General features: G+C 49.0%; 2 protein-coding genes across 2 annotated transcripts; both read left to right on the top strand.

The window, feature by feature from the left end:
• Window positions 1–22,940: 22,940 nt before the first annotated feature.
• Window positions 22,941–33,012, top strand: LOC128415493 (WAP four-disulfide core domain protein 3-like). Its single transcript, XM_053391733.1, has 6 exons — window positions 22,941–23,037; window positions 23,412–23,477; window positions 24,706–24,840; window positions 26,525–26,665; window positions 30,917–31,060; window positions 32,581–33,012. The coding sequence occupies exons 1-6, from the start codon at window positions 22,941–22,943 to the stop codon at window positions 32,754–32,756; spliced, it is 759 nt and encodes a 252-aa protein (XP_053247708.1). The 3' UTR covers window positions 32,757–33,012.
• A 2,214-nt stretch (window positions 33,013–35,226) lies between these two features.
• Window positions 35,227–60,308, top strand: LOC128416697 (papilin-like). Its single transcript, XM_053394751.1, has 10 exons — window positions 35,227–35,389; window positions 36,683–36,850; window positions 38,421–38,588; window positions 40,779–40,946; window positions 42,114–42,281; window positions 44,710–44,877; window positions 48,274–48,441; window positions 50,115–50,282; window positions 50,908–51,039; window positions 60,112–60,308. The coding sequence occupies exons 1-10, from the start codon at window positions 35,239–35,241 to the stop codon at window positions 60,120–60,122; spliced, it is 1,470 nt and encodes a 489-aa protein (XP_053250726.1). The 5' UTR covers window positions 35,227–35,238; the 3' UTR covers window positions 60,123–60,308.
• The last annotated feature ends 10,654 nt before the right edge of the window (window positions 60,309–70,962 follow it).

The following is a 70,962-nucleotide window of genomic DNA, read 5'->3' as shown; positions in this document are numbered from 1 at the left end:
GGCTCTGCTTGTGAGCTTCTCCAATGGGGCATCTGGTTGGGCACCATGAGAACAGGAAGCTGGACTAGATGGGCTCTTGGCCTGATCCTACCACAGAGTTCCTCCTATGTTCTTGACTAGGCTCATGTCTCACTGGGCACCAACAAAGCTTCTCCTTGTAGAATCATGCAACTGTAGAGTTGGACAGCCATCTAGTCCACCACCCCCCCTGTGATTCAGGAAGCACAGCTAAGCTACCGTATTTTTCGCTCCATAAGACGCACCTTTTTCCTCCTAAAAAGTAAGGAGAAATGTCTGTGCGTCTTTTGGAACAAATGTGTGGTTGATCGCTGGCTCCCTTTCCGGCTCCTTGCCCAGGCCTCCATTGTTGAATGTTCTGTAGATGGAGGCTGTTTGTTCCCCCAGCGACATGTGACTGGCTGATTAGATTATCTGTCTGGAAACTGTAGAAACGGCTCCCTTTCCTTTCCTAAAGAAGCTGCAGAACTGTGAGTTGAACCCCATAAAAACAGGATTTTTTCCCTTTGCAAAGTAAGCTCAACAACTTTGAGCTGATTCTCAAAAAAATGGGGCTTTCCCCCTTTCCTCCTCTAAAAGCTAGGCACGTCTTATGTCAGGTGCGTCTTGTGGAGCGAAAAATACAGTAGTTCTTTTCTCCAACTCTTTTCTTCCAGAGCACCCTGGCGTGTGTCCCAAAAGGGAACTGGTGTACACCTTTGCGCCCTGCAATGATACCTGTAAAGATGACCGAGACTGCCCCCTCAAACAGAAGTGCTGCTTCACTGGGTGCAGCCTGGGCTGCCTGGACTCAGGTACTGGCAAAGCCACACCCCTTTCCTCACACCTTTTCCTCTTGGGGTACCCGGGCAGTAGCACAGAGCTAGTCAGCCTACACCCTAAACCTTCCCTTCTTCTTCCTACAGTCCGTAGTGACCGGTGCCAGTTGCCTCCTGATGGTGGACCGTGCTACGGCTACATGCCACGATACTACTACAGCCCGTCGCGGAAGAGGTGCCTGCGGTTCATCTACGGCGGCTGCAGGGGCAACAGCAACAGGTTCAAAACCAAGAAGGCATGCGAGAAGGCCTGCGGGAAAATCAGCCCAGGTACAGCGCATGCCTTTCATGCACTGCCAAAACCTCATTGAAAGGGAGTCACAGCCCACATGTCAGAGGAACACAATTGTGCTCAAAGAGGCTTCTTAAAAGGGCAGGTCCACATGATGCATTCTAAGCATCTCTTCAATGCACATTTAAAGCATGTGACTTCCCCCACAGAATCCTGGGAACTGTAGTTTGTTAAGAGGACTGGAAAAGATAGCTCTGTGAAGGAAAGCTGAAGTTCCCAGGATGCTCTGGGGGGAAGTCATGTGCATTGAGTTTGCTTTTAGGAATATTATTTATTTGTTTAGCCAAAGCCACTGCAAAACAAAATACATAAAACAGAATGAAATACATTAAACAGAACCGTGTAAACACTGCACAGCTAAAATATTTATTAAAATCAGGTGTTCTGTCAGATAAGGGTCTGCTCCCCTGAAGAATTTAACTTACCATTCCCACAAATTTTTGTCCTTAAAATTGCAGATCTAAGGGCAAAACGAGCCTCTTTTTCAGAGGTATTGGGGGGCCTGTCCTCCAATACAATCCGATACCCAATCAATGGCTCAACTATGAGATTTAAACCTTTGAACAATGTTGCTTTTCAGTCTTCATAGATTGAGCAAACCAGGAAGTTGTAGGGCAAATCTTCAGCCACATGATCAAACTCTCCATTCAGAAGGAATCTGGCGATATTGTCCTTCAACTACGGCAGTGTGCGTGGGGCTGGAAGTGTGGGGCTGTAAAGGCTTTCTCCATTTGACAATTTAGCCTGCATGACTTTCTCCCGCCCTTCTGTTCAGGTCCAGTTCCTGTTCTTGCGTGCGTACTTACTCTTTATTACTGCTGTTATTTATTACATTTTTATACTGCCCTGTATCCGCAATTTCAAGGCAGCTCATAACATAAAACCACAATATAAAAACACAAAATAGATAATAAAAATAAAAGCAAGAACAACCCGACTCCCCAACACATTGTAAAAGGTCATAGGATGTCAATCAACCAAAGGCCTGGTTAAAGAGGAACGTTTTTGCCGGGTCCCTAAAGGTGTATAATGAAGGCGCCAGGCAAACTTCCCTGGGGGTAGCATTCCATAGATGGGGAGCCACTGCAGAGAAGGCCCCGTTCTCGTGTTGCCACCCTATGGACCTCTTGAGAAGGAGGCACACGAAGGAGGGCCTCAGAAGATGATCTCAGGGTCCGAGTAGGTTCATATGGGGAGAGGCAGCCTTTGGCCTCCCATTGATGTATGAGTTATTTCTATATGGTGCTAATGCTTTTGCTCTCTTGTTTTTTTATGGGCAGAGAGGGGTGTTTTATGTCGACTTTATATTGTGCATTCATTTGCTATACAATTGTGTGTGTGTGTGTGTGTGTGTGTGTGTATCCACCCCAGAGGTTTGCGAGCTGCCCAGTGAGACTGGTCCGTGTCGCGCTTACTCAGAATTCTTCTACTACAATTCAACTCTTTCCTCCTGCAAGAAGTTTGTTTATGGCGGTTGCAGAGGGAATGACAATCGGTTTTACACAAGACTGGAGTGCAAAATGGTCTGCGGAACTTCAAGTAAACCAGGTGAAAAACAAAGAGGATCTGTCCTTCAGGAATGGGACTGGCTTGGGAAACGGACAGCAGGCAGGGTCTCCATCATCTGCCCTGCTGGCCACGGACTCTTGTGTGCCAGTTCAAGGCGAGAGTCTCCTTCCTGCCCTTTAACTCCCTCTCTTTCCTTTCCACAGCAAACTCCACCACAACATCTGATTGAGTCATTCATTGACATAGACCCTTGTCTGCACGATTCTCCAGACTGACCCCTCAAAGTCCAAGGAAGAGACACCAACCTGGTACCCTGCCTTGGGGCCCTCGCCTCCGTCCCCCTCCACCTTCAGGGAGGCTGGTGGGGTCAACTCTGCTCTCCAAAAATAAAGACATGAGATGTTCAGCTGCATCCTCTGAATCTGGTTCTTGAGTTAACATAAAAGTCTGGCCGCTGGATCAGACCAAAGGCTTACATAAGAACATTACGTAAGAGCATAAGGTGAATTGGCTGGATCAGGCCAATGGCCCCTCTAGTCCAGCATCCTGTTCGCACAGTGGCCAACCAGATGCCCTAATGGGAAACCAGCAAGTAGGATTCAAGCACAAGAGCAATTCTCTTCCCTCCTGTGGTTTCCAGCAACTGTGATTCAGAAACATCCCTGCCTCTGATTATGGAGGGAGAGCACAGCTATTGGGGCAATAATAATAATAATAATAATTTATTTGTACCCTGCCCAACTGGCTGGGCTTCCCCAGCCACTCTTGGCTGCTTTCAACAAAGATTAAAAATACATTAAAATGTCACACATTAAAAGCTTCCCTAAAGAGGGCTGCCTTCAGATGTCTTCTGAATGTCAGGTAGTTGACATCTGGTGGGAGGGCGTTCCACAGGGCGGGTGCCACTACTGAGAAGGCCCTCTGCCTGCTTCCCTGTAACTTGGCTTCTCGCAGCGAGGGAACCGCCAGAAGGCCCTCAGTGCTGGACCTCAGTGTCTGTGCTGAATGATGGGGGTGGAGACGCTCCTTCAGGTATACTGGACTGAGGCCGTTTAGGGCTTTCAAGGTCAGCAGCAACACTTTGAATTGTGCTCGGAAATGTACTGGGAGCCAATGCAGATCTCTCAGGACCGGTGTTGTGGTCTCAGTGGCCGCTCCCCGTCCCCAGTCTAGCTGCTGCATTCTGGATTAGTTGTAATTTCCAGGTCACCTTCAAAGGTAGCCCCACGTAGAGCGCATTGCAGTAGTCCAAGTGGCTAGTAGCCATTGATAACCCTCCCCTCCTCCAGGAATTTATCCAATTCTATTTTAATGCCATCCAAGTTGGTCGCCATCGCTGCTTCCTGGGGGAGCAAGTTGCAGCTCTGTGCATTGATACCTCGCTAGTTTGCTCTGCATTTCACACTTCTCATATCCCTGCTAAATTGAGAGAATTTTTCCAAAACAAAATCACAAAATTTGAGGATGTGTCATTTCCGGCAGCTGTCCATTTTAGATTTTAGCAGGTTTTCCTGCTAAAAAGATCCCAAGCATCTCTTTCGCCCCCACCTGGTGCTGTCCTGGTGCGTGGAACTACAACTCCCATCAGCCCCCAGTCAGTGCTGTTGGAGGGGAGGAGCTGGGGGAAGTTGTAGTCCAAAAACCGGGGGGGGGGGGGGACAGGACTAGGCAGGACCAGCCGGAGACCTTTTGGCATTTGAGGCGAACCACAAAACAGCACCCAGCCATATAGGTGGGGTGGTATTATTATTATTATTATTACAATTTGATTTTGGTATGGAGCTTTACTGCATGTAGAATCATATTAGCGGGGGGGGCAGTGTTCTTTCAAGGCAGAATTTAGTTAGCTCAGTTAATCTGGTTTATACATCGTTCCACACAACCAAAGGCATTTCCCAAAGCAATTTACAAAAACAACAAAATACAAAATATAATATGCACTAAAACAGGAGTTCATTTTTAAAAACAGCAGCAACAACAAACAACCAAAACGGGATTAGAATTATCTATTATTTTATTTATTAAATTTGCATACCGCTGTTCAGTCAAAGATCACAGTTCACAACATAAAAAATACAAAATGAGAAGACAAAATACACAATAAAACAAAAGCGAACCAATAACCCCCCTCCCACAAGCACATTTAAAAGGCCATAGAATGTTAATCAGCCCAAGGCCAGGCTGAAGAAGAACATTTTTGCCTGATGCCTAAAGATATATCATGAAGATGCCAATGAAGATATTTAATGAGCCTCCCTGGGGAGAGCATTGCCCAAGTGGGAAGCCACCACAGAAAAAGCACTTTCTCGTGTTGTCGCCCTCCGGACATCTTGCAGAGGAGGCACACGGAGAAGGGCCTCCAGTGGGAATCGCAGGGTTAATATGGGGAGAGGCAGTCCTTGAGGTCTTGGGGTCCTGAGGCACTTAGGCTTTATAGGTCAAAAGGAGCACTTTGAATTGGTCCTGGAAACTAATTGGCAGCTGGTGCAGTCAGGCCAGGATCAGTTGTCAGATGCTGAGGGTGGTTGCTCGTGAGTCACCAGGCAGGACTCTGACCTGTCTTTTACAGGTTTTATTGGTGCAAACTACCGGTATTTACAGTGCACAGCCCCAAAGTTCATGTCTGTCTCAGTCACTTGAAGATTCCAGGAGTGGCCCCTTCCGGCTTTTCCCCCAACATAAGAACACCCCAAATCTCTGCCTCCCCTCCTTACGTTGCACCCCTCTGCACAAGCAAGGCAATGGAAGCGGCATGTGTGCCTCCTGGCCAGCCGGGCTAGATGAGGCGTTTGGGCTCTCCACAGCATCTTTGAGCCTTTCCTCCACCCACTTCCCCCTCTGCTCCATTGGAGGTGTGGCTTTCCCTACTGCCAGATGAGGAGCTGCTTCTCAGAAGCACCGGAGACTCTCTGTAGCCTCCTGCCTCCCTCCCCCATTCTGATGGCAGTCCCCTGACATCAGTGTAATACAGACATACCTTGGAAGTCAAATGGAATCTGTTCCAGAAGTCCATTTGACTTCTGAAAAGTTCAGAAACCAAGGTGCGGCTTCCGCTTGGTTTCCGATTACGCAGATGCACCGGAAACAATAGCAGAAGCCGCACCGGATGTTCGGCTTCCGGAAAAACTTCGAAAACCTGAACACTCAATTCTGGTTTTCAGTCGTTCGGCAGCTGGAACTTTCGACTCCCAAGGTGTTGGGGAACCAGATACGACTGTATGCTCAAACTGCCTTGACCCAGTGCGCAACCTTGCCACCAAATTTTGCACCAGCTGAAGTTTCCGAACCATATTGAGGCAGCTGGGTAAGACCAACTCCACCCAACTCAGTCCCCCACATTCCAGTGATACAGACCAGCTCAACCTCCTCATCTACATGGATCATGGATGAGGGAGGCCTTACTCTGAGCCAATTTAGCACTCGGCATTCAGCAGCTGCTTGGAACGCAGGTGGTGCTGTGGGTTAAACCACAGAGCCTAGGACTTGCTGATCAGAAGGTTGGCGGTTCAAATCCCCGTGAAGGGGTGAGCTCCCGTTGCTCGGTCCCTGCTCCTGCCAACCTAGCAGTTCGAAAGCACACCAGCACAAGTAGATAAATAGGTACCGCTCTGGCGGGAAAGTAAACGGCGTTTCCATGCGCTGCTCTGGTTCGCCAGAAGGGGCTTAGTCATGCTGGCCACATGACCTGGAAGCTGTACGTTGACTCCTTCGGCCAGTAAAGCGAGATGAGCGCCGCAACCCCAAAGCTGGCCACGGCTGGACCTAATGGTCAGGGGTCCCTTTATTCAGCAGCCGCACCTGACAGGATAATTGGCTGATATGACAACTGCAATTCCCCAGGTTAAGGTGAGCAGGTTCCAGAGGTCAAGCTTTTCCTTTTTTAAAAAAATAATATTTATTACTTTTCCAACAATTTAAACACTACAAAACAAAATGAACAATACAATACAATACAAAAACACTACATAACATAACATAAAAACACTACATGACACTAACACATTAAACTAACGAAACAAAATAAAAACAGTTTAAAACACACCAAACAATTTCAATATCTTATCTTTCATTCACTTATTTCAGCGACCTCCTCACACCTCCCTTTTCGTATTCCACTTCTGTTAATTGTTTCAGCAATTCCTTTCCATCTTCCTCTGTTTTCTATCCTATAATTATCTTAACATATTCTAACCTTATTTTTTCCTTTAATACTCTAATAATCTATTTATACTTAATTCCTTATAACATTTCTACTAAAGCCATATAACTTCATTTCCACATTTTTCTAACCTTCATTAATTTTACAGTATTTTTGTAAATAGTCTTTGAACTTTTTCCAATCTTCTTCCACCGACTCTTCTCCCTGGTCTCGGATTCTGCCAGTCATTTCCGCCAGTTCCATATAGTCCATCACCTTCATCTGCCATTCTTCCCGGGTGGGTAGATCTTGTGTCTTCCAATACTTCGCGATATGTATTCTTGCTGCTGTTGTTGCATACATAAAAAAAGTTCTATCCTTCTTTGGCACCAATTGGCCGACCATGCCCAGGAGAAAGGCCTCTGGTTTCTTCAGAAAGGTATATTTAAATACCTTTTTCATTTCATTGTAGATCATCTCCCAGAAGGTCTTGATCCTTGGGCATGTCCACCAAAGGTGAAAGAATGTACCTTCAGTCTCATTACATTTCCAACATTTATTATTGGGCAAATGGTAAATTTTTGCAAGCTTGACTGGTGTCATGTACCACCTATAAATCATTTTCATTAAATTTTCTCTTAGGGCATTACATGCCGTGAATTTCATACCAGTGGTCCATAACTGTTCCCAGTCAGCCATCATTATGTTATGTCCAACGTCTTGTGCCCATTTGATCATAACTGAGTGTTCCATTTCAACAGCAAGTTATTCTTGACAAATTCTAAATTTTTTAATTTAGCAATTCTGTTTCCAATTTTGATTTATCCACCTGGAAGCCAACTTTTTTGTCCAAATTGTATGCCTCCATTATTTGGTAATAATGGAGTCAATCTCGCACTTTGTTTTTCAATTTTTCAAAACTCTGCAGTTTTATTCTGTCTCCATCTTGTTCCAAAATTTCCCAATATTTTGGCCATTTGGCCTCCATACTGAGTTTTTTCTGTGCCTTCGCTTCCATTGGTGACAACCATCTTGGGGTTTTCTTTTCTAACAAATCCTTATATCTTATCCAAACATTAAACAATGCTTTTCTAACAATATGATTTTTGAACGCTTTATGTGCTTTTACCTTATCATACTACAGATATGCATGCCAGCCTAATGCATTATTGAAGCCTTCTAAATCCAGCACGTCAGTGTTTTCAAGAAGCAACCATTCTCTCAGCCAGCAAAAAGCAGCTGATTCATAATAAAGTTTAAGGTCTGGCAGGGCAAATCCACCTCTTTCTTTAGCATCAGTTAATATCTTAAATTTTATTCGAGGCTTCTTGCCCTGCCAAACAAATCTGGAAATATCTTTCTGCCACTTCTTGAAACAGTCCATCTCATCCAAAATTTGCAATGTTTGAAACAAAAAGAACATCCTTGGCAACACATTCATTTTTATCACAGCAATTCGGCCTAACAATGATAACTTCAAATTTGTCCATATTTCTAAATCCTTTTTCACTTCGATCCATCATTTTTCATAATTATCCTTAAATAAATTCACATTTTTGGCAGTCATGTTAACCCCTAAATATTTCACTTTCTTAACCAATGTTAGTCCTGTCTCCTCCTGAAACTTATCTCTCTCATTCACAGTTAAGTTTTTCTCTAAAACTTTGGTTTTCATCTTGTTCAACTTAAAACCTGCTACCTGTCCAAATTCTTGAATCAAAAAGAAGTATAGCAAAAGCAATACACAACGGAAGTTCCCAGCAGACTGTGCTGGAAATAAATAGACGTGTGATATACAACAATCCACACATCTGTTCTAAAGGTGGAATGGAACTATAGCCTATCAGCCGGGAGGCGCTGCATCCAGCCTCCGTCTCTTCCCTGGCTCCCTCCAGAACTTGGCACCCTGGCACCCAGTGCCACTAGCCTCTATGGGTAAGACGGCCCTGCCTTTGAGGAACTTATTAAGAAAGGAGAGGATCCCCAGAAGCCTTTTTATTGAGTATAGTGGGTAGAGAGATGCCGAGACAAGATAAAAAAAATTCTTATATGCAACTGAAGGACATCCTTTATGACCTCCTTATCTGATGAGATCCTTGGAGCAATAGAGACGCTTGAAAGGGTTAAAATGACAGCAGTAACAGAATCGTTTATTTTGTCATGACAAAAATGGTACAGACATGCGTTTGCCCGATGTCTGCCCCCGAATTCTGAGCAAGCCAGCTTTTTATACATTTGCAGAATACAATACCACCTGATTTCTTGTAAACCACCTGATTTCTGGGAAATCGAAAGTTATAGTTCCTATTACCATGTAAGGTCTTGGCCTCCCTCCTCCCTGCCATCTCCCACATCACCACGGCCATGTGCCTTCCTGAGTTTCCTTATCTCTTTACAACCTTGAATAATAAACATTTGAGCCTGTTCCATCAATGCCAGCCTTGTTCTCCTGACGGACCTCTCCTTTCTCAGAAAGGCCTTTGAGGGGGTTTCTTATGGTCCTACACAACAACTGTGACCAGAATTTTGTTAGCCCAAAGATGGAAACAACAGGAGTTACCAACAAAAGAAGAGTGGCAGGTGAAGTTGATGGACTTTGCAGAACTGGCGAAACCAATGGGAAGAATCCAGAACCAGCGAGACCAAGCATTCCCAAAGGACTGGAACAAATTTATATTATATTTGAAAGACAACCGTAAGCAATCAACATCATTAGCAGGGTTATCTGAAGTTCTGTAAGATGAAATTGTTACCTATGCAGGTTGAGTAATAGAATATTTTAGGTAATGATATAACAAGGGTAGGAAACAATGAAAAATGTAAAGATGTGAAGATTAATTTTGCAAACCACCAGATGGGAGGGAGGGAAGTCATTAGGCTCAGTGGAGCCAAAGGATGAAGTAAGAGGGTACGATGCTATGTAAAGTGATTATATGTAAAACCAATAAAAATCATTTATAGAGAAAGAAAGAAAGAAAGAAAGAAAGAAAGAAAGAAAGAAAGAAAGAAAGAAAGAAAGAAGAGTGTTATGTGCTGAGCTGATTCCTAGAACAATAGGATCCAGAATGCAGCAGACTGATTGGTCCACAGGAGCCACCCAATCCAGCTCCAGGTGAATCAGCGACCTGATTGGCCTGCAGGAACAGCCAATCAGGCTTCTGGAGGAGGTGAATCCGCAACCTGATTGGCCTGCAGGAGCAGCCCGGAATTGGGGGGTTTGCCCTGCCGGACTTAAAACTGTACTATGAATCAGCGGCTTTTTGCTGGCTGAAAAATTGGCTGCTTCTTGAAAATACAGACATTTTGGACTTGGAAGGGTTTAATAATAGATTTGGCTGGCATGCATATATATGGTACGACAAGGTCAAGATCCACCAAGGTTTCAAAAATCATATTGTTAGAAAAGCCCTATATAATGTATGGATTAGATATAAAGACTTGTTGGAAAACAAAACACCCAGGTGGTTGTCACCGATGGAAGCTAAGGAAGTGAAAAAATTAAACATGGAATCTAAATGGCCGAAATATTGGGAAATTATAGAGTATGAGGAGGGAAAAGTTAAATTGCAAAGTTATGAGAAATTGAAGTCCAAAGTAAGAGATTGGCTCCATTATTACCAGATAAATGAAGTTTTTAAACAGGACAGGAAAATTGGCTTTCAGGTGGAAAGGTCGAAATTAGAAACAGAGCTCTTGGAACCCAGTACTAAGAATCTGTCAAGAATGTATAACTTGCTGTTGAAATGGAATACACAGGATGAGATGGTTAAATCAGCTATGATTAAATGGGCACAGGACATTGGACATGACATTATGTTTGCAGACTGGGAACAGTTATGGACCACCGGTATAAAGTTTACGGCATGTAATGCCTTAAGAGAGAATATTATGAAAATGATTTATAGGTGGTACATGACCCCAGTCAAGCTTGCAAAAATTTACCATTTGCCCAATAACAAATGCTGGAAATGTAATGAAACTGAAGGTACTTTTTATCACCTTTGGTGGACATGCCCAAAGATTAAGGCTTTCTGGGAAAGGATCTATAATGAAATGAAAAAGGTGCTTAAATGCACTTTTGTGAAGAAACCAGAGGCCTTTCTCTTGGGCATGGTAGGCCAATTGGTGTCAAAGAAAGATAGGATGTTTTTTATGTATGCGACAACAGCAGCAAGAGTACTTTTAGCAAAGTACTGGAAGACACAAGAACTACCCACACTGGAAGAATGGCAGACGAAGGTGATCGACTACATGGGACTGGCTGAGATGACCGGCAGAATCCGAGACCAAGGGAAAGAGACGGTGGAAGAAGACTGGAAGAAATTTAAAGTTTACCTTAAGAACTGTTGTAAAATTAATGAGTGCTAAAATGTTTTGAGTAATGCAAAATAGAATTGCAGCGATAAACAATTGGACATGGGAAAAAGGATTTAAAGGAAGTGCCATAAGTAAATAAAATTAGAGGTTGCTGGAAAAATTTAAAACAAGGATGCAGAAAAAGGAGGTATGGGGAAGTCGTTGAAGGAAGGTTTAAGGAAAAGAAGGTTAAGAAATTATACATGTTTATATGTGTGTTTGTTTTTGTATTGTCTTGTATTGTTATTTAATATGTGTTGGAAAATTAATAAAAATTTATTTAAAAAAAAAAAAAAGGAGCAGCCCGGAATTAGCCAATCACACGCGGCCCATTGTGTAAATAATGTATATATAGCTAGATGTTTTGGGGAAAGTTTCATTCATTGCTACTATGAGCTGAATAAAGAGCATGAAATTCACATCCGACTCAGAGTATATTTCAGAGAGGATACCTGCAGAGTTCCTCCTGCAGGCAGATTTCAGACCTGCTGCAGATAGACATGCGCAGGTCCAGCAGCCAGGTCTGTGTGACAGAGACTGAGTGTTCCCTGCTCACAATAAGATCCCTATCGGTTGCACATAACATCTAAGAACATCTTAATGCCTCTGTGATGCTATCAAAGGTATTGTGCAAGATCAAAGTCACTTGCGGTTCAGAACAATGCGGTTGGGGGGGGGAGAACTTGCAGGCCCTGGACAGTATCACAGTGGGAAATGTAGCATGCCAGGAAGACCTGCGAGTGAGAAAGAGCTCCTGTTCTCTAGCTCTGTGCTGTAAGGGAAACAGCAGCTGTCATAATCCATCCTGGTTTCCGATTTGATCCTGGAATTTGGTCCCAGGAACGAGCCGCCGCTTGTGCTGCCAGTGGTGCCGTGCTCTCACGGGGTCACTGCTGCCAAAAGACGTCCGAGCCAGAAGATTTGCACAGCACCAAAAGATGTGTGTCCCAATTGTAATTAGGGAAATGCTGGCGGGTGTGTGCTCATACGCATTTCTGCTTGTCTCTCAGTTTCCCCATGGCAAGAAACGCTCTTTAACACAGAATCGGAGCAAACTTCAGCCGGGTTTTTAACAGATTGCTGCTTGTTCTGATTCAGTACAGTGGTACCTCTGGTTGCGAATGGGATCCGTTCCAGAGCCCCGTTCATACCCTGAGCAGAACGCAACCTGCGTCTGTGTGTGCAAGGGTTGTGATTTGCCACTTCTGCGCATGCGCACGACGTCATTTGAGCATCTGTGCATGTGCAAGCGGCAAAACCCAGAAGTAACCCTTTCTGGTACTTCTGGGTTGCCGCGGGACGCAACCTGAAAACACTCAACCTGAAGCAAACGCAACACGAGGTATGACTGTACTACAGTTGTACCTTGGATGTCGAACAGAATTCATTCCGGAAGTCGTTCGACTTCCAAAATGTTTGGAAACCAAAGCGCGGCTTCCAACTGGCTGCAGGAAGCTACTGCAGCCAATCGGAAGCAGCGGAAGACCCATCGGACGTTCGGCTTACGAAAAGGGTTTGCAAACTGGAACAGTCACTTCCAGGTTTGCGGCGTTCGGGAGCCAAAATGTTTGAGAAGTAAGCTGTTTGAAAACCAAGGCATGACTGTGAAGAGCAGGTTCTCCCAGGGAAGACAGTGTGGCAAATGGAAAACCACTCAGCCCCACACTTTCTTGGCATGGAACAAGCAGAAATGTAGAAATGTAAAAAGGTAAAGGTAAAGGGACCCCTGACCATTAGGTCCAGTCGTGGCCGACTCTGGGGTTGCGGCGCTCATCTCACTTTATTGGCTGAGGGAGCTGGCGTACAGCTTCCGGGTCATGTGGCCAGCATGACTAAGCCGCTTCTGGCGAACCAGAGCAGCGCACGGAAACACCATTTACCTTCCTGCTGGAGCGGTACCTATTTATCTACTTGCACTTTGACGTGCTTTCGAACTGCTAGGTTGGCAGGAGCAGGGACCGAGCAACGGGAGCTCACCCCGTCGCGGGGATTTAAACCGCCGACCTTCTGATCAGCAACCCACAGTGTCACCCACATCCACAGCACCACCCATGTCCCGTCCCAGTTAAATTATGGAACTCCCCCCGCAAGAAGCAGGGATGGTTTCCAGTCTGGATGACTTTGAAAGAGGATTGGATAAAGGATTAGAGGAAGAGCAATGCTTCTGAATCCCAGTTGCTGGAAACCACCAGAAGGGGAGAGTGTGACTCCTATGTTTGGGTCCTGCTTGGGTTTCTCACAAGCATCTGTGAGAGCAGGATGCTAGGCTAGAAAGGCCATTGGGCCTGATCCAGCAGGCTCTCCTTGTGTCCTCATGTCCTCAAACTCTCAGGCAATGTATGGCAGATGAAACTGATTGACTGTATGGGATTGGCAGAAATGACTGGCAGAATCCGTGACCAGGGAGAAGAGTCGGCAGAAGAAGATTGGAAAAAATTTAAGGACTACTTACAGAAATATTGTAAAATTAAGGAATGTTGAATGATGCTGGATTGAAATTGAGTGGTTTCTAGCTGTAATGGTATAAAGGAATATGAAAAAATGGTTGGATAGAAAACAAGGTGTTATTATAAGCTGTAATGCTTTAAGTTAAGGATTTGCTGAACAAATAATTTGAAATGGAATACAAGAAGGGGAGGTATGAGGAGGTCAGAGAAATATGTTATTGAAAATTACGTATTATGAACTATATGTCTTTTTAATTTTTTTGTTTATTTTTTGTTTGCATAAAAAATTGAAAACTTTAATAAATATCTTTTAAAAAAACAACTCTCAGGCAATGTAGCTTCAGGTGCTCATGAGAGTCAGGGACACAGGCAGAAACAAGATCAGGACCTGCTCCAGCCAAGACCGTCTCCTCCCCATGCACCATGCAAGGCCAGTGGTGCAGCTATATCATTCCAATAATAATAATAATAATAATAATAATAATAATAATAATAATAATAATTTTTATTTATACCCCACCCTCCCCAGCCAAGACCGGGCTCAGGATGGCTAACACCAAACATAAAAACAATTGATTAGAATACAGCTTAAAAACAAAATTAAAATACAACATTAAAACATTAAAATGCAGCCTCATTTCAGTGGAAATCCATCAAAAACTTTTGGGGGGATAAAAACGTCAAGTCTTCACCAAGGCCAACTATCCAGACTGGTCCTACATGGGCCAGAAAAAAGCCAGGGAAGTCCCCAAATAGGAGTTCCATCACAGGAGGAAAAAGGAAAAAAGAAAGAGGGGAAGGGGATCCAGTTGATTCCAAGCCAAAGGCCAGGTGGAACAACACTGTCTTACAGGCCCTGCGGAAAGAAATCAGATCCTTCAGGGCCCTGGTCTCATGAGACAGAGCGTTCCACCAGGCCGGGGCCAGTGTTGAAAAGGCCCTGCCTCTGGTTGAGGCTAATCTGACTTCCTTAGGGCCCGGGACCACTAGGGTGTTGCTATTTATGGACCTTGAGGCTCTCCGTGGGGCAGACCGGGAGAGGCAAAGCAGCTTGGGTGCCTTGGCAGAAAGGCAGGATATAAATGAAACCATTGAAATAAATAAATAAAGGGTGGCAGCTGATGACCTTGAGATAGAAGTAGTGAAAGAGCCTCTCATTGGTCAGAGACAGTACAGTGTAGTGGTTAGAGTCAGACCTAGGAGACCAGCGTTCAGATCTCCCACTCATTGGCCAGGAAGCTCACTGGGTGTGACCTTGGCCAGTCACTGCCTCTCAGCCTACCCTACCTCTCAAGGTCTGGGTGTAAATAAATGAATAAACAAACAAACAAACCCATATACTGAAAGCACATTTCAGGCACATTTTCCCCACCCACCCCAAAGAATCCTGGGAACTGTAGTTTGTTAAAGGTGCTGGGAATTGTAGGTCTGCAAGGGGAAAGCTACTGTTCCAAGGTTCCTTGCTTTCAACGTATGCTGTGGGTGTGTTTGTAGCCAATCGTTGGTGTTCTGCTAAGCCTGAGGCTTCTTTGGGTTTCACTTCAGTGGGTGAAATCCACCAATCATACTGCTGCATTGTTCTAGGACCAATCAGACTGCTGCATTCTGAATCCTATTGTTCTAGGACCAATCAGACTGCTGCATTCTGAATCCTATTGTTCTAGGACCAATCAGACTGCTGCATTTTGGATCCTATTGTTCTAGGACCAATCATACTGCTGCATTTTGGATCCTATTCAACTCAGTACATAAAAGTGGGGAATGATTCTCAGAGCAGGGAACAGAAGTGGGGTCCCCAAGTCAGTTCCCTGCCTGCCTTCTTGGGGTGCCGCCCTGTTGCATTTGCAAATCAGGCATCAGAAGAGTCCTGCTGGACCCATTCAGCCCCTCGGGATCTCGCTTCCTCTTGCCCAACCAGATGCTTCTCAGGAGTCACATGCTTTTCTCCTTTTGTTCACCAGAATTGTGTCTGCTCCTTATTAATCTATTGTTTCCTTAGAACAAAGTGTGGACATTATTTCCAAGAACTGGGTCAGGACTTTCTCCATGGAAAGGTGGAGGCTCAGAAATGAACGGAATGATCCTTTGTCTGGGAAGAGAAAGCCGACGACAAGAGTTCCTTCTGTTTTTTCCAAGGTGGCTTTGCATTTCCAAAAAGGAGTTTTTGTCTTACGTCTTTGATACTTATCGCTTAGTTCAGGGGTCAGCAAACGTTTTCAGCAGGGGGCTGGTCCACTGTCCTTCAGACATTGTGGGGGGCCGGACTATATTTTGCAGGGGTGGGGGGATGAATGAATTCCTATGCCCCACGAATAACCAAGAGATGCATTTTAAATAAAAGGGCACATTCCACACGCTCATTCCCGGACCATCTGCGGGCCAGATTTAGAAGGCGACTGGGCTGGATCCGGCCCCCGGGCCTTAGTTTGCTACCCATGGCTTAGTTCATCATTGTCAGCATCATTGTTCATTAATCCACTTTAGCCCAAAGAACTCAAAAATCAGGCGACAGTGATGGCCACGAACCTGGATGACTTTAAAAGAGGATTAGACCAATTCATGGAGGAGAATAAGGCTTTTGATGGCTCAACTCTGCTTTCAAAGTCAGAAGCAGCAATGCTTCTGAATACCAGTTGCAAGAGACAACTGGATGGCAGAAGACTCTTGGCTCAAATCCTGCCTACTGGTTTCCCATTGGGGGCTCTGCCGTTCATGTGAAATGGGTGCAAGTGTGATCTAGCAATGGCCCAAATCAAACTGTTACGTACTGAGTTGAATAGGATCCAGAATGCAGCAGTCTGATTGGTCCTAGAACTGGCGACAAGGGTGGGATCCCGCTGAGCTGACTGCCACACACAGCTCTGCAGCACCGTCACCTGCCGCACCGCTGCCTCGCACCGTGTATCCAGGCTTCAGCTCCGGGACACAAGGAACTCAGAATGGCAACCGACAGCAGCTTCTCACCATTAAACCCAGCATCTGGAGACTGGGAAGCGTACGCCTCCCATTTCACCTTCCTCCTAGAAGCCAAAGGGGTCACTGATGAAGAAGATGCCAAGAAGAGGGCGATATTCTTCAGCATCTGCGGAGAGGAGACTTTTGAAATCGCCCGGGCTCTCCTTGCACCTGAAGACGTCGCTACTGTTCCATACAAAACAATAATGGAACAGCTGAAGGGGCACTTTTCACCACACCCCTCAGTGGTGGCTCGTCGAAATGCCTTCTACGCAAAGCGGCAAGCCCCTGGGGAAACCATAACTGGGTTTGTGACCTCTCTCCGCCAAGCCGCCCGGTTCTGCAACTTCTCAGAGCTGGAGAACATGCTTCGTGACCGCCTCGTCGGTGGCCTGAAGGATGAGAAGCTGCAACGACGCCTCTACGCTAAGAAGGACCTAACGTTCCAGGTCGCTCTGGAGGAGGCCCTGGCAACGGAAGCTGCCAAGAGGTCGACGCAAGAGGCATGGCCGAGCCTGCCATCCCAACCGAGGGTCCACCACGAAGACCTCACCGACGACTCAGGATCTGACAGAGAGGAGGTGCACCGAGTACAGCAGCGCACTCAAGCAGCCCACATACCACAGCTGCCTCAACGAGAAGGAGGGAACTGCGCAAGCTGCGGGGAAAGTCACGAGAGGAGGACCTGCCGTTTCGCAACGCAGAGTGCAGGCAGTGCAGAAAATCGGGACACATCGCCCGGGTGTGTCGGGCTCGGCCCACCCGACGCCAGGCATCAGATGACCAATCCAAGAGCCCCAGGTCCCGGGGCCCAACGCACCAAGGCAACTCGATGGAGCTCACGGACTTCCAGGTATACCAGTTGCCCCACCCCAACGTAGAGAAAATTTATGTAGAGGTACAGATAGAGGGGGCCCCATGCTGCATGGAGCTTGACACAGGTTCAACTCTATCCATAATCTCGGCAAGGACCTTAAGGAAACTGTGTCCTACTGGGGGTCCCAAACTCAGGCCGGCCCCATTCACCCTCCGGGACTTCCAGAAACGTAAGGTCCCCACAATGGGCGTGGGGACCTTCAGGGTGCAATACCGAGGGCGAACGCGGCAACTGGACTTGCTTGTGGTCAAGGGCCCCTACATTAGCTTACTGGGATTGGCATGGTTTGGACCACTGGGGCTAGCCATCACTGGGGTGAACCACACTACCTTACAAGTGGACGTGGACGCCATATGCAAGGAATTTCCGGGGGTTTTCGATGTGAAATTGGGACAGTATACGGGCCCCCCCATTGCTCTACAGCTTGACCCCGCAGTACGACCGGTCAGGCTCAAGGCCCGCCGGGTCCCGTTCGCCCTGAAACCCCGTATAGACGAGGAATTGGACCGGCTCGTGGAGCAAGGAGTGCTGGAGCCGGTGCCTAATGCCCCCTGGGAAACCCCAATCGTCACACCCGTCAAGCCTAATGGTTCGGTCCGCATCTGCGCAGACTACAAATATACCATAAACAAGGCCCTCACGGCCCATGCATACCCAGTGCCAGTGGTCAGCCATGTCCTTGCCACCCTGGCTGGGTCGAAAATTTTTGGCAAGCTGGACTTGGCCCAAGCATATCAACAGCTGCCAGTAGATGAGACCACAGCAGAGGCACAGACGATTGTTATGCACAGAGGAGCGTTCAGGGTAAAGCGGCTGCAATTCGGTGTCAGTGTGGCACCAGGCATATTCCAGAATCTAATGGACTCGCTCCTTAAAGGGATTCCTGGCGTCACCCCCTTCTTCGATGATGTGTTGATTGCTGGGCCCACACCAGAGGAGTCCACCCGACTGGGGACAAGGTACGGGCCATTTGTGATGCCCCAGCGCCCAAGAGCAAGACTGAACTTCAGGCCTTCTTGGGACTATTGAACTTTTACCATTCCTTCCTTCCCCACAAGGCGGCGGTAGCAGACCCCCTACACAGACTCCTGGACAAGCGGGCCCCTTGGGTGTGGGGCCAGTGCCAGAGGCCGCATTCCAGGCAGTCAAGGACTTGCTTGTCTCAAACTCGGTCTTGGCACACTTCGACGAGAGGCTGCCGGTGGTGCTAGCATGCGACGCCTCACCCTATGGCATTGGCGCCGTCCTGGGACACCAACTCCCGGATGGAAGAGAGGTACCAGTAGCATACTTTTCCCAGACACTCAACTCAACCAAGCGGAACTACTCGCAAATAGACAAGGAGGGGCTGGCAATCGTGAAGGGAGTAAAAAAATTCCATGATTTCTTGTACGGGCGGCCCTTCACCGTGGTGACTGACCACAAGCCGTTGCTTGGCTTGTTTGCCCCCAAAAAGCAGACCCCCCAAGTGCTGTCTCCTCGCATCCTCAGGTGGTCAATTTTCCTTGCCAGCTACCAGTATGCACTGATTCACCGCCCAGGGAAGGCGATGGGCCATGCGAATGCCCTCAGCAGGCTACCACTACCGGAAACAGGCCCCGACCCAGCACCTGCACAAGAGGTTATGAGCCTGGAGCTGCTTCCTGACCGCCCCATTCAGGCACAAGAAGTTGCACACCATTCCAAGAAAGATAGGGTCATCTCCTGGGTCCTGGCCTGGGTGTGGAGGGGATGGCCCAGCAGCAGCCCTGGGCCAGAATTCGCTGGCTACACAACCCGCAAACATGAACTGTCGGCCCACAAGGGGTGCCTGTTATGGGGAAGCAGGGTCGTTGTTCCCCAGCCCCTCCGCAAAAGGGTCCTCACAGCCCTACACAAGACACACCCAGGGGTAGTAAGAATGAAGGCCCTGGCCAGGAGTTATGTGTGGTGGCCGGGGATCGACGGAGAGATAGAGGCCTGGGTCAAACACTGCCAGGCCTGCCAAGAATCCTGCCCAGATCCCCCAAGGGCCCCAGTCCAGTCCTGGGAGTCCGCCCGAGCACCATGGTCACGCCTGCATGTGGACTTCGCTGGCCCCTTTCAGGGGAAAACATTCTTCATAGTGGTGGACTCCTACACCAAATGGCTGGAAGTCGCACTGGTACCGTCCACTTCTACGTCCGCAGCCATCCAGGTACTACGCAGGCTGTTTGCAACCCACGGGCTCCCTGACACTCTCGTCTCAGACAACGGGACTGCATTTACGTCAGGAGAATTCCAAACCTTCACAGCACAGAACGCCATCCACCACATCCGTTCGGCGCCATTCCACCCTGCCACCAATGGCCAAGCAGAACGCATGGTGCGGACCACCAAGGACACCCTTCGCCACATGATGCAAGGGGATTGGGAGTACCACCTTGCCACATTCCTCCTAGCACAGCACAGCACCCCCAGCTTAACGACTGGCCGGAGCCCCGCTGAACTACTAATGGGTCGGCGCCTTGCAATCAGATTGGACCACCTTCACCCCGATAGAGCTCAGGATGAGGTAGTGGTGGTGGAAGGCAGGAACCCCCGGACCTTCGAGGCCCAGGACCCAGTGTACGCAAAGAATTTTGGGGCAGGCCCAGCATGGGTACCTGCCACAGTCACCAGGGTCACTGGCCCCGTGTCATACGAGGTGCTAACGGATGCGGGGCAATGCTGGTGCCGCCACTGCGACCAGATACGGCGACGATTCCTGGGAGAAAACCAGGAGGAGGAAAGGTCAGAGGAGTCCCAAGGGAACAGTGGGGCAGTGAGGCCCATAGAGCAGCAGGGGCAAGCAGGAGAGGCAGAATCAGTAAATACAGAGAGGACCTGCGAGGCCGAAAGGACACCGGAACCAGAACCACAACTGAGCGGGCCGGTTGCACCAGACCAAACAGCCCCATCACAGCCAGCATCCTTGGAACACGAGCCAGAACCTGAACCCCAGACCAGGGAACACCACAGGCCGCAACGCACACGTAGGCCGCCGGCATACCTCGAGGACTATGAATGCGACCTCCCGGGCAGGACTGCAACTTAGAGGGGAGGGGTGTTATGTACTGAGTTGAATAGGATCCAGAATGCAGCAGTCTGATTGGTCCTAGAACAATGCAGCAGTATGATTGGTTGGCAGGAACCACCCAATCATGCTCCAGATAAAGTGAATCCACAACCTGATTGGCTTACAGTAGAATTCCAGAATTAGCCAATCATGTGCAGTCCATTGTGTAAATAATGTATATAAAGCAGATACTTTGAGGGGACTTTCATTCATTCCTCCTCACCACTACGAGCTGAATAAAGAGCATGAAATCACTTTGCGACTCTGAGTATATTTCACAAACCAATCTCCCTTTCAGCTCACACTTTCCCCACCCATATGTGTCCGCCACCAAACCATATTGTGGAGTCCTCCTGGCCTTCTCTGTGGGGTCTGGATCCTCCAAACAGGGCGGGTCTACCCTTCTGGCCTGCCCTTTTTATCTCATGGGAAGATGGTGACCAGCCCTGCCTTCCCATCACCTTTGACAATTGTTCAGACAGAGTAGACCAGGACAGAGAAATGAAAGGACTCTTTCATGCAGCGCGTAGTTAACTAGGGAACTCACCCTCCCAGGAGGCAGAGATGCCACCAACCTAGATTGCTTTAAAAGAGGCTGGGACAAAGTGATGGAGGATGAGAGGGCTATTGATGGCTACTAGCCAAGAGGACTGTGCTTCTTAAAACCAGCTACTGGAAGAGTTCCTCTTCTGCTTGAATCCTGCTTGTGGGCTTCCCAGCAGAGGGACCTGGTTGCCCATGAATCCAGCAGATGTTCTTCTTATGTTCCTATGTTCTAACAAGCCCCATGGGGTTCATGTTGCTGAGAGCCTCCTGGGCAAGACCCCGGGTTTGGAAGAGGATATGACATCTTTGAGATTACTCCTTGGTAGAGCTGCCTTAAAGGTAAAGGGACCCCTGACCATTAGGTCCAGTCGCGGACGACTCTGGGGTTGCGGTGCTCATCTCGCTTTATTGGCCGAGGGAGCTGGTGTACAGCTTCCGGGTCATGTGGCCAGCAGGATTAAGCCACTTCTGGAGAACCAGAGCAGCGCATGGAAACACCGTTTACCTTCCCGCCGGAGCGGTACCTATTTATCTACTTGCACTTTGACGTGCTTTCGAACTGCTAGGTTGGCAGGAGCAGGGACTGAGCAACAGGAGCTCACCCTGTCGCGGGGATTTGAACCGCCGACCTTCTGATCGGCAAGTCCTAGGCTCTGTGGTTTAACCCACAGCACCACCCGCGTCCCACTAGAGCTGCCTTACTGATAAGAAAAATAAAAAGAAAGCAGAGAGCATTTCCCAACTCTGACAGCTACATATCTGGCCTGGAAGCTAGTTCCAGGACTGTGGAAGCAAGCTAGGGTTGCTCCATAGTGAGTGGGAAATGATCTCTGCACATGCTCAGACAGACTGTTCTTAATTTTAGTCTCTACATAGCTCTGAGCCTGGTTGGAAGTCTGGAATCTTCCCTCTGTGGTTCAGCATTCAGGAACTTTTGGAGTCCAGCTTTCAGAGGAAGGTGGAGCTCTCAGCCCTACATAGCGCAATATAAATAGAGGCGTTTAAAACATTATTTTGCAGGTGTAATCACAGGGACAGAGAGATCCTTTCGGAGAACCTACCTAGGGTTTCTGTCACCTCCAGTTTGACAATGAACAGGAAGGGTTCGGTGAGAAAATATATCAGAGAAGAAGGGGGATTCCAACTAAACACCAGGAAGAACTTTGTGAGCTATTCAACGGTGGGACAGACAACCTCAGAAGGCGGTTGGGAGATTTTCAGCAGAGGTTAGGTCATCCTCCAGGGATTTTTTAGCTGCGATTTCTAGATATCCCTTGGGGCTCTTTCCAACTCTACAATTCTCTGAGGTTTTGAGTTGGTGACCCTAAACATCGACGGGAATTCGCCGCAGGATCGGACAGCTTTGTGTCCAAAAAAAGGATGGAACTTGGTTCTCATTCCTCAAAAGCTTGTTTTGGCCAATTATCCAAAGCCATTGGGCCGATGTGCTGGGATGGATTGCATGAAGCACCTGCTGACCATTTTAAACGGCATTTTACCAGGGGTGGTTAAAACATCTGACATAGTTGCCATAGAGTACTTATATCAAGACGGTCACTCGGTATGGTCGCGTTTCTAGATCATAACCTGTTAAATTTTATTTTTAGAGCAAGAAATCTATTCAAAAGCAAAAGGATAGAGCTACTAAGAATTTTTTTCTATGAGGCTTTGCACTCTGGTGTTGTTTCTTCACCTTCCTGGAGTGTGGCACCATGCACGTCCAATGGCTCTCTTGGCAGGTGAAGCAGCTCAGGTGTACAGGTGTGTGAATCTGCAGCAACACAGCCTGCTCCTTCTTCCAGCAGGGGTGGGGCTGGCTCCGGCTGCTGTGCCTCTCTTTCCTCCTCCCCTCCCATCTTTCCGATGGGAGGTATAAAATAAACAGACGCTGGAGCCGGCCAAAGTGCCATGGAGATGATGAAGAAGAAGAAGACCCAGTGCACCTTCCTCCTCGTGGGCCTCTTAGCCTTCTGGGCCAGGGTGTCACCTGCCTCAGCTCAGGGAGGTGAGTGGACATGGAGCAAAACCCTGAAGCTGTGCTTGAAAACTAGGTGTGATATTGCCCTGGCAAGGACCTTTGCGCTTAATCTACAGGCTTCCAAAATGCAAATAGCAGTTGTTGCTGCTGCTGCTGCTGCTGCTGCTATTCTTGGGAAGGTGGGGGTGGGGAGCTGATCATGAACAGGAGTGTAGGAAGGGGCGTTAACCATCCCTGCCACCCGTAATCCAGCTGAAATCCCTCCTGTTAAGTTTGTCTCTCCGCTAAGACGCCTAGATTCTTTTCACAGGTACTACTGTTGCCTGAAGAACTTGGTATGGGCTGCTGTTGCTTTAACTGTGTTGAGGTCAAATCCTTGGAAATCTCTCCTTTCTCCACAGATTCAGTGTCATCGTCATCTGAGGAACACCCAGCACCTCCTCGTGTGCCTCTGCCAAGACCCCCTGGTATGTCCGCCACTTTCCCTATTGGGTCTGTGGGCAGGCTCCTTCGCTGCCGGTCAGTTGTCCTTCCCCCCCATCCCTGACTCCCATGCAGCGCCAGATGTCTTTCCGCTGACCCTGCTCCCCCTCCCTCTAGTGCTGCTTTTGCATTGGAAACTAAAACTCCCAAGGGTGCCACAATTGGGGCCTCTTTACAAGATGGCACCTGGTGTGCCAGTAGTACACGTGAGAAGGATCTAGGGGTCTCAGTAGATTAAGGGATGCCATAGTACCCTCCATTCTGCCTTGGCCAGACCACACCTGGAGGAATCCTGTGTCCCTGGCAGATGGCCATCCAACCTCTGCTTAAAAAATCTCCAAGGAAGGACAGGCCACTACCTTCCAAGGCTGTCTGCTCCACTGGGAACAAACAAGCTTGCTCCACCTTCCATGTGACAGCACTCGATATATTTGAAGGTGGCTCTCATATCTCCTCTCAGGGCTTATGCACACTTCCCCCCCCCACTCTTTCCAGACACCTGTCTACTTTTTAAAGCTCTGTGTCTGAGCATTTGGGGTTTTTAAAGCCGAATTATGGTGCTGGAGTAGACTCTTGAGAGTCCCATGGACTGCAAGAAGATCAAACCTCTCCATTCTGAAGGAAATCAGCCCTGAGTGCTCCCTGGAAGGACAGATCCTGAAGCTGACCCTCCAATACTTTGGCCACCTCAGGAGAAGAGGAGACTCCCTGGAAAAGACCCTGATGTTGGGAAAGATGGAGGGTGCAAGGAGAAGGGGACGACAGAGGATGAGATGGTTGGATAGTGTTCTCGAAGCTACAAACGTGCGTCTGACCAAACTGCGGGAGGCAGTGGAAGACAGGAGTGCCTGGCATGCTCTGGTCCAGGGGGTCACAAAGAGGCAGACACGACTAAATGACTAAACAACAACAACAACACCCTAGAACTTTCTGCCCCCAAACCTGTTCTTTAGTGCTCAATGGGAACAAACATCATTTTCCTGCAGATTGCTGTTTGCTAAAACAGAGCTTTAAAAAGTGGGTTTTCAAGGGGAAAGCTGCTGAGCAAAAGAAAAAAGGGTGCTCAGACATGCAGCTTTAAATCACAAACTGCCTGGAAGGAGGAGAGAGAGGGTTAGGCTCTTGTGCTGCTGGTCAGTTGCCCTCCCCCCATCCCTGCCTCCCATGCAGCGCCAGCCGTCTTTCCGCTGACGCTGTTCCTTTCTCTCCCAGCCATGAGATGCCCCACCAACTTGAAGGAGCAAGAGCTGGAGTGTGGCGCTCAGTGCACATCACACAGCAACTGCCCAGGAGAGCAGATGTGTTGCAGGTATGGCTGCCAGCGGAGGTGCGTGTTGCCCGTCAACGGTGAGTCTTCTCCCCTTATCCCTTCTCAGCTTGTAAATTGCTTCAGTATTTACATTTACGGAGAACTCATTAGGGGGAAAGTTTCCCTATGTTTCAGAGTTTTTGTCCGTGCACGTTAATAGCGTGGTGCCTGGACACCTTCTGGAAGTGGCCCTTGGGAATTCCAGTATTCAGGGGGAGCCTTCCCACCATCTTGTATTGTCACGAGCAACCCACCTAGACTCCAGGCACTTACACAGGTTCTGCTTCCTTGGAACAAAGGTCAGCGGAGAGTGTGGTGCCTTGAGGATATATGCTTCAATTTGCACCAGGAGTGCCATCTTGGCCCCGCAACCATGGGGCCCTGGGGCCCTGGGTACCGTGCACTGTGCATGGCCCTGGCATCAAAATTTGTGTTGGGATGTGTCCATGGAAACGGGGGCAATTGGCAGGCCCCCAGCTGGCTCCAGCCCACCGGCTGGCAGCCAGGCGAACTCTGGTCCGTGGAACAGCATCAAACTGCAACTCAGAGTTTCAGAAGCCTTTCAGAAGCTGAGCACGCAAGCCAGCAGAGATAACAAACCCTTCGCGACGGAAGGGCAGATAGAGGCATATGTAAAGCGTATTTACAAGCAGTTTATTCAGCATACATCAGGACAAAGGAAAAACATGTCTTCTCCCTTTCATGGCCAAGCAAGACAGAATAAGCAAAAGCTCTACACAAACGGAAATTCCCAGCAAGCTGTGCTGGAGTGTAAACAGACATGTGATACACAACAATCATGCCTGTTCCTTTCAAGGTGGAACGGAATATTCTAACAATTTGTGGGTGCCCAACCTCTTCATGGGGAACTGTGTGGGTGCTCAGGCACCCAGGGCCCCAGGGAGTCGGCACCTATGATTTGCACAGGTATGCAACCTGAGGGTGGAGGAGTCACAGCATGAACACACTTCCAGGAGGTCTTCCTTCATCACATCTTTGGATCCAGCACAGAGCAATCAGCTCTCTCTGTCTCCAGATTCCAGGAATGGGGGGGAGGGTGCATTCCCTTCTGGGCAGCCTTCCAGGGGCCACATGCCAGGGGTGGGTGGGGCCAGAGGCAAAGGTGGGCAGTGTAGGCAATGTTTACCTCTTGCACAGTTCCCTTTTCTACAGGCCCTTGCAGGGACGTTGTCAGAGGTCAAGGACGGATGCCTGTCCTGCCACAAAATGATGTATGTGAAGCAGGTGCAGGGAAGGGAGTTTCCTGGAGAGGGTCCAAAGGGCCAGATAGAGAGGTCTGGAGGGCCACATTTATGATGGTGACTGTGCTATTTGCTCCTTCTTTTCCACTTCTCATTTGAAAATAGTCCTCTGTAGGCGGCAGCAGATGGTGGGAAGAAAAATGGGGAGTGCTGCATTTCTTCAGAAAGAGGACAGACTATTATTGTTATTGTTATTGTTGGAATTAGAATTAGAATTTATATACTGCCCTATACCGAGAGGTCTCAGGGTGGTTCACAGAACTAAAGGCCGCTGAATGAGAAGGTATTTGGCTCCTTGCCTTAGCTTTATTATTTGTCATGAAAATATACATCAAAGCAGTTTACAGCAATATAAAACCATACAGTGAAAACCACGAAAAATTAAAAACAGTCCTCAGTTAACCATTGTGGAAGGATGTATTCTTCATTGCCTAATCTGCTCCCTCTCCTTGCCCCTCAGTGAATCCCGGCTACTGCCCCAGCTCCAACCCCTTCCCCCCTACAATGTGCGCCATCAGGTGTGTCAACGACAAAAGGTGTGGCAAGGGGAAGAAATGCTGCCGCTGGGGCTGTTTATCCAGCTGCGTTGATGCAGAGCCAGGTAAGTGGGAGAAGGGATGGAAGGGTCCTCTGGAGGAATGGCATGACCGTCTCGAAAGAAACCTTTGGTGCGGCTGCATTTGGAATAGTGTGTACAGTTCTGGTCGCGTTACCTGAAAAAGGATAGAGTTGGGAAGAGTTCAGAAATGGCTAACTGCAATTATCATAGGGACAGAGCCGATCGACTCGCTGATGAAGAAAGCTTGCAGCATTTGGGGCTTTTTAGCTTGGAGAAAGGGACGGGGGTGGCGCTGTGGGTTAAACCACAGAGCCTAGGATTTGCTAATCGGAAGGTTGGCGGTTCAAATCCCCGTGACGGGGTGAGCTCCCGTTGCTCGGTCCCTGCTCCTGCCAACCTAGCAGTTCGAAAGCACGTCAAAGTGCAAGTAGATAAATAGGTGGCAAGGTAAACGGCGTTTCCGTGCACTGTTCTGGTTCGCCAGAAGTGGCTTAGTCCTGCTGGCCACATGACCTGGAAGCTGTATGCCGGCTCCCTCGGCCAGTAAAGCGAGATGAGCCCCAGAGTCAGCCACGACTGGACCTAATGGTCAGGGGTCCCTTTACCTTTACCTTTAGCTTTGAGAAAACGTAAGAGGTGGCACAGAACTGAAGTTTTATATACCGTATTTTTCACCCAATAAGACGCACTTTTTCCCCTCCAAAAATGAAGGGGAAATGTGTGTGCGTCTTATGGGGCAAATGCAGGCTCCTTGGCTTCAGCGAAAGCAACGCGAAGCCTCCGAAGCCTGCGCTCCGGAGACTTTGCGTTGCTTCTGCTGAAGCCAGGAGAGTCTGCTCTTTGAGGCTGGCGGTGGGGAAAGCAGCGCTCCCCCCATCGCCCGCCCCAGAGGATGGGGGGCAGCAGGAAGGCACGCAACGCCTTCCCGCTACTCTCCAAACCGGCTTTGAGGCTGGCGGTGGGGAAAGCAGCGCTTCCCCCATCGCCAGCCCCAGAGGATGGGGGGCAGCGGGGAGGCGCGCAACACCTTGCCGCTACCCTCCAACCCGGCTTCGAGGCTGGCGGTGGAGAAAGCAGCGCTTCCCCCATCGCCAGTCCCAGAGGATGGGGGGCAGCAGGAAGGCGCGCGACGCTTTGCCGCTACTCTCCAACCCTCCTGTGGGCTTTTGCGGGAGATGAGGGAATTCCCCCACCTCCCGCAAAAGCAGGCAAAAGCCACACGCTCTTTAAAGGGGCTCCGCGGCTTCTGCTGGCTTTTCTATGAGGGGGGGAATTCCCCCACCTCCTAGAAAAGCCCGCAGGAGCTGCGCACCCTTTAAAGAGCGCACCGCTCTTGGGGGCTGTTCCTCGAGGAGGGAGAAGGGACTGACTGGCTGTTTCAGTCCCTTCTCCCTCCTGGTCGAAAAGCCCACAGGAGTCACGCTGGGCTCCTGTGGGCTTTTGTGGGAGGTGGGGGAATTCCGCCACCTCCCACAAAAGCAGGGAGAAGGTCTTGGAGTAGCGCACAGGCTGCGTGCAGCCTGTCCACTGCTCCCAGAGCTGCGGGGGGGGGGGGGGGAATCATATTTTTTTACTTGATTTCCCCCCCTGAAAACTAGGTGCGTCCTATGGGCCGGTGCGTCCTATAGGGCGAAAAATGCGGTAATTAAGTATGGCATGGAGTGAGTAAATAGAGAAAAGTTTTCCTCCATTGTAGGAATAACAGAGACGACAGGAGGTTGAATGCAGGTGAGCTGTGCAGAAGCACGCTGGCAAGCATGCTCCAAGCAAGCTGCCGGCTAGCTCTGCCAAGGCTCCTTTTATTAGCCGAAGTCAACAATTGGAAACAGTCGTGAAACCACCCTGAACTTAATGTACCGTATTTTTCGCTCTATAACACGCACCTGACCATAAAACGCGCATGGTTTTTAGAGGAGGAAAACAAGAAAAAAAATATTCTAAACAAAACAGTGGATGTATGTTTTTTGTGGTTCATGCAGGGATGCTGCTAATAATGCAGGAGAGGGGTTTAAGGGGAGAAGGAACACGCGTGGGGTGTGTGGAGAAGGATGCTGCTAATAATGCAGAAGAGGGGTATAAGGGAAAAAGGCTCCTCTCCTCTCCCGCTTTGCTCCTTTAAAACAAGCAGGTTCTGCTTCTCTCCCTCCTCCCTGGCTCAGCTCACTGAAAAGCTTTGCTGCTATTTAGCGAGCTGAGTGGTGAGGAGAGAGGGACAGAGAGCACGGTTGATTTAAAGGAGCCAACCAGACAGGAGCCGCTTACACCTGCGTAAGTGGCTCCTCTCCCGCTTTGCTGTTTCAAAGCGAGCCACGGAGGAGGAAAGGAAGGGGAACCATGGATCCTCTGCTCACGACTGCAGCAGATCCCCCCGCCATCTGTAGGCATTCGTTCCATAACACGCACAGACATTTCCCCTTACTTTCTAGGAGAAAAAAAGTGAGTGTTATGGAGCAAAAAATACGGTATTTCTATCTAAGCACATTTCCAGCGTTAGCAAATACACGTGTCAGCAGGTGTTTCCCTCAAATGTTCCCCCCGATACTTGATTACGTCTGCGTCCCCCGTCATGCTCCAGCCAAGTGGTATGTCTAGCAAACAAATTGTGAGAGGACAAAAGGTCAGGGGGAAAACCCTGGTTTCTAGCCAGGAAGGCAAAAGGTCAGGGAAAGCAGGCTCAACACTCCTTGACATACTGTTGCACGTCTGGTGCGAGGTTTGCCTTCGCAAAGCAGAGCGTTACCTCCACACTCCATCTCTCATGGCACTAAAACCCGTGGGCATCCAGGGAAGAGGGACGTCGTCAGAAGTTTCAGAACAGAGGGGAAAAGTCCTTCTTCATGCAGTGCAGAGTTAAACTGTGGAACTCCCTGCCACAGCAGGTGGGGATGGCCACCAACTGGATTAGGCAGATTCACGAAGGAGGAGAGAGCTATCAATGGCTGCTAGATAGGATGGCTCTGCTCTGCCCACCACAGCTGAAAACAGCAATGTTTCTGAATACCAGTTGCTAGAAATTGCAGGACGGAAGAGAGTTGCTCTTCCGCTCAGATTCTGCTTAAGTGTTTCCCATTAATCAAACAGAGCAGCTTGGGCAACCCACCCAGATGAGCGGGGCATTATTATTATTATTATTATTATTATTATTATTATTATTATTATTATTATTATTTGTACTGTTCCCAAAGCAAGGAAGGATTGGACTCTGATTAATAAAATACACACATGGCTTGACCAGCAAGACTCTGGGAAGAGTGCATATAATAATTCCTCTCCACCCCTTGGCCCAGGTTGTTTTATTCACAAAGGAACTTTTTACACAGTGTTCATAAGAACCAATCAGATTTCCTCTGAGCATTTCAAAATCCCCATGTGGGACAGAGTCAGATCAGAATAAATTATTTTAACTACAAAGAAACTATTTCCTACTTGACCATGCATATGTAAAGGTAAAGGGACCCCTGACCATTAGGTCCAGTCGTGCCCGACTCTGGGGTTGCAGCGCTCATCTCACTTTATTGGCTGAGGGAGCCAGCTTATAGCTTCCGGGTCACGTGGCCAGCATGACTAAGCCGCTTCTGGCGAACCAGAGCAGCACACGGAAACGCCGTTTACCTTCCCGCCAGAGCGGTGCCATTTATCTACTTTCACTTTGACGTGTTTTCGAACTGCTAGGTTGGCAGGAGCAGGGACTGAGCAACGGGAGCTCACCCTGTCGCGGGGATTCGAACCGCCGACCTTCTGATCAGCAAGTCCTAGGCTCTGTGGTTTAACCCACAGCGCCACCCGCGTATGTAGTTCAGAGTAAATAAAAGAGGAAGCGAAGGGGCATGCTTTTAGGGAAACCCGGAGGTCATAAACAGCAGTAAACAGTATTTACCTTCTCCTGTGAACTCTCTTCCTGAACTCACTTCCTGGCCCTAAGATTAACAAAACTAACAACAGCTACATCAAAGAAGCTACCTACTATCTTTATGACCCAGGATGCCTGATGAAGCAACTGGCCTGGGTTTTAGAATGCTTATAAGTGCCTGTCAGGTGTAGAGAAAGCAAATGGCAGAGATGCAGAGGCTTGTGGGATTCGATCAGAAACTATTGTCAATGAATCAAACCCAGTCAACGCAATGCTTTCATCGCGGACACAATGGCTTGCTCCATATTTCATAATTCCTCATAGCAATCCCACACTCTGGATAACTGCACTCCCATTATTATTATTGTTGTTGTTTTGTTGTTGTTATTTTACTGTGCGTTTTGGTTTGATGTGATTTTAATGACCAGCCCTTCTCTTCCCAGAAAATCCTGGGGTGTGCCCAAAGATAGATGCCCTGAGACGGTTTCCCTCTTGCCCTAACAAATGCGAGGACGACCGGGATTGTGACCACCAACAGAAATGCTGCTTCACAGGATGCGGCCGCGAGTGTGTCGGCCTTGAGAAAGGTACCGGGAAATGGACCAGCAGAGCTCTTGAGCTGGAGATGGTGATCTTTTCTGGGCTTTGCCTCTTAAAACCCATCTGCCTACCTGGCAGTTGCCAGACATTCCCCATGTTTCCTTTGCACCAAAGCACAAGTCACAGCTACTCTGCAGAGCAGGATCCCAAGCGATCCATACTCTGGAGTATAGCAGTTTCCACTGGGTCCTTATGAACCACCCTGAGACCTGCAGATATCAGGCAGTATACAAATTTAATTAATCACAACAACAATAATACAATAATAATTGGCATTGTCTTCAAGGCCCACTTTTGGCCGGAATGGGCCACACTCCCCAGTTCCCAGTGGGAAGCGCCAGAGGGCAGCTATTCCTTGCAGAGCTTGATCCACTGATGGGAACTGACTTCAAGCCTGCTTTTCGTCTGGGATCGACTCGGCTTGGGAGCTCTGATTGGAAGCTACTAAGCAGAATCTGCCCTGGTGGGGAACATTGCATCTGATGCCTAATTTAAGGGCTTGGGACCAGTTTACCTACAAGATTGCCTTACCCCAAACATGCCCACCTGACCACTTCAGTCGGTGGAACTGGCGCTGCTCCCTGATCTGCATTTACAAGAACTCGTGGCAGCAGCTACATTTGGAACTCCCTGCCTGTTGGTCTCAGGCAAGTGCCCTCACGGTACCTTTTCTGGCACCTGCAAAAGATGTTTCTTAGACAAATCTGCCCAGATGTTTAGAAGGTTGGTGCAAGTTTTAATCTGTTGTTAGCCTATTGTCCTTCAACTTTTTGAATGTCTCAAGTAGTTGTTGTTGATTTTTCAATAGTTATATCGTTTTCTCTTTTTTTGTAAACCACGCTGAGGTGTGTTTGTTCTTACAATCAAGCAGTGTATAAATTTTAAGGAATAAGTAAATCAATAAAAGGGGCCCAATCCAAGCCCCTCTGAGGACTGTTTCAGAACACATTTTAAGGCACCTTTACCTGCCCTACACCTAGCATTACCTACCTGTGGGGCAGGTGGGCTTGGCTTCTTAGGGGAAGGGAACAGCCTCACGAACCAAATTAGGATCCCTGCCAGTTCTGATGAAGCCACAGGGCTCCATTGTTCTGCCTGGACACTGAGGTCCAGCGCTGAGGGCCTTCTGGTGGTTCCCTCACTGCGAGAAGCCAAGTTACAGGGAACCAGGCAGAGGGCCTTCTCGGTGGTGGCCCCCGCCCTGTGGAACGCCCTCCCACCAGATGTCTAAGAGAAGAACAACTACCAGACTTTTAGAAGACATCTGAAGGCAGCCCTGTTTAGGGAAGCTATTAATGTTTGATGTATTATGGTATTTTAATATTTTGTTGGAAGCCACCCAGAGTGGCTGGGGAAGCCCAGCCATATGGGAGGGGTATAAATAATAAATTATTGTTATTATGATGATGATTATGCTTGGTTCATTCCTCTCTGAGGTCAAGATGGTTGTCTCCCGTTATTTCAACTTGCCCTGCTTACTCTTCCGTACCCTTCTGTTTTCCGGCAGATCTCTGCAACCTCCCCAGGGATCCTGGCTCCTGCAATTTGTCCTTGGACTATTTCTACTACCACGCCCACACCAAGAGGTGCAGGAGGTTCAAGTACAGCGGCTGCAAAGGGAACTCCAATCGCTTCTACACCAGGAAGGATTGCATGGACGTCTGTGGGGAAGTTGGTAGGTGAGATGTCGAGCTCTGTTGGACGGTTGGTTTGCAGATCGGGAACGGATGGATGGGTGAATTGTTAAGTATAATTGCTTAATTGTACACTGAAATGGAAAGTGACTCTGTAATGTGTCTGTATGTATACTGTGTAGCACGGCATGGAAAATTCCATTGACGCTATGTAGAGAGCCTAATGGCTAATGATTAAGTGAGACTGGTATTTAACGTAAATCACATGAAAATGATGCAATCGCCAGCCTATGCATATGTTAATCTGTAGGTCTCAGTTTTGGGTGTGCTACTCTTTGTTCTGAAGCCACTGAAGAGAAAGAACTTCTCTCACTCTAGGAAAACAGCCTCAGGCTAATGATGGAGGTTGTCTGCAAGAGAGGCAGAGCTTTGATTTCAGCTCTGGGTGGGAGATATTCATAATCTAAGATATTTTACCTGTTGGGATCAGCATAAGATATCATGCATCTATCTGAGTGTAACTTTATTGTTCTAAGTTTGTTTTGGAGTTAAGTTCTGAAGTAAAGCTTTTGAACCATATTTTTGGACTGGAGTATTTTTTATTTCAAGAAGAGTTTGCTTGTATTCATCCCATTTGCTTCCATATGCACAATATTAACAGCCTCAGCATGAATCAGTAATGAATGAATTATTTGGCAATGAATGAATCAGGAGAAGCGAATAATCTATCTGCACAAAATTCCCACGGAGGTCATGCAACGGTCTGGTTTACTGAGCATTCATTCTGATTGGAAAGAATCAGACCCACTGGCTGGTGACAACCATCACCTGGTTGCAAATTTTATGGAAAGTGGTCAAGAGAGTTGCGGGCAGAGCAAGAATTGCAAGTACTCTTAGATGAAACAGGTCATCTTGGCTCATCTCTGTCTGGGTTCAGGCCTAGTTATGGGGCTGAACTGGACCTGTTCAGCCTTCTTGGAAGAAGGACGGGGGAAGGAATGGGGTGGCCATCAAGGTGTTCCTTCATATCTCAGCAGCTTTTAATTCCATTGACCGTGGCATCTTTCTGAGCCGAATTAATGGGGTGGATATTGGAGGTCCTGGTTTACACTGGTTGCAATCCTATATCCAGGGTGAGTTTCAGAGAGTACCTGGGTTTCCAAGTCCACAAGGCCACATCGCTTTGCTGCTTGCACAAAGGGAAGGCGGGTTAGCGCCTTGCACTGAGGGATGTCAGAGATTTCCCATGAAATGGAAACAAAATAAAAAACGACCAGTTTCCTCCTTAGTCCTGCATCATGGAGAGGTGAAATGAAAGCCATCTTCACGTACCTGGAAGATGGAGCAAGCTTGTTTTCTGCTGCTCCAGATTGGAGGACCTGAACCAGCAGTGGAGCAAGCCAATCAGGCGCCTGGGGCAGCACACACGACCTGCGCACGGGGGCGAAGCCAGCCAGGGCAGGATGCTCCACTGGGCCTCCGAGGAGTCTGCCTGCCTCCTCCCACTCAGCCGCCCTACAGGTGAGGGGGAGGTGGCGGGCAGACCATTTGGGGCAGCAGGGAGCCTGTGCGTGCCCAAACCACCATGTCACTCCCAGGAGAGACGCGTGGCTCGGGCGCACTGCAGGCCCTGCGGTGAGTGCCGGCCAGCATTTTGTCACCCCCCTCAGTGGGGACACCTGGGGCGGACACCACCCACCGCACCCCCCTTCCTCCGCCCCTGACCTGAACCAATGGATTCAAGTTACAAGAAAGGAGATTCCAACCAAACATCCCGAAAGAATCCCTCAGAAGGTGGTGGACTCTTGAACATTGGAAGTTTCGAAGCAGAGGCTGGGTGGCCATCTGTCATGGATACTTTATTTATTTAACTTATTAATTTTATATACTGCCCTTCATCATAAGCTCTCTGGGCAGTTCATTTCAAAGCACAGTGGAGAAAGCAAGGGGAATAAGTTTAGCAGTTCCTAAGCCATCCTAAACTCATATTAGGCCAATCAAAATTCAACATATGTAATTGTTTGCAAGCTTTCAGGATCTTCAGAACTCTTTGTCAGTGCTAGAGGCCAAGCAGAGAAGGGGTTTTCGAAGCTATTTTTAAATTAATTGTGATGAGAACGGTGCATCCTTGGGTGGGAGAGATCTGGACCCCTTATTAGCAACCTCCAAATAGCACAAACAACTGTAGATGCTGGACTTCAGAAAACCATTCTCCAGCCAGTGATTTTAATTGAGATTCTTGCATTTTAGGGGGTTGGACTAGATGACCCTCAGGGTTCCTTTCCAGCTCTATGATTCTATGATCTCAGGAGCCACCTGCCCCACTTTCTCCCCTCCTGGATCTCACAAGGCCTCTTCTCACAAGCTGATACTCTTCCGCTCGCTGAAATTCCGGGTAGTGACATTGCCGTTCAGTCGTGAAGTCTCCTCCCCAGACCCCCACCCGCCCGCAGTTTCCCCTCCCCACTCTCTTGAACTGCCCTCCTCTGATGCCTCTTTGGTTTCTGGTGGCAGATATCTGTAGCCTCCCCATGGACCCAGGTCGGTGCGAAAGCTACCAGCCCATGTTCTACTACTCACCCAGCAACAGGACTTGTCAGATGTTCATTTATGGCGGCTGCGAAGGAAACGGCAACCGGTTCCCCACTCAAGAGCAGTGTCTTCGGACCTGCAGAAACCCAGGTGAGAGGCAGATGCAGGCAGATGGAAACGAGAGGGAGATGCAGGTACCGCTTCCTGTGGGAGGGAGCTAAACTGTAGAACTATGCACTGGGTGAAGAAGGACTTTCATTTATCTGCCCTGACTCTTCCAACATCTGGCTTCATTGCATGTCCACAAGTCCATACGAAGTGGGCTGCAAGTGTACTTGGACACGGAAACCGCAGGCTGCACACTCCCTTGTCACACAGGTTGAGGGCGAGGAAAGCCAAAAATTAATGCCTCCCCTCCAGCCTTCCTAGGGTGCTGGACTTTGGGAAGGAGACGCAGGCTCTGGCAGAGTCCTAGAGCCCTCCCTCTTCCTTCCCAAAGCTGCCTAAGCGCTTTGGGAAGAAGGAGGGGAGATGCCAGGATCCTGCCAGAGCCTCGTGCCTCCTTCCCAAAGCCCAGCACCTCACTTACCTGGCTTTGGGATGATGGTGCGAAGGCTGGGTGGCTGTCAAATGTTGCCAAAGGTCTCAAGCCACACATTGGACCTATTACATCACTTCTTTTCTCTAAACTGAAAAGTCCCAAATGCTGCAACTTTTCTTTAAAAAAAACATTTTTATTAACAATTTCAACATAACAAATTATCAAAACATATATTCATTATTTCCCCCCTTCCCCCCTCTAACCCTCCCCCCCTGGAGACTTCCCTCAGCTCCTCTCTCTGATTTCTCAGCACATATTATTCTCTGCATGTTATGAAATTATACATATCCTTACATAATCTGCAGGTATCTCCCCTGTTATCAACCAATAAATTTGTGTATGTGTATTCAAAACCTGCCAAGGAGTCCAATTCATTTTGTTGTCTTTTTAGTTAATTTGTAAAAAGCTCCCATTCTTCCTTAAAGGCACAGTTGTCCTTGTCCCTCAATTTGTAGGTCAATTTCGCCAGCTCTGCGTAACTCATCAGTTTTTCTTGCCGCTGTTCTTTCGTTAGGATTTCCTCGTTCTTCCATCCTTGTGCTATCAAGACTCTTGCCGCTGTTGTAGCATGCCAAACGCTTTCTTCCTAGAGGAGTTGCTACATACCCTTGTCATTTTTATTGCCTGAATCACCACAACTTGAATAATATTCCATGGCTTTCTATGGCTCCATCAAGTGCCAGTTTTAGGAAACGCCTGAGTCTCTGTGTCAACAAAACCCCAGAGGGGTATCCGGCTTGCGGTCAGAACTGTAACATTTCGGCTGGAGATGGTGGGGATAAAACTCAGGATCCTCAGTACGGTCCCTCCTATCTCCTCCCCTCTTCTCTCCTGTTCCCCAGATATCTGCAAGCTCCCAGAGGACAGCGGCAGCTGCAATAACCACAAGCTCAGCTACTACTACAACTACGCCAACAAAACCTGCGAGCGCTTCACCTACCACGGCTGCGATGGCAACGAGAACCGGTTCCGGACACTGGAGCAATGCCGGAGCACCTGTCTGTACCCTGGTGAGACCCCGAGGGAGAAGCAGCCACCGGCAAGGCTTGGCTGTCGAAGGGGAGCCTTGCTGCCGTGGAGTTAAGGAGAGGGACTCATCAAACTGTAGAGTGGGGAGGGACTCCCAGGCGATCTGAAGGACTCTCTCCTTGCCATACGAACCTGCCCAGCCTCTGAGATCTTCGGGGGGGGGGGAGACCATTCTCAGCACCCTCACAGGCATAATTGGTAGGGATGTGGGAGAGGGCCTTCTCCGTTGTGTTTGCTCCCAGGCAACTTTGGAACTCCCTGCCTCAAGAAGCTAGGCTGGCTCCCCCCTTGCTGTCCTTGTTCCCACAGGCTTTTGGGAACTGATTGTCTTTAAGGAAAGGGCTGGTGCTTTGATGTTTTTCTTGCAATTATCTGCATGCTTTCATAGATCATGGCTAGATAATTCTAATTCGTGTTGATTTGCTTTTTAATGTTTTTAGCAATTTCTCTCTTTTTTTAATATGCTTTTTATTAGATTTTCATTTACACAAAAAAAATACACTGATAATTCATATCCTTTTACATCTATCTTTCTTTCCGCTCTACCGAGCATTGACTTCCCTCCCTCCCTTCCGCAGGTTTTCTTATTCCACTCTCTAATCCACAGTTCCTTAGTAATATCTAGTCCATGTCATAAGATTTATTTCAGCCCTGCTAACGTCTTCAAATTTCTACAGTTCTCACTTATATACGGTAGTCCATAAATTTACTCCATTCTTCCACGCTTCTTGCCGATGGCCACGGCAAACCGGAAGTCCATGTTTTTAGCAATTTCTACTTCATCTGTAGGCTGCCTTGAGCCTCCATCTGGGGGAAGACGGGGTATAAATGAAAATAACGATGGTTATGATCCTAGAATTGAATAATAGAATTGGCAGAGTGGGAAGGGATCCCAAGAGTCCTCTAGTAGCCCAATCAATGAATTATTGCTAAATGATCACAGACAGATGCACTCCACCTCCCACAACCTCTGCTGAAAGACCTCTAATGAATCATTGGGTCCCTTCCAACCCTACAATTCTATGATGCAATTCTAAGGGGAGACCATGCAAGAAACTTGCAGATTCCTGTTCATCCATTTACCATTGACTAGACCCAACGCGGGTGGCGCTGTGGTCTGAACCACTGAGCCTAGGGCTTGCCGATCAGAAGGTCGGCGGTTCGAATCCCTGCGACAGGGTGAGCTCCCGTTGCTCGGTCCCTACTCCTGCGCACCTAGCAGTTCAAAAGCACATCAGAGTGCAAGTAGATAAATAGGTACCGCTCTGGCGGGAAGGTAAACGGCATTTCCGTACGCTGCTCTGGTTTGCCAGAAGCGGCTTAGTCCTGCTGGCCACATGACCCGGAAGCTGTACGCTGGCTCCCTCAGCCAATAAAGCGAGATGAGCGCTGCAACCCCAGAGTCGGCCACGACTGGACCTAATGGTCAGGGGTCCCTTTACCTTTAGACCCAACTGGGGCAGCTCCTTTAAGAGGGGTGGGCATAACACTCTTTCACAGTTCCCACGGTGCCTTTGTTCTGACGAGCTTTTGTTTCTTCTGCAACGGCAGAGATCTGCAAGCTCCCGGCAGACCCTGGTCCCTGTGATGCCTACTTCCCCATGTTCTACTATAACCACCGCAACCAGTCCTGCCTTCCCTTTGTATACGGAGGCTGCGGGGGAAACCGCAACAGGTTCGAGACTCTGGAGGGATGCCAACAGCAGTGCCGGAACCCGGGTAAGGAGGGACTCCTGCCAATGCAGCTGTCATCGTCATTGTACAGTGGACACTCAGGTTGCGAACGTGATCTGTGCGGGAAGCACATTCGCAACCCGCAACGCCGCATCTGTGCACGCATGGGTTGCGATTCGGTGCTTCTGCGCATGCGCAAAGTGCAATTTAGTGCTTCTGCGCATGCGCAAGTGCCGAAACCCGAAAATAATCCGTTCTGGTACTTCCAGGTTCGGAGAGGTGTGCAACCCGAAATCACACAACCTGAAGCGTCTGTAACCCGAGGTATGACTGTACTTTCCAAAGAAAAAGTGCCCAACAATGTGGAAGACAAGGCCTTTAAAATGCAGGAAAAAGGGGGGGAGGCACACCATATTAAAACAAACAAATCAGGAGGTGACGGCTATTGACGGCCGCTAGACATGATGGCTCTGCACTGCCTCCATGGTTAGAGGAACCCAGTTACAGGAAACCACAGGGAGGAAGAGTCGCTCTTGTGCTCAAATCCTGCTTGTTGGTTTCCCATAATGGGCATCTGGCTGGCCACTGGGAGAACAGGAGGCTGGATGAGATGGGCCATTGGCCTTATCTAGCAGGCTTTTCTTACATTCTTTGTATTCGTTAAGTACAACAATGCGTACAATCAGCAGCACTGTAATATCCCCGAAGTAGCCTGTTCCATTATACTCCAAATGCCTACTTCTTCAAGCAGCGCACAGTTAAACTGTGGAACTCCCTGCCACAGGAGGCATATCATTCATTTTGTCTTGATCGTCTTGGGGGGGGGACTGAGTAGGTTACAATGGCAAGGTGAGATAGATAATTTATTACGGTCAAAGACCAGCTCACATAACATGACACAATAAAAAAAGCATTCATAAAGATAAAATATACAATCGGAGAAGATTGCAGCAATTGTTCATGAGTTAAAATTGAGATATATACATACACCCCTACAACTGAGATTTGGGCTACCATAAAAATTGACCCTGGTGCACCCCAAACAACGACTTCAGCATTTCCCTAGTAAGCTATTTTATTCTAGAGGATGATCTGTGCCTAAAAATCTGGGTGCAGAATCTGGCTACCAGCCAGGTCGTCTTGGGATCTTTGCCTGAGGAGAGAATTAAGTTCAGACTTGTCTGAAAGATCAAAGAGCCTCTTCAGCAAAGGATCCCACAGGAGGCAGTGATGGCCACCAACATAGGTGGCGTTAAAAGAGGATGGGACAAATTTGTGGAAGAGGAGAGGGCTATGGATAGATATTAGCCACAATGGCTCTGTTCTGCCCTCCACAGTCGGAGGCAGCGATGCTTCTGAATGACAGTGGCTGGAAACCCCAGGAGGAGAGAGTTGGTCTTGTGCTTGGCCCCTGCTTGTGGGTTTCCCATAAGGGGCATCTGGTTGGCCACTGGGAGAAGAAGGTGCTGGCCTAGATGGGCCCCCATTGGCCTGATCCAGTGGGCTGTTGCGTTCTGAAGCCAAAGGAAAGGACTGGACCCTGATTAAAACAAATACACAAGGCTTGACCGGCAAGACTCTGGGAGGAAGTGCGTATCGCTAGTCCCTTGTCGAGGCCGTTTTATTAACAAAAGAACCCTTTACACAGTGTTCGTAAGAACCAATCAGATTTCCTCTGAGCATTTCAAGAAAAACCCATGTGGGGACAAAGTTAAAACTACAAAGAGCTAATCTGAGCATGCATACATTCTGGGGTAAATAAAACAGGACTAAAGGAGGAATGCATTCAGCAACCCCGGAGGTCATAAACAAGCAGTAAACATGAGAGGAAGGATGGCAAGGAAAGATAGGGATCTTTATCACCTTCATGTGAAAAACTATTCCTTGGCCCTAAGATTAACAAAATCAAGGAAGAGTACATCAAAGAAACTGCCTACTATCTTTATGGCCCAGGATGCCTGGTGAAGCAACCGGTCTGTGTTTCAGAATGCTTATACGTGCCTGTCAGGCGTAGAGAAAATGGGCAGAGATGCAGAGGCTTGTGGGATTTGATCAGAAATTATTGTCAGCTGACTCAAGTCAACGCAACGCTTTCATTGCAGACACAATGGCTTGCTCCATATTTTCATAATTCCTCATAGTAATCCCATGTGACCACCACAGCAGGCTCACATTATGTTCTTATGAAGGGAAGCGGGAGGCTGCTGACTCCTCCTCTCGGCTCTCTGCTGGCAGATATCTGCGTGCTGCCCCGGGATTCGGGTCCGTGTCTCGATTACTCCCTCATGTACCACTACTCTCCGTCGAAGGAGACCTGCTTGCCCTTTCCCTACGGAGGCTGCCAGGGCAACGCCAACCGGTTTGCTACCACGGAGGAATGCCTGGACACCTGCGGGAGCAAAGGTGGGCAGAGTTGGGGGTCGTTTCCCTACCTTCTAGCCCCGTACCTTCTTAGGGGGCAACTTCTGTCTTACTGGGTTGGTTTTTACTGGTGCAACACTGTTCGCTTTTAAATGAGCAATATGTGAATGCTCAAAATAAACAGATGTCACAGTGGTGCAAATACTTGCCAGTGCTTTAGGGCCTTTCTTGGCTTAATACATTACTAACTGCATTCACACCCTTCCCTTGGAGAAAAAGGAACTCAAGTTTCTCCCCCTTCCTCATGCAATCCCCACAACATCCCTCTGGGGCAGGGCGGGCTGAGAGGCAGTGACTGGCCCAAGGTCCACCCAGGGAATGAATTAATTTTATTATTACGGTCACAGACCAGTTCTGGGTCACTTACAATATCAGGAAAATCATTAAACACAACAGGGAGACATTGAATTGCAATTGAGTACAACAAAGACAATTCAGATGTAGTTACAGATAGTATCTGAAGAAGTGTGCATGCACACGAAAGCTCATACCAAGAACTAACTTAGTTGGTCTTTAAGGTGCTACTGGAAGGAAAAAATTTTCTTTGTTTTGAATTCAGATGTAGTGGCAATTAATATATATATATATAATAAATCTTGATCAGTAAAATATAACCAAAAATTATCATTTTAAACCTTAATCATTTTGGTAGTACAGCTTGTTCCCTAAGTTTTATGGCAGTCACACAGAATTTGGCCGCCCTTAGCGTAATCTCCAGATCCTTGTCCTCTACCAGGAGTTTTAGACATTGAAGTTCGGACCCATTTGGAGATTTTTGTATAACAGTGAGCTTCATGGCTGAGTGGGGATTTGAGTGCTGGTGTCTCCCAGGTCTTAGTCTAACCACTCTAACCACTGTGCCACACTGTCTCTCTCTTGCTGTAAATACTCCCTGTTGTTTGGTGGTCCCTTTAACTTAATTGAGGGCAACCGAAAAGCCCCTCTCTTTCCAAGTGGTATAGAAATGCCAGCTTGCCAAATTTGTTGAGTCAGTGGGGGACCAGAGATTCTGGCTCCAGAGTGCGCCACACATCCCAGGCACGCTCACTTCTGCAATGTGCGGGATTTGGCTTTTGGCGCCGGTTCATTTCTGTGGGGATGCCTGAGAGACCCTCTGTTTTGTCCCCCCTCTCTGTTCTGCACCCACAGATATCTGCAAGCTCCCTGTGGATTCTGGCCCCTGCTTAGCCCTCTTCCCCAAATTCTATTACAACCCGCAAAACAAGACTTGCGAGATGTTTAATTACGGAGGCTGCGGAGGGAACGACAACCAGTTTGAGACCCAGATGGAATGCATTTGGAGATGCCGCAACCCAGGTCAGACCAAGGAAGGGGAGCAGAGGAGATGGGCAGGGGATAAATAATAAATTATTATTATTATTATTATTATTATTATTATTATTATTATTATTATTGACAAAGGGGGGAGCATTGTGCAGTGGACAGGTGGTCATCGGTCAGGGGCTCTTTAGCTGTGAGTCCTGCATTGCAGGGGGGGTTGGACTAGATGACCCTCGGAGGTCCCTTACAACTCTACAGTTGTGAGATCCTATGATCCCATGACATTTGCTGGTGATACAAGCCGCATCAATGCACAGCCAACCTCCTGGGGCAGCCCTGGAAATCTGCAGTCCTTGCCCAGAGTCTGCACCCCACTTAGCATTTCACAAAAGGAAATATTTTGGTTTCCTACTTTAAATGAGCTCAGGGCAGACCACCTTATCATTGCCGCTATTATTTCTGCTTTTGTTGCTTTTACTTTAATTTCTTAAGTCCTTCTCATTATAAGGTCTCAGGTCCTGGGTTACAGCAAGAGGAGATTACAGTACTAAAATATGTTAAAATGATTTAAAAGCCGAAGAATAGGGTGGGGTTGGTGGCGGTACCAGTGTGAGCATGAACATCCTAGGAACCTGAGAAGAGGCCTTCTGGGTCAGGCCAGGGGCTCCTCTTTTCTTTTCTTTTTTAATGCTTTTTATTGGTTTTTTATTTAATACCAACAAACAAAGTGCAATGATATTCAGCAGTCATTTACCCACATTCTTTCCCAACACTCTGCCAAGCACTGACTTCCCTCCTTCCCTTCAACAGATTTTCTTGCTTCAGTCACCTTTCCACAGTTTCTTACTATATCCAGTCCAATCTACGTTGTAAGATTTGTTTCGGTCCTGCCAGAGTCTTCAGATTTCTACAGTTATTATTTATATACAGTTATATATATATACAGTTATATACAGTTATTGAGAGCCAGTGTGGTGTAGTGGTTAAGAGCGGTGGACTCGTAATCTGGGGAACCGGATTTGATTCCCCGCTCCTCCACCTGCAGCTGCTGGGTGACCCTGGGCTAGTCACACTTCTCTGAAGTCTCTCAGCCCCACTCACCCCATAGAGTGTTTGTTATGGGGGAGGAAGGGAAAGGAGATTGTTAGCTGCTTTGAGACTCCTTAAAGGGAGTGAAAGGCGGGATATCAAATCCAAACTCTTCTTCTTCTTCTATATAATCCATAAATTTACTCCAATCTCTTTGGAATTTTGTTTCCTCCTGATTTCGGATCTTACAGGTCAGTTTTGCTAGTTCTGCACAATCCACCATCTTCGTCTGCCACTGCTCAGGCCAGTGGCTCATCCAGTCCAGGCTGGGCAACCAGGTGCCTCCTTTGAGAAACCTGCAAGCAGGACCCAGATGCAAGAGCCCCCCCCCCTCTCTCTCGGTGGTTTCCAGTACTGTATCTGGTCTTCAGAAGCATTTCTGCCCCCAGCTGCGGAGGCAGATTGTAGCCATTGCGGCTAGTAGCTTTTGACAGTCCTCTCCTCCTCCATGATTTGGCCCAATCCTGTTTTAGAGCCGGCCAAGTTGGTGGCCATCACTGCCCCCCCCCCCCATAGAAGCAATTTCTGCACATTTTATATAAACTAAACCACTCAGTATTCCATTATTAAATCCATCAAAACTTACTTACACTGCTGAATTTATCTTTATGCTGACCACGTTTTCAAATAAACACAATATTCCTCCACATACTCAATAAACATTTTCCAATCTTCTTTAAACATGTGTTCTTCTTGTTCTCTTATTCTATATGTTAGGTCTGCAAGCTGGGCATATTTCAACTGTTTCAGTTGCCATTCTTCTTTAGTCAGGTAAAGGTAAAGGGACCCCTGACCATTAGGTCCAGTCGTGGCCGACTCTGGGGTTGCGGTGCTCATCTCACTTTACTGGCCGAGGGAGCCGGTGTACAGCTTCTGGGTCATGTGGCCAGCATGACTAAGCCGCTTCTGGCAAACCAGAGCAGCGCATGGAAACGCCGTTTACCTTCCTGCTTCAGTGGTACCTATTTATCTACTTGCACTTTGACGTGCTTTCAAACTGCTAGGTTGGCAGGAGCTGGGACCGAGCAATGGGAGCTCACCCCGTTGTGGGGATTCGAACCGCCGACCTTCTGATCGGCAAGTCCTAGGCTCTGTGGTTTAGACCACAGTGATACCGGCGTCCTTTCTTTAGTCAGGACTTTGCTCAATTTCCATTTGGGGACTAACAAAACACGGGCCGTAGTAGGGGCATACATAAATAACCTTTTCTGACACCTGGGAACTTCAGTCTGAATTATCCCCAACAAAAAGGACTCTTGTTTTTTTGGAAAAGTACTTTTATACATTTTTTTCCCCAGTTCATTATGAATTATTTCCCAGTACTCTTGCCCAAGCAACTTCAACCCTCCTGCCTGTCCCTCTCACATCCTTCCAGATATCTGTAAGCTGCCTAAGGAGAAAGGCCCCTGCAAGGCAGCCATGCCCAGGTACTATTACAACCCCGCCACTAAAACGTGCCAAGTGTTCATTTACGGAGGCTGCGAGGGCAACGAGAACCGGTTTGAATCTCTCTCGGAATGTGAGCACGCCTGCAAGAAGCCGGGTAATGATAATGATGATTCTAATATTTACATGCCGCCCATCCGACAGGTAGGCAAAAGAGTCTCTTGACCCGAGCTTTTTGTCGTGGGTTCATTGTGTGGCAAGTTCCCCCCCCCCCGCCCAGGAAATAAAGACACATGACACAATTATTGAGGTTAATGGGCTAAATAAGGCCACAACTTTATTGGTTACAGGTGATGAGCGGTATTGGCTTAGGCATTGGTCCTAACCGACTATATCTGACTTCAACCCATCCGCTTGAAGTCCGGGAAGGGTTAACCACCAGTAGGGGGAGTCCTGCTGGTGCACATCAACTAGGAACTCCCCCGGCGTCACCAATAGGGGGCGTGCCTTAGGCCCTCACCTCCATAGGTTTCGGACAGGGCCACGCCCCCTGGAATCCTTTATTGGACTACCCTTCAATATGCGGGGCAGGTGATGGCGCTTCCTCCCCTCTTCCATCTACAGAACAATACCAGTGCCTAACCGCCAATACCAAGAAAGTTGTGACGATTTGCTATGAGGTGGGCAAAAACCAAGTAGCTGGTGCCAATTTGCCAAGTGGAAAAAATTCCTACCAGGCCCCTCAATGGCGACCAACCAAGGTCCATAGCAAGGTCAAGGAACAAAAACCTTAAAGGGTGGGAGGGTGGGAAACAGGAACAGCTGGTAGGCGGGAAAAGAGGGAGATCCCCGGCCTGCGTTAAATAAGGCAGGCCACGCCCCCCCCAGAGCCAGCTGATTGGCCAGCCAGGGGATGGCGTGGCTAGGGATTCCCTCAATCGTGCAGAGGCTGAGAACCAGCCACCGCACCAGTGGTGGGGCCATGAAGCCCGCAACCCCGCCTCCTTTTGTAGGTGGAAGTGGCTTTATCAGATATTGTCCCCTGAAATAACCTGCTTCCACTCTAAGCGGGCAAAAGCCAAAGCCAAGGAACAGTGGCAGAGCGTCAGCCCCAGGTGAGATCCCTGCTGGCATCCCCAGGTAAGACTGCGAGAGATGGCTGCCTGAAATCCTAGAGAAACAATTCTGCCAGTCAGTGTAGACAACACTGAAGTAGATGGACCAATGGCTTGGCAGCTTCCTCTGTTCCTAGAGCAAAAGGGTCACTTTGATCACTAAACCCATGTTTAGATTTATTTATTTTATTAGCGTTTGCAATTGCTCTCTTGTTCCATTTATGGTTTCTATTGTCATTACAATTTCAAACTGTTTCTTTATTTAATTTTAACACTTTTCTGTATTTGAAGATTGCACAAAAACACAAAAAGCCACGAACATGCATACCAAAAACCGACAAACAAAAAGGAAAAAGAAAACATCTATACTATACATAAATGAAAACCAATACCATCAGATTTTAAACTGTTTAATCCTGCCTCATACTCAGCTGCAAGAACCCCCCCCCTCCCACGGCAAGCTATTAAGTGGCGTTGAGTGCTTGCCCTATGCAGACACAGCCCACCCGAAGGCTGGGAGGTGGGTGAACTTGCTCCATTCTCTATAGGGGAAGCCATAGCTGTCAACTTTTCCCTTTTCTTGCGAGTAATCCTATTTGGAATAAGGGAATTTCCCTTTAAAAAGGGGAAATGTTGACAGCTATGGGGGAAGCTGAAGCCTAAGGCTATTCTTGGGGGGGACGACAGGGATTCCTACAAGTACAAACTGGGGAGCAGCAGCTGCCCCTGAAAGGCTGCCCCACACATTGCGGCCTTGGCTAATCTTCCCACCTTGTGCTCAAAGGTCACCCACCCACCTCCCAGGCCAAGAACAAATGTTCGGCTGAGCAGATCCTAGGATACAAGCATACATACATATTTTTATTTGAATGCCACTACAGTGGACGCTTGGGTTGAGAACGTGATCCGTGCGGGATGCACGTTCGCATCCTGCAGCGTTCGCAACCTGCATCTGCGCACATGTGGGTTGCGATTTGATGCTTCTGTACATGCGCAAAGTGCGATTTAGCGCTTCTGTGCATGCACGACCGCCAAAACCCAGAAGTAACCTGTTCCAGTACTTCTGGGTTTCGGCGGTCTGCAACCCGAAAAAACGCAACCTGAAGCGGCTGTAACCCGAGGTATGACTGTATTCCACAGTTCAAGCAATGCTCAAGGCGGCTTGCAGCGGGGGGGGGGGGGATACATAATGGCAACATATGAAAAGTAGTTCTAAATTGTGGGGTGTGAAACAGAGAGCAGTCAAATACAACATCCCTAGGGTGGACATAAAAAGGGGGTGTCTGGACCAGCCAGTGAGAACTTCCTGTTTCCTCCTGGGCTGGGACAGACTTCCTCTGCATGTGACCAGAGGTGGGTGTGGCCTCACCTGTGCAGGTAACAAAATACCTCAGTGGAGGCCGCCATCACTCTCTCTCTCTCTCTGATTCCATTCATCGAAGAAGCAACATCTGCTTAGCCTAAGATGTTCTCTTGACTTCCAGCCAGGAGAGGACAAAGGGACTGTCTCCTTATGGGATAGTTTCCAGGTGTATGTTACTTTTCTAAGCTAAGTCTGCCTTCTGGGATCCATCTGTGAACAGAATGAGTGAGTGAGCAAGCTCTTTTTATACTTTTATAGAAGACTGTGGCGTGTCTATTCTTTTCATGAGGGAATAAAAGGGGAATTACCAAAGAAACTTATTTTAGAGGCTTACACAAGCCTGGCAAACGCTATCCACTTCACAAGTTTAAAAAGGGGAATATTACTCTGCTAAATTGTAGAACTTGTTAACACAAGTTGGAAAGGATATACAGTCATACCTCATGTTACATCCGCTTCATGTTATGTTCTTTCAGGTTACGTCCTGCGACGACCTGGAAGTACCGGAAAGGGTTACTTCCGGGTTTCGCCGCTCGCGCATGCACAGAAGCGCAAAATGACATCACGTGCAGGCGCAGAAGTGGTGAATCGCAACCTGTGCGTGTGCAGACACATCGCCGCGGGTTGTGTTCCTTTCATGTTGCGAATGGGCCTCTGGAACGGACCCCATTCGCAACCAGAGGTACCACTGTAATTAAACAATATATCCTCTCCTGCCTCCCTGAACATTCCCACATAAATAACAAATAAAGCATTAAAAAAATACACAAGCAAAGTGAACAATTTCCACATAAATCACAACAAGGTCTCAAATAAAGATGGAAAAAAACCCAATAGCGGCAACCCCCCAAGCCTGCAGCAAAAACCCCCAAACAACACCTCAGCCCGAGAGTCTGTTCAGCAGCCTTAGCTTTTGCAGCTGGAGTCAGTCCAGGCCCTCCCAGGCCAGTTGGGGAAAGCCTGCAAGGCAGGGAGCACGTTTTCCCAGCCAGGATGGTCTTGACGTGCCTTTTTTCCTGCCCACAAGTCCCAGGTCCATTTCTCTCTCCCATCTCTCTTTGCCCTGGGGCTCCAGATATCTGCCGGCTGCCCAGCAACCCCGGAGAGGGGGACGACTCCATCCACCTGTTTTACTACAGCCGCCTTGGAGCAGGCTGCTACCCGTTCACCTACAGAGGCCACAAGGGCAACGCCAACAGGTTTGCAACTCTGGTGGAATGCGAGGAGACCTGCAGGGACCCAGGTAAGCACTTGGTCCTTGCCGCGGGATCACATTCATCCAGTGCTTTTCCAGCTGCACTGGCTCCCGGTGGAGTACAGGGTCAGATTTAAGGTGCTGGTTTCAACCTTTAAAGTCCTATGCAGCCTAGGACCCTCGTACCTACAGGACTGCCTCTCTGGTATGCCCCACGGAGGGCCTTAAGGTCCACAAATGACAACACTTTGGAGGTCCCAAGCCGCAAGGTGGTTAGATTGGTCTCAACTAGGGCCAGGGCCTTTTCAGCACTGGCCCCGACATGGTGGAGCGCTCTGTTACAAGAGACTAGAGCCCTGTGGGACTTGACATCTTTCCACAGAGCCTGCAAGACAGAGCTGTTCCTCCTGGCCTTTGGTTTGGATTCGGTCTGACCCTTATGTTTCCCTCGCTTTATGGTTTTGATTTTTAAAATGAGGCTGCATTTTAAATTGCATTTTAACCAGTATTTTAAATTGGGTTTTTTCCCCCCTATTATGTTTTTACTGTAATTTTACTGGTGTTAGCCGCCCTGAGCCCGGCTCTGGCCAAGGTGGGCAGGGTATAAATAAAAATTATTATTATTATTATTATTATTATTATTATTATTATTATTATTATTATTATTATTAGGGCTCCCTCCCTCTCTCTCTCTCTCTCTGCAGGACATGGGGAAATGGTGTCCCAACGCCTAGGGGCAGAGAGAAGAGGCTTCATGGAAAGAAAAGTCGGGGTACAGTGATTAGGAAACTAGGGTGGGGGCAGACCCCGTGGGGATACGCTCTCTCACCATCACCGGTGGCCTCCTATTTCTTCCTCCAGCCTCTACCTCGAATCAGAAATGCCGTACATGACACTAGATTTTGTGGGCCTCCAGTGAAGCTGAATGTTAGGAGATTCGGGACAGAGAAAAGAAAGTCCTTCATCACACAGCGCAGAGTTAGACTGTGGAACTCCCTCCCACTGGAGGCAGGGATGGCCAGCAAGGTGGATGGTTTTAAAAGAGGATTGGACAAAGTCACAGTGGAGAGGGCTGGGGCAGCTAGCTGGCCACTGTGAGAACAGGATGCTGGACCAAATGGGCCTGATCCAGCAGGCTGTTCTTCAGTTCTAATAATAATAATAATAATAATAATAATAATAATAATAATAATTTATTATTTATACCCCAACCATCTGGCTGGGTTTCCCTAGGCACTCGGGGCGGCTTCCAACAAAATATTAAAATACAGTAATGCATCAAACATTAAAAGCTTTCCTAAAGAGGGCTGCCTTCAGATGTCTTCTAAAAGTCTGGTAGTTGTTCTTCTCTTTGACATCTGGTGGGAGGGCGTTCCACAGGGCGGGTGCCACCACCGAGAAGGCCCTCTGCCTGGTTCCCTGTAGCTTTGCTTCTTGCAGTAAGGGACCCGCCAGAAGGCCCTCGGAGCTGGACCTCAGTGTCTGGGCAGAATGATGGAGGTGGAGACGCTCCTTCAGGTCTACTGGACCGAGACCGTTTAGGGCTTTAAAGGTCAGCACCAACACTTATGCAGTGGGCAGGGGCAAAACTAGGCTTTATTTCATCCCAGAACCTGCAAAGTCATTTGTGCATATCCAACAGTTCCCCCCCACCAGACCCCACCCCTTTCATTCTTTCTAGCAGCTCAGAACACAAGGCCCCTTCTGCTCTCTGGCTGCAGATATCTGCCAGCTTCCCCAGAAGCCGGGTCCCTGCAACACCTACGTCCAAAGGTTCTACTTCAACTCCACCAGCAGAGAGTGCACCGCTTTCGACTACGGCAACTGCAGGGGGAACCTGAATAACTTCCCCACCGAAGAGGAATGCCAGCTGGCCTGCAAGGGCGCAGGTGGGTCCCTGGGCAGATGCCGGGAGGGCGACTGAGGCTGCGCTCTGTCTCCACAGTGGATCGCTGACACCTGAGATGTATCTTTCAGGACCCACCCTGTTTTTTGCCGTTATGTTTTCTTTTAGTAATTGAAAGCTTTACTGTGTCATTTTAAATTGTCGCAACCCAGCCTGGGACCTTAGGGTGGGTGGCAATAAATTAAAATGTCGTCGTCATCTGGTTCCACGCATTTGGTGAGGACGCGGTTGATCAAAAAGGCCTTTTGGGTTGTCGTTTTTTGAGAACATAGGAGAATACTTTGCAATGAGTCAGACCATTCATTTTTCTGGGTCTTAGACAGGGAGCCTCTCCTTGCCCTACTGGAGATGCCATTGGAATTTGAACCCAGGGCACTTGGCATGCAAGGCAAGTGCTCTATCACTGAGCTATGGCCTTTCTTCCCCTGTGCTGGAATTATTACTCAATCTGAGGACTGGCTTTATGCCTTTGAAATACCATTTTTGAGGAGTGCCGTGTCAGTCCCCTTGAGTTCCTTGGGACGCAGCTTTTTAAAACAAAAATGCTGTATTGGCTGCATCCCCTCCATGACCCGAGACGTCACAGACACCTGGCGGATCTCTTGCAGAGAAGCCCGGCTTCTGCCCCCCTCCGGACCCTGCCGATTGCCTGATGACCTGCCAGAAGGACTGTGACTGCCCAGGGGGCAAGAAGTGTTGCAGCAACCAGTGTGGTCAAGTGTGCAAGGAGCCCGTGAAAGGTGAGAGGCTGCGGGGTCAGGTTGGTGCTGCGGGGCTCCAGGCAAGCCCTTGGAGGGGGTAACTCAGCCAGCTCCACGGCACACAAAGGGGGTGTGTGTGTGTGTGTGTGTGTGTGTGTGTGCGTGTGCGTGTGTGCGTGTGTTAGGGAAATGTCAGGGTTTGAGCTGCTTGGGTTAGACTCCAGAGATGGTTGTCAAGCAAGGAGCATCTTGAGTAGAGGACTGCAATGTGCTCTGACTTACACCAAGAGCTAAAACACACTCCTCTTTCTACTAAGCATACACTGTGATGTTGCATTCTGAAGGCAAAGGAAGGACTAAAGGTAAAGGTAAAGGGACCCCTGACCATTAGGTCCAGTCGTGGCCGACTCGGGTTGCGGTGCTCATCTCTCTTTACTGGCCGAGGGAGCCGGCGTACAGCTTCCGGGTCATGTGGCCAGCATGACTAAGCCGCTTCTGGCGAACCAGAGCAGCACACGGAAATGCCGTTTACCTTCCTGCCGGAGCGGTACCTATTTATCTACTTGCACTTTGATGTGCTTTCGAACTGCTAGGTTGGCAGAAGCAGGGACCGAGCAACAGGAGCTCACCCCGTCACGGGGATTCGAACCGCCGACCTTCTGATTGGCAAGTCCTAGGCTCTGTGATTTAACCCACAGCGCCACTCGCGTCCCTGGACCCTGATTAATACAATAGGAAGGAAGGACTGGACCCTGATTAATACAATAGACACGAGGCTTGACCAGCAAGACCCTGGGAGAAAGGGCGCTTGCCACTCCCTGGCCCAGGCCATTTTTATTAACAAAAGAACTTTAATGCAGCATTTGTAAGAACCAATCAGATTTCCTCTGAGCATTGAAAAAAATCCCTAAGTGGGGACAAAGTCAGATCAGAGGAAGCCTATTTACTATCTGAGCATGCATACATGTTCAGGCTAAATAAACAGGAACCAAGGAGGAATGCATTTAGCAAACCCTGGAGGTAAGGAAAGGAAAGGCAGGCATTTTACCACCTCCATGTGAACTCTGTTCCTGGCCCTAAGATCTGCCTAAAGATTAACAAAAGCTACATCAAATCTCCCTCCTTCAAAGCTATCTCCTTATTTTTATGTACCCAGGATGCCTGGTGAAGCAACTGGTCTGTGTAGAATGCTCAGGCATAGAGAAAATGGGGCAGAGATGCAGAGGCTTGTGGGATTGATCAGAAATCATGTCAGTGACCCAAACCCAGTCAAAGCGATGCTTTCACCGCTGACACAATGGCTTGCTTCATTTTTCATAATTCCTCATAGCAATCCTACATGAACACTACATTGTGACACAGCAATAGCAGGAATTTTCAACTCACACAATAGCAAGGTCACAAAAAGGGGGGGTCTTGTGCTCTTTGCTCCCCCTTCTTGTTCCTTTTGAGACAAGCCTGCCTTGAGACAAGCTTGCAGGAGCCTCCTTGATCTTTTCAGGGCGCCTGTTGCCATCAGTTTGTGCAGACCTTGGATTCCACCCAGTGTAGAGTTGTACATTTACCATCCTTAGGTTTCTCAATTGCTTTAAAGCTTCATTTTCCCTCCCCACATGTGTAGGAGAGAAGGGGAAGGAGAGGGAGGGAAAGGCCATCTCTGTGTTGGGGGGGTCACTTCAGTTTAAAGAACTCCCTGGTGCTCTTCAACCTCTGGGGTGACTGTGAGGGGAGGGGGAGAAGGGGGGAAGCTGAGCAGAACCTCTTGACAAAAAAGCATGTCAGTAGGCAGCACAGAGTTAATCTATGGAACTCCCTCCCCCATGAGGCAGTGATGGACACCAAACTGGATGGCTTTGAAAGAGGACTGGGTAAATCCATGGAGGAGGAGAAGGCTATCAAAGGCTGCTAGCCACAATAGTTGGAGGCAGCGATGCTTCTGAATCCCAGTTGCTAGAAACCACAGCTGGAGAAAGTTGCCCTTGTGCTCAGGTCCAGCTTGTGGGTTTCCCAGAAGATGCATCTGGTTGGCCAGATGTTGGACTAGTTGGGCCATTAGGCTGATCCTGCAAATGTTCTCCTTATGTTCTTATATGTCCTCCTGGACTGTTGTTGATGTGTCTTCCATGGAGAACCACGAGCCAAGTACAAGTCTTGGGTAGCTTTCCTGGGCTCCCAGGAAGAGTCCAGGTGGATTCCTGTACATGAAGAGCAGGCAAAGAGGACCAAGAGCAGATTCCTCCTTAATGTGACTTTCAAGCTTCTCTGACACAGTTGGCCTTTGTTCATGGGAATGCTCTGGGTATCTGTAGCAGGAAGGTGATATGGGTGGGTGGGTGCATCTCTGGAACAAGGGCTGGCCTAGCTCCAGGCACCCAACTGAAATGGCCCCAGCAGCCCTCCCAAATCTTGCTTAGAGCTGCTGGGTGAAGCTCTTTGACACGCCGAGGAGAAGACTGTGTCCTTTCTGCTGTTGCTGCTGCCACCTTGCACAGTCAGCGTTCCCAGGACTCGGCTAAGGTGGAAGAGGAGCAGAGCGGAGGCTAAGATCCAGTCCTGGTGCTGAATGCTGGGGTTGACCTGGCATGCTGGCTGCAGGCCCTGGGGTGGACCTTCTCCTTTCCTAAAGGTCCTAATGACACCGGGCTTATCCTCTCTTTGGGAATGTTCAGGGATTCAGGAGAGGATATATTGTCTGACTATAGCCTTTCCAACTTGTGTAAACAAGTTCACAATTTAGCAGAGTAACATTCCCCTTTTTAAACTTGCAGCGGATACGTTTGCTCAGGCTCGCTAAAGCCTCTATAATAACTGTTCTAGTATTTTCCCCTTATTTCCTCATAAAAGATAAGACACGACACAGTCCTCTATAAAAGTATAAAAAGAGTTTACTCACACATCATTCTGTTCACAATAGGATCCCAGAAGGCAGACTTAGCTTAGAAAAGTAACATACACCTGGAAACTATCTCATAAGGAGACAGTCCCTTTGTCCTCTCTGGGCTGGAGGCCAAGAGAGCATCTTTGGCTAAGCAGATGTTGCTTCTTCGTTGCATGTAGTCACAGAGAGAGAGATGGCTGCCTTGCCCTGTGCTTTTGTCGTTATCTGCACAGGTGAGGCCACGCCCACCTCTAGTCACATGCAGAGGAAGTCTGTCCCAGCCCAGAAGGAAACAGGAAGTTTCACATCCCAAACTCTCTTGCAGCCAAGCCTGGAGAGTGCCCACCTGTTCCTCCTGGTTCTGCTTGCGTGGTTCCCAAGAGCCTCTGCCAGTGTGATGGTGACTGCCCTGGCCCAGAGAAGTGCTGCAGTGATGGGTGTGGTCTCCTATGCACAAAGCCCATCCTTTAGAGGTGAGGCACCTGGCTGTGTTCCTCCAAGCCACTCCTTGCTGCCCCCACATCATCCACACCCTGGTAGCCTCTGGGGGCATCAAGCTGACTCTCCTTCCCTTTAGACTCACTCTGCGGGGGGGGCTGCCGCCGCCTGGTGTACCCCCACTGCCTTTGAGGGGATCCTTGCAAAAGGCCACGGCAGCAAAGGAAAGCCAGGTGCGGCATTTCAGTGTGACAAATTAGTGTGATTGCTGCATTGCAGGGGTTTGGGCCAGAGGCCTCTTTAGGGTCCCTTGCCATTCCATGGTTCTGTGAAACGACTGCACACCCCCTTTGCAGGAATTGGGAAAGAAGTTTCCACTGGAAGAACAAGCCACAATCCCACAGGTTAAAACAGCCTTTTTTTCAAACTTAACCTCCAAGAGGCATTGGAAACGCACACAAAAAGAGGAGGTCGTTGCATCAGATGTGCAAGCACTCTCAAGCTCCATTCACACACACTTATTCATCACTGCAGCATTGAGGGGTGAGATGCACGTATGAAAGACCCACCCCAGAGGGAGGTCTGCTCCTACCTGAAGCTTAGCCACGGATTCAGCTACAAGTTGCCAAGCACAGGGCAATGGAGGGGCATCAGGTCAAAGGACATCAGGTCAAAGGATGCTTCCTTCCTGCATGAGCCAACAAGCCACAGGATTGTGGGAATGTTCAGGGATGCAGGAGAGGATATGTTGTTTGATTATAGCCTTTCCAACTTGTGTAAACAAGTTCACAATTCAGCAGAGTAACATTCCCCTTTTTACACTTTCAGCGGATGCGTTTACTCAGGGTCGCTAAAGCCTCTGTAATAACTTTTCTGGTATTTCCCCCTTATTCCCTTATAAAAGATAAGACACGACACAGTCTTCTGTGTATAAAAAGAGTTTACTCACACATCATTCTGTTCACAATCGGATCCCAGAAGGCAGACTTAGCTTAGAAAAGTAACATATACCTGGAAACTATCTCATAAGGAGACAGTCCCTTTGTCCTCTCTTGGTTGGAGCCAAGAGAGCATCTTTGGCTAAGCAGATGTTGCTTCTTCAATGCATGTAGTCAAAGAGAGAGAGATGGCTGCCCTGCCCTGTGCTTTTGTCGTTACCTGCACAGGTGAGGCCATGCCCACCTCTAGTCACATGCAGAGGAAGTCTGTCCTAGCCCAGAAGGAAACAGGAAGTTGACCTGCTGGCTGGACAAACCTTCCTCCCCATGTGTAAACATGCTCACTCTAGGAATGTTGTCCTTGACTGCTCTTGTGCTTCACATCCCACAAGAATCATAGAGGTGGGAGGGGGTCTTGGAGGACTTGGGACTTTGCAAAGGCTGGTCACAGCAGCCCCATGCAAATAAACCACATGGCATTCTCTACCAAGAATCCTGAGAACTGTAGTCTGTCAGGACTGCTGGGAACTGTAGTTCTCTTGCAGGAATGCTGAGGGTGGCAGGAGAGGATATATTGTTTGTTAATATCCTTCCTAACTTGCGCTAGCAAGTTCCTTCACTTAGCAGAGTGCATTCCCCTTCTCACACAGCAGAAAACAAGTTGCTGACTCATCTGAGCCTTTTACTACTGTGGTACCTCGGGTTAAGAACTTAATTCGTTCCAGAGGTCCGTTCTTAACTTGAAACTGTTCTTAACCTGAAGCACCACTTTAGCTAATGGGGTCTCCCGTTGCTGCCGTGCTGCTGGAGCACGATTTCTGTTCTCATCCTGAAGCAAAGTTCTTAACCTGAGGTACTATTTCTGGGTTAGTGGAGTCTGTAACCTGAAGCTTATGTAACCTGAAGCGTATGTAACCCGAGGTACCACTGTACTATTATACAATTCAATCTAGCTCAGATTGAATTGTGTGTTCCTGGTAAAATCCCCTTTGAATCCCTCCTAAAAGAATAAAGACACCACAGTCTTATTCATAAATAACAAAAAGTTGTTTTACTCATGATCAGGCAGAGCACAATGTGATCCCTGAAGGCAGGCCTTAGGCTTAAAGTTACAAACATGTACAAACAGGTTCACCCCATATGGGAGACAACCTGGGGAACTGCTGTGGCGGTCCAGGAAGCAGGCAGGACAAAAAGGGGAGGAAAGAGAAAGGTGGCTGTGTGACTTGTCCTTTTACCAGGTCTGGAAAGGTCATGCCCACCTGCTAGTCACATGCAAGAGGAAGAATGCTCCAAGCCAGGAGGAGCAGGAAGTTCTGACTGGCTGGACCAAACATTTCCTTGCATGTCCACTCTAGCAAAACAAGGAATGTTGTACTTGACTGCTCCCAGTGGATTACATCCCACATCTCTCAGAGGTAAATTACAGTTCCTGGGATTCTTCGGGAGAATCTGTGACTAACTGAAGTGCTACAAAAGTGGTTTTGGTCTGTGGCGTGGATGAGACCACACTTTCACGTACAGTGGGGAAATCTGGGCAGCCAAGGAGGTTGTGTCCCCTTTGGTCAGCAGGTGGTAGCATTGAGCTATGTTTCAGACACTCCTCAGATAGTTGCCTTCCTAGCAGGTGGGAGGCAGTTTTTGCATGTAATACTTTGCAGACAGGCCACCCAGTGAACACACCTGTGTGTGCGCATGCACACGCCCACTGGGATATGCTCACTGCCCCCTCTCCTGACCCTCTATGCATAATAGTGGAAGCCAGTGGGGTCACCCAGCAAAGCTGGAGAGCAGCAGATTCAGGAAAGGGAACAGGAAGGATGTCTTCACATGTTGCATGTAGTTAATATGCTACTACCAGGTGTAATGATGACCACCAGGTTGGGTGGGTTTTAACAGTTAGACAATCGAAGGCTACTCCAAGCTGTATTTCGGTGTTGTTGTTTTGTTTTTGTTTTTAAAGAAATGGGTGGGGAGGAGAGACCATCAGGGTCTCGGGTGCCACATCTTGCCTGTCCCCAAAACATAGCTGTCAACCTTCCCTTTTTTTGTGGGAAATTCCCTTATTCCAGCGCCATTTCCCGCTGCTATCCTGGCTTGTTAGATATCCCGTAGACTGTCCCCGGGACAGGTGAGGCTGCTGATCCCTTATTTTCAAATCTGAAAGCTGAGATTTATGCCCCAAAAGCCCGTTCTGTGATAAGGACGCCACATCAGCTGGAAGAGCATCACTTGCAGAGTTCAAGATCCCCAGGTCTCTGGCCACTTCTGCCTGAGTCCACTAGAGGGCAGCAGTGCCACACACATACATACCTTGGTTATTGCAGGTTGAGCTGCCGTTCGGATGCCTTCAGCATCCTCACGACAGGAAGGAATTCCACCGGTGCAGCTTTACCTGGCATGGGGATTTGGTGAGGGGAATGTTGCACCGATTCAACCAGCCCGAAACTCTGCTTTGCAATGCAGCCTTATTGAAGGGGCTAGGCCTCTTCCATCCTTTTCTCCCCTGACCATCCGCCTCGACCCAGCTCCTTACAAACCCAGACCATGGGTGTCTTCAGTTTGGGCCCTCAGGCTCAGCCTAGAAATCAGGTGGATCTTTGCAAGCCCAGGAGCAGCCCCCTAACCCATTCTCTCTCTCCCACCTGCCAAATTTTCTGCCTTTCAGAAGAGGGCATTTGGGGCAGAGGCAAAATTCCCTTCGCTCCGCTTCTGGGTGACTTGGCAAGCTGGGCTGGTGGAAATGGCACCAAAGGCCATGGAACACTCCTGCAAAACTTACATGGGAAGCATGTAAAGTCAGACCTTTGGACTGTCTAGCTCTGTACTGTCAACACTGACTGGCAGCGACTTCCCAGGGTTTCAGGCATCAGCTGCTGCCAGCTCTACCTATGGGGCTGGACCCACAGCCCTCGCCTCTTTAGCAACTGGTTGCCTGGACTCTCTCCTGCCTCCTTCACCTCCACCCGGAGGTGGTGTTTCTGGTGCCTGTTAAGACTCCGCAGGAGAGCCATCCCACCCGTCTCCAGCCGCTGCCAAACTCAGCACAAAAGCCTCTGCCTCTAAGTGGTGGGTCAGAATCAGTGCAGGCAGACCCACCCAGGTGCCTCCTGCAGGACTCCCTGGTCCTGAATGGGGCAACTGTGCCCCTGAAGGACCAGGTGCGCAGCCTGGGAGTAATTTTGGACTCACAGCTGTCCATGGAGGTGCAGGTCAGTTCTGTGTCCAGGGCAGCTGTCTACCAGCTCCATCTGATACGCAGGATGAGACCCTCTCTGCCCGCGGACTGTCTGGCCAGAGTGGTGCATGCTCTAGTTATCTCCTGCTTGGACTACTGCAATGCGCCCTACGTGGGGCTACCTTTGAAGGTGACCCGGAAACTACAACTAATCCAGAATGCGGCAGCTAGACTGGTGACTGGGAGCAGCCACCAAGACCATATAACACTGGTCTTGAAAGACCAACATTGGCTCCCAGTACGTTTCCGAGCACAATTAAAAGTGTTGGTGGTGACCTTTAAAGCCCTAAATGGCCTTGGTCCAGTATACCCGAAGGAGTGTCTCCACCCCCATCGTTCTGCTCAGACACTGAGGTCCAGCGCCAAGGGCCTTCTGGTGGTTCCCTCGCTGCGAGAAGCCAACACTTCCTTAAACAGGGCTGCCTTCAGATGTCTTCTAAAAGTCTGGTAGCTGTTCTTCTCTTTGACATCTGCTGGGAGGGCGTTCCACAGGGCGGGTGCCACCACCAAGAAGGCCCTCTGCCTGCTTCCCTGTAACTTGGGTTCTCGCAGCGAGGGAACCGCCAGAAGGCCCTCGGAACTGGACCTCAGTGTCCAGGCAGAACGATGCACCCAGAGATGCATTTTAAATAAAAGGGCACATTCTACTCATGTAAAAACATGCTGATTCCCAGACTGTCCATGGGCTGGACTGAGAAGGCGATTAGGCCGGATCCGGCCCCCGGGCCTTAGTTTGCCTACCCATGTTCTAGGGCAGGGGTCAGCTGGGCCGGTACACTTCCACAGAGATCGCTCCATGGGCCGGATGGTGTCTGCGCAGATATGATTTCCGGCATCTGTGCATGCGCAGACATGATTTCCAGCAGCGCGGAAGCAAGTACCTGCTCCGTGCTGCGCCGGTTTAGCGCAGCACGCGGGTACTCACCAAGCAGGTGGCTTGGTTCGGGGGCGGCTCATGGGTCATTTAAACGACCCCCGTGGGCTGCTTGTGGTCCACGGGTCGCAGGTTGCCAACCCCTGCTCTGGGGGCTGAGCTTCCTTTGGTGCTGGGTGGCGCCGGCATAGGCTTCGCCACTGGGTGCTCCAGCTGCTTATTCCTAAAAACTGTCCCCACAATTCCTAATGTCCAATTTGGCCCTGGGCTAAAGACACCCACTCAATCACTACAGTCTCATTATTACCATATTTTTTACCACTTTATTTTGGGTAATAAACAATTCATTTAAAACAACAACAAATAAAACATGTACTTTGAAGATTGATGGTTCGTCCCCTCTTTCTCCTAGATCTTGCCCAAATGTTCGGTGAGTGATTAGTTGTGGGCTGTTGTTTGTAAATGAAACATGTTTAATGCTATCAATTACCTGGCTGCCCGTCAGCTACTGGGCTAAGTTCAAGGTGGTGGTTTTGCAGCATAAAGCCCTATGCATCTTGGGATACAGCCCTCACCTCCTCCTCGAATTTGTCCAATCCTCTTTGAAAGCTTTCCAGCTTGGTGACCGTCACTGCCTCCTGTGGCAGGGAGTTCCATAGTTTAACGCTGCCCTGCATTAAGGATTACTTTTCTCTTTCTCTCTGGAATCTTCCAATGTTTGGCTTCACTGGGTATCCTTTTGCAGGTAACACTTAATCTCTGCAGTGCATTTCTAAGAACTTGGATCGTTTCGTGTGGCAGCACCGACACTTTGGAACTCCCTGCCTCTTGATTATCAGGCCGGCATCTTCGTTGTATTCTTTTCAGCGCCTGCTGAAGACATTTAGACAAGCCTACCCAGATGTTCAGAAAGTTTGCATGAGTTGTACTTTGTTGCCTGTTTATTCTTTTGTGGTTTTAATTTTTCCTATGTTCTAAATGATACATTATTACCAATGATTTTATTATGTTACCTTTTTTTGTTTGAGGTTTTTTCCTACAATCAAGTGGTATATAAATTTCATTAAATAAATAAACCAATACTGTCTACAAGCTCCAATGTCCACCTGCACTGATCAGGCACATTTTCACGGTTCTCTCTTGGTCTGCATAATTTGTTTGGGTTTTCTTGGACATAAGTTGTAATAATAATAATTATTCTATTATTTATGCCCTGCCCATCTGGCTGGGTTTCCCCAGAAGGGGCATAGCAACCAAAGACCTATTATTATTATTATTATTATTATTATTATTATTATTATACACACAAACAGACTTTATTCAGCCATCCCTCTGGCTCCTAAGTTTTCCACAGTCCTTGCCCACACACTTCTAAGCATACATTTTCCTTCATGAGGACTGGAAGCCTGCTCCGCTCTTAAAGCTGAGCTTCTCCAGAATCTGGGTTCTCCCTGCCCAGAGTCACCTCCTGCGTCTTGCCAGCCCTTCTGCCACACCAGAGTGGGCACACGCAGCCCTGCCCCGACTGCCCCCTGCCCTCCATACCATCCGAGGGCTCTTGGCCCTGCCCGGTTGCCGCTCTCCGCCCCTCCGACCAGGCAGGCAGGCAGCCGAAAATGGGCTTTTTATTACAGCCATACATCAAAGTGGCTGCCTGATGCAGGCAGACGGTGGCGATTTTTCTTCATGGTTTACAGACAAATGAGGGGAAGGAAAATGGATGCGAACTTTGCTCCATCGTGAGGTCAGCAAGCATGTGAAGAGGGACCTCGTTATGGATTATCAGAGCATTAACGAGGCAAGGCTGGGGAGCCAGGAATGCAGCGGGGGGGGGGTGTATGTTAAGCAGCACCAAGAAGAGGAGGTGGGCTTTGCGCGGGTGGATTTCATGAGCCCCTGCTGGAAACACAGAGCTGTAGAGGGGGAAGGGACCTCCAAAGGCCATCTAGCCCAATCACAGCTGCAGAATCCCTGGCCACCCAACCTCTGAAGGACAGACAACCGCCTTCCATGGGACCATGGGCGCAGCCAGGATTTATGTTGGGATCAGGGGCAGGAAGGACACTCCCCCCCTGTCGTCATCCTCTGTCTGGCTCTGCCTAGCTAGCAGCTTCAGAACAAAATGCTTCAACAACAGTTGTTTTAAATTACTTTCCTTTGACCCCAGAAAATTGCCTGTCCTTTCAATTTCAATATTCTGATTATTTCTACTTTTAGTTGCTGTTGTTTAGTCGTTTAGTCATGTCCAACTCTTCGTAACCCCCTGGACCAGAGCACGCCAGGCCCTCCTGTCTTCCACTGCCTCCCACAGTTTGGTCAAACTCATGTTGGTCTCTTTGAGAACACTGTCCCACCATCTTGTCTTCTGTCGTCCCCTTCTCCTTGCGCCCTCCATCTTTCCCAACAACAGGGTCTTTTCCAGGGAGTCTTCTCTTCTCAGGAGGTGGCCAAAGTCTTGGAGCCTCAGATTCAGGATCTGTCCTTCCAGTGAGCACTCAGGGCTGATTTCCTTCTGAATGGAGAGGTTTCATCTTCTTGCAGTCCATGGGACTCTCCAGAGTCTCCTTCAGCACCAGAATTCAAAAGCATCAGCCATCAGCTTTCTTGATGGTCCAGCTCTCACTTCCATACACCACTACTGGGAAATTATTTACTTGATTTGAGGAGGTTTATGGACAGACCTGGGGATTGACTTCGGGGGAAACTGGGGCGCTGCTTTGTGCCGAGTCTGACCCCTGAGCCCACCTGCCCCAGGACTCCTCCTCTGACTGGCAGGCTCTCCAAAAGAGGGTGCCTTCCAGCACCCAGGACCCCCCCCCCCGAAGCGGTGCCTCCCCATGCCTGGGGCCTGAAGCGCAGCCGGCAGGCAGGTCACTAAGCGTGGGTGCAGGGTGGACCTTCTGGGTCCTCCCCAAAGCTTATGGGCCTGTCGGAGGGGTTGGGAAGACCACCCCTGCCGCCTGCTGGCGGGTGATCCGGCTAATTAATTCCCACAGACGCCTGATGAGCCCGCCCTAAAACCCATTTGGCCGGCTGATCCCCCTGCGGTGGCTGCCAGTGGCTTTGTGCTGGAGTTATCAGGGTCCCCCCGCCCCCACCTCCCGGAACAATTAAATTTGCCTCCCGTTACCCCGCGAACTCCTGGCCAAGGCGATAAGGCTTAATACCTCCCAATAGCGACTATCGGCATTCGCATAAGGCCCCATAAATATTAATAGCATTCTAATTAGCCCCTTTCAAATGCATCACCCAAATGAAGCGTCTCGGCAGACATCATTCAGCCCCTTTCATCTGCATCCTCTCTGGTGCCACGGGGGGGGGGGGAGATGTGCCTCTCCCGCAACCCCAGCGCCCCCCCCCAGGCGCTCCCCTTTGCTCGCATCCTTCCTGGTCCACAGCAAACCAGTTGAGAGTATCTGCTTCTGCCGAAAAAGCTGATCAAATATTTAATTATTTTTTTGAAATTAATTGTATTGCACTTCCGGGCCACCAAGAAGCTCAAGGCACCACACATGGTTTTCTCCCTCATTTAATCCCCACAACAGTCTTGTGAGGTAGGCCAGGCTGAGAAGAAAGAGACTGCCCCAAGGTGACCCATTGACCCTACTCAGCTTCATGGCTGAGTGGGGATTTGAACCCAGGTCTCTCCCAGGTCCTAGTTCGACATTGTGACCACCAGGCAATGCGGTCGAGCCCCTCTGGAAAGCCCATCGGCTAAGTGGAAGAAGCTGGCCAGAATGGGTCCATAGTTCTGGCAGGATTAGGCCCTCTGCTCTTTTCCTGGGCAATCTGTGTGTTTTCCTTAAGAAAGATATACGGTGGTACCTCGGGTTACAGACGCTTCAGGTTACATACGCTTCAGGTTACAGACTCCGCTAAGCCAGAAATAGTACCTCGGGTTAAGAACTCTGCTTCAGGATGAGAACAGAAATCAAGTGGCGGCAGCGGGAGGCCCCATTAGCTAAAGTGGTGCTTCAGGTTAAGAACAGTTTCAGGTTAAGAACGGACCTCCAGAACGAATTAAGTACTTAACCCGAGGTACTGCTCTACTGCTATTCTTGCTATGTGCCATATTCTGCGTACAGTTCCTCAGGCATGCGAAGCAAAGTCCCCCCCCCCCTTCATCCTTTGCCTGATGTGATGCTGATGCAGGTGATGACAAGGCCAAGCCGGGGACATCATCCCCACACCTGCCAGGGCAGGGCAGCCGTGGGCTTGGCGCAAGCAGCCCCTTCTCCCGCTGCCAGCCCTGCGGTCGATGTGGTGGAGACGGCCAGCGAGCGAGGCAAAGAGAGGTCAGGACGCCTCATTATGGGCACAATCACCATCAATGCAAATCTCCAGGTGTATCTGTGAAGAAGGAGGCATTAATAGCACTCTCCCTGATTGGGGTCACGGAGCTCTTCCTTCTCCTGTTCCTCCTCTGCTTATCCACCGTGCAGCTGGCCTCTCTCTCTGAGGAGGAGGCAATCATCGGTTCCTTTTCTCTCTCCGGAACATTTTGGCAGGTGCCTCATCGAGGGCTCCTTCAATCACTGGAAGAAGGGCTGCCAGCAGGTATGATCTGCCTCAGTTTCAGGGAGATTGAGAGATGGGGGGGGAGAGAGAGAGCGCTGACCCCAGCTGGGTGCTCTCTACATGCAGACAGAATTCAGGCTGATTCACACATGGTTTTCTTTCTTTGTTTGTTTATGAAAACATATTTTTACACCAGTACTCATAAACATATACAGTATATTATATCAGGGTGGTTTGCAACAGCTGCAAAAGCCATATAATAATAAAAAGCACATAGCCAAACTCAGAAACCAGCTAAGTATTTTTGGAAGGGTGTCTTCTGAATTGCCTGTCTGGGCCTGGAGGAACAGAAGAGTTTTCAGCAGGCATTTGAAAGTGGGCACAGAAGGCTCCGGCAGAATCTCTAGTGGCAGAGGGTTCCACAGGACTGGGCTGATGCACTCGGACTGCAGGGAACGACCAGAGGTGCTCATGCAGATGATCCCAGTGACTGAGCTGGGACAGAAGGGTTCAGGCACAGCCTTCTCAACCTGTGGGTCCCCAGATGTTGTTGAACTACAACTCCCATCACCCCTAGCTAGCAAGGCCAGAGCTCAGGGATGATGGGAGTTGTAGTCCAACAACATCTGGGGACCCACAGGTTGAGAACCGCTGGTTCAGGGGGTCCCTGAGATACCCTGGCCCTGAGTTGCTAGGATCTTGGCAAATCAATGCCAGGACCTTGAACCTGGCTCAGCAGTAAGTGGGCAACCAGTGCAGCTGTTTCAACAAGGGTACCACACGTTCTCAGCCAGATGCCTCCGTCAGCAAAGGGGCAGCCTCCTTCTGTGCCAGCTGGCACTTCTGAACCAAGTCCAAGGGCAACCCTGAAAGATGCAGACCTTGCCACTCAGAAACGGGCATGCAAACTTCTCCAGCTCGCAAACCCCATTTCTTGTTTTGGGTGGCCAGAGCTGGGCCCAGGGCAAGCAAGTGGCCCTGTCCCGTGATGGGGGAGAGGAGGTGGTGGGGTTTTGCCCAGTGCTGCTTGCGGGTGAGGACAGATGTTTTCCCAGGGGGGTGCCCAGCACCAGCACCTCAGGACTGCAGGGAGCAACCAAGTGAGGAGCAGGATGAGTGCGGAGGAGATGTCAGCATGACTGGATGAGCAGGGAAGTGCAGGAGGCGCAGACTGCAATCAGCGCTGACCTCAATTAGCCCGTGGCAGGCAAAGACCAATTACAGTGTCAATCACGGAGAAGAAGGAGGAGAGCGAAGAAGGAAGCAGAACCTTCTTATTTTTGCTCCTCAGCTTCTGTGTGCACTGAAAGGCAGCCTGGCATTAAGTTCTGTGGCTTTCATATATTCTTAGGATTGTCGCACTGGGAAGGGAACCAAGGGGTCATCTAGTCCAACCCCCTGCAATGCAGGAATCTCAGCTAAAGCATCCAGGACAGACGGCCACCCAAGCTCTGCTTAAAAGCTTCCAATGAAGGAGAGTCGAACACTTCCCAAAGGAGTCAGTTCCACTGTTGAACAGCTCTTACAGTCAAAAAGTTCTTCCTGATGTTTAGTCCGAATCTCCTTTCTTGTAACTTGAAGCCATGGGTTCAGGTCCTCCCCTCCAGAGCAGGAGAGAACAAGCTTGCTCCATCTTCCATGGGACAGCCCTTGAGATATTTGAAGGCGGCCATCCCATCACCTCTTTGCCACTGCTGCTCCCCAAGCTTGCATCTCACACCCGCTGGGCGGATGGAGAAGACAGCCCTAACGAAAGCTTGTGGCTCTGGCTGGTGATGGAGGGAGAGGTATTCTGCATCATGACGCCCTAGTAAATTCCAGCTCTCCAGATAAAGTTCAAGAGCTCGCCTGGGCTGGTTGCCTGGCAACAGGAGACGGTGAAGGATATTGCTCCTCAGAAACATGAGCTGCTAACCCACTCAAAGTTGAGAGATAATGGAGGTGAAGACGAGCCCTGGGGAGGCTGCCCCATTGGCACTCACAGCCACTGCCCTGCCCTCAGCAAGGAAGGAACAGCTCCAGCCCAAGAATTGCAGGGGGTGGGGCCTCCCTTTCAGACACAGCACCCCAACACTCATCACTTGCATTTGTCTCACCAATTCCACCACCTCAGGGTGGGATATCTGAGTCTCCCATTCCTGCAGAGGAGCCTCTGTTGCTGTTGCTGTTGCTGTTGCTGCTCCTTTGGTGACATAGAATCAAAGAACCGCAGAGTTGGAAGGACCCTGAGGGTCATCTAGTCCAAACCCCTGTGATGCAGCGATGACAGCTAAAGAATCCCTGAGAGATGGCCATCCAACTTCTGCTTAAAAATTTCCAATGAATGGGATTCCACCACCTTCCACTTTTGAATGGCTCTTGCCTACAGAAATTCCTTTTGAGGTTTAGTTGGGATCTCCTTTCTTGCCATTGCTTTGATTCCCACCCTCTGGACCAGCAGAAAACAAGCTGGGTCCATCTTCTAAGTGTCAGCCCTTGAAATATTTGAAGATGGCTATCGTGTCTCCTCTCAGTCTCCTCTTTTCCAGGCTAAACATTCCCAGCTCCTCCAACTGTTCCTCATAAGGCTTAGTTTCCAGACTCTTTGATCATCTTGGTCGCCCTCTTCTGCACACCTTCCAGCCTGTCAGTTGCCTTCTTTGTCAGCCTCCAGCTCTTCCCATTGCACATCCAGGTCTGACCAGCCCCTCCAAGACATTTCAGTGGGACTCTGACAGAAGGATCTGAGATCTCAACTAATGACAGCTCCTGGACTGCTACCCAAGAGATCCTTTTAGCTGGAAGGGCCAGGGATTGAACCTGGACTGGGTCTTCTATGTACAAGCAACATGCTCAGCTGTGCCTTGTGAAAACCACATGAGCACACCATCACTTCAAAAGGGACATGCTCCAGCCCATCTTAGTCAGGGAAATGTCCACCCAGAGACAACGACCATAGCTAGCATGCCAGAGTTTCACCCTCTGCAATGCCCTGAGCATAGCTTTCATCTGTGGCCTCTCCAGTGAAGGGATTTCTGAGTAGTAAAGCAGGGAAATGGCCATAGGCTGGGCAGAGTGGACCACCCTCCGAAATAACTCCTCGGACACAAGCCCTGCGTAGACAACCCTTTCCCCAAAATGGTGCTGAGCAATCCTCAGCCCCCTCGCTGGAAGATGGGGAGGTGAAAATAGACACTCTCCCTTCCCTGTCTCTAGGAGTATGGAAATAAGTCCCTTTTGCTTGAAGAGAAATTAATACGGTGTAAAATCGGGAGCAGATAATTTAAGAAAACTTAATTTTAAATCCCAGTGCAAATAAGCTTTTGATAAGGTCAAATGGAAGATTAAACATCTCAAACCAGCGAACCATTTGCTGATTGAAGCATCCTTTTCAACCATCGATTTCTCTGGAAGGTATGTGACCTCTGCCGACTCTGCTTCTCTCCACCCCTCACCTAGAGATGTCTGGGTGCTCTGTAGGGTGAGGGGCTTGAAGCATGACCCTTCTGAAAGGGAGCCCCATTCCACCACATCCCTGAGTTGTGAGGATCTTGGAAATTCTTCACAAGGCAGCTCCATCCAGTGAGTGGGGCAGCTGTGGGAGAAAATTCCCTTTGGGAGTTCAGTACAGAGACTCAGACCGAATTCCCTATTAGTCAGACTTCATTCAATAATGCATTACAGTGGTGCCTCACAAGACTAAATTAATTCGTTCCGCGAGTTTTGTCGTCTTGCGATTTTTATCGTCTTGTGAAGCACGGTTTCGGAAAAGTTTTGGAAAAGCTTCAAAAATCACCAAAATCTTCAAAAACCTCAAAAAAGGCTACCACTCCTCGAAGTCAAGTCGCAACTGTATTAACGGTGTTAAGAAAAAGGAAACAAACTTGCAAGACGTTTCCATCTTGCAAAGCAAGCCCATAGGGAAAATCGTCTTGCGAAGCAGCTCAAAAAACAAAAAACCCTTTCGTCTAGCGAGTTTTTTCTCTTGCGAGGCATTCGTCTTGCGAGGTACCACTGTACTGCCCCCAAGAGCATTGCTATTAGCATGCCTGCCATACAGGCAGAATGTGTCATCTTGGCTGTTTCATTATCTAGCCACCCCTCTTCTGACACCTTCTGACACCCCAGCACCTCACCATCTCATCATCCAGCCACAGTCCTTGAAAAGACCTCAAGGCCTTTCTTCTGAGCGTTAGAATTGGCGCCTGGTTTGCCAGGCCCTCCTGACCCACTCACGACCACACTTGACAGCCCACAGAACATTCCCTAACCCCTGAAATATATTGCAGGTAAAAAGCGTTGGTGCAAGGAGAGAGACAGAATCAAAGCATGAGTCTTAGATGCCAAGATCCAGGTTTGGGGAAATAGCGGGGTAGGAGTGCTGAAAATAATGCCCATAGATTTCACATCTGGCAACCAATGCACCCCTTTGGTCTCAGGTAGTACATGGGGAGATGAGTCAAAAAAGCCTGGGACACAAATTTCCATGGCCCTCTAGTGGCTCTGGAAGTAATGTATTTAATGTTAACTCTAGAAGTGGTGGGTGGCAGGTGGTGCTGTGGGTTAAACCACAGAGCCTAGGACTTGCCAATCAGAAGGTCGGCGGTTCGAATCCCCGCGACGGGGTGAGCTCCCATTGCTGGGTCCCTGCTCCTGCCAACCTAGCAGTTCAAAAGCACATCAAAGTGCAAGTAGATAAATAGGTACTTCTCTGGCGGGAAGGTAAATGACGTTTCCGTGTGCTGCTCTGGTTCACCAGAAGTGGCTTAGTCATGCTGGCCACATGACCCAGAAGCTGTACGCCGGCTCCCTCGGCCAGTAAAGCGAGATGAGCGCCGCAACCCCAGAGTCGGTCACGACTGGACCTAATGGTCAGGGGTCCCTTTACCTTTACAAGAATAATGCATTTATATGCCACCCATCTGACTGGATTTCCCCAGCCACTCTGGGCGGCTCCCAACAAAAAATAGTCAAAGCACAATACAACATCACACACTACTCAGCTTCCCTGAACAGGGCTGCCTACAGATGTCTTTTAAATGTGCCGCATTCCCAGAGTCGGCCACGACTGGACCTAATGGTCAGGAGTCCCTTTACCTTTACCTAGAAGTGTAGACTCCATTCTGACCTATGTATATTTTACTCTAGGCAGCTTAGTTTGGTCAGCAGTGCATTGGTTGCCAGATGCAAAATTTGTTGTTGTTCAGTCATTTAGTCGTGTCCGACTCTTTGTGACCCCCTGGACCAGAGCACGCCAGGCCCTCCTATCTTCCACTGCCTCCCGCAGTTTGGTCAAACTCATGTTCGTAGCTTCGAGAACACTGTCCAACCATCTCGTCCTCTGTCATGGCGAAGGGGCTTGAATAACTCAGAGAAGCTATGAGCTCTGCCGTTCAGAGCCACCCAAGAAGGACAGGTCATAGTGGAGAGTTTTAACTAAACGTGATCCACCTGGAGCAGGAACTGGCAAGCCACTCCAGTATCCCTGACAAGAAAACTCCATGGACAAAGACAACAGGTGCAAAATACATGGGAATCAACCAGGTGCAAAATACATGGGAATCAACCAGGGGTTGTCCCTCCGAATGTGTCCCTCCAGACCTCTCTCTGTCTGGCTCTCGGGGTTCTTCCCAGACCCCACTCCTGGTTGCATCCTGCACTGTTCCTGCCCCACAAGTCAGGTGTTCTGGTCTGCTTAGAATGGGTCCTTGAATCCTGACCATGACGCTTGCTTGCCTGGATGGAAAATAATGAGTTGCATTTCTTTGTGTGTTGGAAGCAATCTGCTGTAGCAAGGTAAAAAAACTGCATTCATTTCTCCTCTTTCTTTTGCTTCCAGCCCCGCCCACCATTGAAATGCAGCGAGTTTGCTTAGAAAAGGAATGTGGCTCTGGAAAAAGCCCTCCCCTGGCCTACATCCAAACCCCACCAACCAAAGCCTCACAAGTAAAAGTGCAAAGAAACACGTGTGTGTGTGTGTGTGTGTGTGTGTGTGTGTGTGTGTGTGTGTGTGTGTTGCTGATCCTTCCTAAAAGTTTGGATTGTCTGTGTTGGGAGGGATCAAAAACAGGGAGAAGAGACGCAGGAGAATTGCAAAAGGTTGATATCTTGTGGATGCCGTGTTCTTAATATTGTGATTTTTTAAAGACATCTGCAGGCAGCCCTGTTCAAGGAAGCTGAGTAGTGTGTGATGTTGTATTGTGCTTTGACTATTTTTTGTTGGGAGCCGCCCAGAGTGGCTGGGGAAATCCAGTCAGATGAGTGGCATATAAATGCATTATTGTTGTAAAGGTAAAGGTAAAGGGACACCTGACCATTAGGTCCATTTGTGGCCGACTCTGGGGTTGAGGCACTCATCTCGCTTTACTAGCCGAGGGAGCCGGCGTACAGCTTCCGGGTCATGTGGCCAGCATGACTAAGCCGCTTCTGGCAAACCAGAGCAGCGCACGAAAACACCGTTTACCTTCCCGCCAGAGTGGTACCTATTTATCTACTTGCACTTGACGTGTGTTCCAACTGCTAGGTGGGCAGGAGCAGGGACCGAGCAACGGGAGCTCACCCTGTCACAGGGATTCGAACCGCCAACCTTCTGATCGGCAAGCCCTAGGCTCTGTGGTTCAACCCGCAGTGCCACCTGTGTAGTTGCTGTTATTTTGAGCATAAGGATATGTGGGCTAAATGGTGTAAATGGTTTGTCTGGAAGCTCCCTGCACCTCCAGTTCTGGTGCTTTAAATGTTGCAGCATTATCATTCTCCTGTAAAGATGTCAGTGTTGCAACTTCACCCATAAGGCATTGGTGGTGCAGCCACTGGGAGCTCACATTGATTCCTCAGCAGACCCTTATATTTGTGGCACAACCAGTTAACTCACTCAGAGCCCATAGTATGTCTTGGTCCAGAGTGTTGAGAAGGGAAACTTGCTTCCAGAGTGTTGAGAAGGGAAACCTGCTTCCCTGGCCACCTAAAGAGCCCCTCAGGGCTGCACCCTTGGCCAGTCCGTTGCCCTCTGGGTGACAGCTGCCCACCTGAGGGTCCCAGGAACTGGCAGTGACGGATAAGGGGCGGAGGCGGGCAGCAGAGCATTCTGGTGACAGATGGG

This window comes from Podarcis raffonei, chromosome 6 (assembly GCF_027172205.1).
Source record: "Podarcis raffonei isolate rPodRaf1 chromosome 6, rPodRaf1.pri, whole genome shotgun sequence".
In the NCBI taxonomy this organism is placed as follows: Eukaryota; Metazoa; Chordata; class Lepidosauria; order Squamata; family Lacertidae; genus Podarcis; species Podarcis raffonei.
Note: the sequence above shows the minus strand (reverse complement) of the source record. Positions and strands in the feature narration are given on the sequence as shown.

Coding starts and splice junctions, on each gene's coding strand:
- LOC128416697 (XM_053394751.1), top strand. CDS start 35,239: ATGGACCCAGGTCGGTGCGAAAGCTACCAGCCCATGTTCTACTACTCA. Junction 42,282..44,709: donor TTGGAGATGCCGCAACCCAG/GTCAGACCAAGG, acceptor ACATCCTTCCAG/ATATCTGTAAGCTGCCTAAG. Junction 50,283..50,907: donor GCTGGCCTGCAAGGGCGCAG/GTGGGTCCCTGG, acceptor GATCTCTTGCAG/AGAAGCCCGGCTTCTGCCCC.
- LOC128415493 (XM_053391733.1), top strand. CDS start 22,941: ATGGAGATGATGAAGAAGAAGAAGACCCAGTGCACCTTCCTCCTCGTG. Junction 23,478..24,705: donor GCCTCTGCCAAGACCCCCTG/GTATGTCCGCCA, acceptor TTTCTCTCCCAG/CCATGAGATGCCCCACCAAC. Junction 24,841..26,524: donor GTGCGTGTTGCCCGTCAACG/GTGAGTCTTCTC, acceptor CTTGCCCCTCAG/TGAATCCCGGCTACTGCCCC.